Source organism: Choloepus didactylus, chromosome 7, assembly GCF_015220235.1.
Source record: "Choloepus didactylus isolate mChoDid1 chromosome 7, mChoDid1.pri, whole genome shotgun sequence".
In the NCBI taxonomy this organism is placed as follows: Eukaryota; Metazoa; Chordata; class Mammalia; order Pilosa; family Megalonychidae; genus Choloepus; species Choloepus didactylus.
The window spans coordinates 123,792,751-123,864,839 of NC_051313.1; the positions used below are offsets into that span (position 1 = coordinate 123,792,751).

The 72,089-nt window shown below is 41.0% G+C and overlaps 7 non-coding genes across 7 annotated transcripts; 4 read left to right on the top strand and 3 right to left on the bottom strand.

The window, feature by feature from the left end:
• Positions 1 to 23,927: 23,927 nt before the first annotated feature.
• On the bottom strand, positions 23,928 to 23,999 carry TRNAE-CUC. Its single transcript has one exon. It is a non-coding gene; the product is annotated as a tRNA-Glu (tRNA).
• Positions 24,000 to 24,494: 495 nt separating this feature from the next.
• TRNAF-GAA lies at positions 24,495 to 24,567 on the top strand. Its single transcript has one exon. It is a non-coding gene; the product is annotated as a tRNA-Phe (tRNA).
• An 11,606-nt stretch (positions 24,568 to 36,173) lies between these two features.
• TRNAM-CAU lies at positions 36,174 to 36,246 on the top strand. The gene has a single exon. It is a non-coding gene; the product is annotated as a tRNA-Met (tRNA).
• Positions 36,247 to 38,311: 2,065 nt separating this feature from the next.
• TRNAK-UUU lies at positions 38,312 to 38,384 on the bottom strand. The gene has a single exon. It is a non-coding gene; the product is annotated as a tRNA-Lys (tRNA).
• Positions 38,385 to 47,983: 9,599 nt separating this feature from the next.
• TRNAL-AAG lies at positions 47,984 to 48,065 on the top strand. Its single transcript has one exon. It is a non-coding gene; the product is annotated as a tRNA-Leu (tRNA).
• A 3,199-nt stretch (positions 48,066 to 51,264) lies between these two features.
• TRNAQ-CUG lies at positions 51,265 to 51,336 on the top strand. Its single transcript has one exon. It is a non-coding gene; the product is annotated as a tRNA-Gln (tRNA).
• Positions 51,337 to 51,773: 437 nt separating this feature from the next.
• Positions 51,774 to 51,880, bottom strand: TRNAL-CAA. Its single transcript has 2 exons — positions 51,843 to 51,880; positions 51,774 to 51,819 (listed from the first exon to the last, which is right to left on the bottom strand). It is a non-coding gene; the product is annotated as a tRNA-Leu (tRNA).
• Between the last annotated feature and the right edge of the window lie 20,209 nt (positions 51,881 to 72,089).

The window sequence follows — 72,089 nt, forward strand, 5'->3', positions numbered from 1 at the left end:
GCGTTTGTACACATCAGCCAAGCATAACCGTTATAACAATCAACAATTGCACCGTTTCCAAGTGAAACTTTTTGTAACCAGGTGAAACTTTTTGTAAGATTTCTAAATGCCAACCTTGCTAAATTGTCTTTTGTAACCAATAGCTAACTGCCAACTCTTCTTCTGTTAAAATAGCTTGCTTGTGTTTCCAGGATGTGGTTTCTGTCTATATAAGGCACCAGCACACACAGGTCGGGGCTGCTCACTGATTTCCCTGTGTGGAGTGACTGTGAGCAGTCGCCAGCCGGCTAATAAAGGCTCTTTAAATTTTGTTTAGCTGTCTCATACTTTAACTTGTGGGCACCATAACATTTGGAGGACCAAGCGAGATATCCTCAGCGTTTTCCGAGGCTCATCGGTTGAGACAAAGGTCTGACTACTGGCCCTTCCCCAGGGGGCGCGTGCTGAGACACGTTCCTCAGCCCTGGCAGAGAACCTGGTGGTCAAGCCTCAAAATTCAAAAATCCGCCTCTGGAGCCATCTGGACATGGGCCCACAACAGTAAGAGATCTCTAATCTGGTCTGGTGGGGTACCCCTTTAGGGTCTCTGGGAGGACTGGACACAGCCATAACTCCAAGACCCGACCTCAGACCACGACGGTGGCTGGTGGCCTCAGGTTCAGGTTCTGGTTTAGGTTCGGAATTGGTCTCTTAGCGCAGACCTAGTCTCTGTTTTGTGTTTTATTGTTAGTGTCTTTGTTCTGTTCTGTTTCTGTTTTGTCATCCGTCAGTCCTGCAATGGGTCAGTCTCCATCTGCTTCCGCTTGCTCTCCATTGCAGTGTTTCTTAAAAAATTTTCAGGACATCCACTGACGAGCCGCAGGGTCAGGTGCCATGGTCAACTCAGGAACTCTTCGGACCCTTTGCGAGCTTAAATGGCCAATTTTTCTAGACTCTAATTGGCCCCCCAGGGCACCCTAAATTTGCCGATTGCTTTTCAGGTTCAAAGAATCATTTATGGAAAACCAGGACATCCGGATCAGATTCCCTATATTGAAACCTGGATCAGTGTCCTCACTGACCACCCTAAATGGCTTAAAACTTGCTCACCACCTAAACCATCCAAAGAGCGAGATGTGCTTGTTCTAAAGGGGCCACCCAAAAGGCCCCCGGTCCTCACCCCCCCACAGGATAGTCCCCCCTTAACACGGCCCCCACTTATTCCATAGAACCCTCTGCCCCCAGTCCAGGGCCCTCTCCCCCCCAGTCCAGAACCCTCTGTTCCTAGCCCGGGGCCTGTTGCTTCCAGTTCAGGGCCCCCTACCCTGAAATCAGGAGGACCCCTTTGTTCCCACTCCAGATTCCACTACGCCCCCAACAACCCTCTCCAGCCCCCCCACACCCGTTCCAGAGGTCCGTACAGGCCGCATGGTCAGGTCCTTGTCCCCGCCCAATCACACCTAAGGCAAGTCATTCAAGGCCCACCTAAAAATGGTCTATGTTCCTTTTTCCACCAGCAACCTTAAGCCCTCAAGGACTAATCTCTCTGTTAGAGTCCGTTTTCTTTACCCATCAGCCCACATGAGAAGAGAGAGAGAAAATCCACGCCCAGTGACGAAAACTAGTCGTGGGGCCAGACGGTCTACCTACCACGGAAGTAGACCGCCTCGAGGCCATTTTTCCTTTCACCCGACCCCAGTGGGACCCTAACACGAATCAAGGTAAGGAGGCTCTCAAACAGTACCACCAGACTCTAATGGGGGCTCTTTGAGCAGCGGCACAGAGACCCACAAATATGTCCAAGGTAACTGAGGTGACTCAGGGGGCCACTGAGTCCCCTGCCACTTTTCTGGAACGCCTCCAGGAGGCTTATCAATTGTATAACCCCATAGACCTGGAGGTGCCAGAAAACAGATGAGCAAGTAATATTGCCTTCATCACCCAGTCAGCCCCAGACATAAGAAAAAAGGTTACAAAAGTTAGAAGGCTTTGAGGAAAAAGTACTAACTGAGTTGGTAAAGGTTGCTCAACGAATCTTCAATAATAGGAGAAGTTCCAAAGACTTAAGTAAAATTGGCAAAGGTCCTACTTGCCATGAGTGAAGAGCCTCGGGCAGTTAGGATACCGGGTATCAGCAGGGGCACAGCTGTGCGTCTCACAAGCCTCTTAACCAAAGAAAAAAAAAAAGGAACGTTGTCTTAACAAATGCATTCAAGCCATCCTCCAAATTCCAGCACCCCAAACAAAGCGGCAAGTCTGGGAGTTTTTAGGAGCAGTCGGGTATTGCCGGCTATGAATCCTTAAGCTTGCCGAAATAACCCGCTCTCTTTATGCCAGTACCGGGGGGAAGGGCGCAGGACTAACTTGAATTAATAAGGAGGAAGGAGACTTCCAGACTCTTAAAAAGGCACTCACTCAAGCCCCAGCCTTAGCACTCCCAGATCTCGGAAAACCATTCCAGCTGCATGTAGCCGAGGTGCAAGGGACAGCAGAGGGAGTGTTAACATGGCCCTTAAAGCCATGGAAGCAGGTCGTAGCCTATCTTTCAAAGCACCTCGATCCGGTTGCGGCAGGTTAGCCTAACTGTCCCCAAACCATTGCGGTCACCGCCTTGCTAGTTAAAGAAGCCTCTAAACTCACCTTTGGGCAAGAACTGAAAATCATCGCCCCCCCCCCCATACACACACACACAGTCAAAACCCTCCTCAAAAGCCCTCAGACAGGTGGCTTTCTAATGAAAAATTACTCAATACCAAGTCCTTCTCCTTAATCCAGTCAGAATAAGCTCTCCGATGGGCCAAGGAAAAGGCGGTGAACATCTACACGGACAGCCGATACGCGTTCACCACCGCACACGTGCATGAAGCCATCTGTCAGGAACACGGCCTCCTAACCAGCGGGGGAAAGGACATTAAAAATGCCTCGGAAATACTAGGGCTTTTTTTTTTTTTTTCATTTTTATTGAGACTGTTCAGATACCATACAATTATCCAAAGATCCAAAGTGTACAATCACTTCCCCTGGGTACCCTCATACAGCTGTGCATCCATCACCCTTAATTTTTGGTCAATTTTTAGAAACTTTTCATTACTCCAGACAAGAAATAAAGTTAAAGATGAAAATAGAGAAAAAGAAAAGGAAACTCTAATCCTACCCTATCCCTAACCAACCCCCCTCAATTGTTGACTCGTAGTATTGATATAGTATATTTGTTACTGTTTATGAAAAAATGTTGAAATACTACTAACTGTAGTATATAGTTTGTAATAGGTATATAGTTCTTCCCTATATGCCCCTCTATTATTAACTTCTAATTGTATTGTCATACATTTGTTCTGGTTCCTGGAAGTGATTTCTAGTATTTGTACAGTTGATCATGGACATTGCCCACCATAGGATTCAGTTTTATACATTCCCATCTTTTGACCTCCAACTTTCCTTCTGGTGATGTATATGACTCTGAGCTTCCCCTTTCCACCTCATTCACACACCATTTGGCGCTGTTAGTTATTCTCACATCTTGCTACCAACACCCCTGTTCATTTCCAAACATTTAAGTTCATCCTAATTGAACATTCTGCTCATACTAAGCAACCACTCCCCATTCTTAAGCCTCATCCTATATCTTGGTACCTTATATTTCATGTCTATGAGTTTACATGTTATAATTAGCTCCTATCAGTGAGACCCTGCAATAATTGTCCTTATGTGTCTGGCTTATTTCACTCAGTATATTGCCCTCGAGGTTTTGTCATCAACCCATTTTTTTTAAATATGGTTTTGTTCACTCACCATACATTCCATCCCAAGTAAATGACAGATGGTTCTCTGCATGGTCATACATTTATGTGTTCACCACCTTCACCACTATCTATATAAGGGCATCTACATTTCTTCCACAAGGCAGGAGGGAGAGTCAAAGAAGGTAGAGAAGCAAAAGAAAGAGGAAACAAAAATGACAGCTAGGAAGCAGCAAAAGGAAAAATAATCTTAAATCAAAGTGGAATAAAGAATCAGACAATACCACCAATGTCAAGTGTCTAACATGCCTCCCCATCACCCCCTCTTATCTGCATTTACCTTGGTATATCACCTTTGTTACATTAAAGGAAGCATAATACAATGATTCTATTAGTTGCAGTCTCTAGTTTACGCTGATTGCATCCCTCCTCCAATGCCTCCCCATTTTTAACACCTTGCAAGGTTGACATTTATTTGTTCTCCCTCATAAAAGAACATATTTGTACATTTTATCACAATTGTTGAATATTCTAGATTTCACAAAGTTACACAGTCTCAGTCTTTATCTTTCCTCCTTTCTTCTGGTGTCTCACATGCTCCCCACCTTCCTCTCTCAACTGTATTCATAGTTACCTTTGTTCAGTGTACTTACATTGTTGTGCTACCATCTCCCAAAATTGTGTTCCAAACCACACACTCCTGTCTTCTATCACACTGTAGTGCTCCCTTTAGTATTTCCTGTAGGGCAGGTGTCTTGTTCACAAAGTCTCTCATTGTCTGTTTGTCAGAAAATATTTTGAGCTCTCCCTCATATTTGAAGGACAGCTTTCCTGGATACAGGATTCTTGGTTGGCGGTTTTTCTCTTTCAGTATCTTAAACATATCACACCACTTCCTTCTTGCCTCCATGGTTTCTGCTGAGAGATCCGCACATAGTCTTATTAAGGTTCCTTTGTATGTAATAGATCGCTTTTCTCTTGCTGCTTTCAGGATTCTCTCTTTGTCTTTGACATTTGATAATCTGATTATTAAGTGTCTTGGCATAGGCCTATTCATATCTCTTCTGTTTGGAGTACGCTGCGCTTCTAGGATCTGTAATTTTATGTCTTTCATAAGAGATGGGAAATTTTCATTGATTATTTCCTCTATTATTGCTTCTGCCCCCTTTCCCTTCTCTTCTCCTTCTGGGACACCAATGATACGTACATTATTGTACTTTGTTTCATCCTTGAGTTCCCGGAGACGTTGCTCATATTTTTTCATTCTTTTCTCCATCTGTTCCTTTGTGTGTAGGCTTTCAGGTGTTTTGTTCTCCAGTTCCTGAGTATTTTCTTCTGCCTCTTGAGATCTGCTGTTGTATGTTTCCATTGTGTCTTTCATCTCTTGTGCTGTGCCTTTCATTTCCATAGATTCTACTAGTAGGTTTTTTGAACTTTTGATTTCTGCCGTATATATGCCCAGTGTTTCCTTTACAGCCTGTATCTCTTTTGCAATATCTTCTCTAAACTTTTTGATTTGATTTAGCATTAGTTTAAATTCCTGTATCTCAGTTGAAGTGTACGTTTGTTCCTTTGACTGGGCCATAACTTTGTTTTTCTTAGTGTAGGTTGTAATTTTCTGTTGTCTAGGCATGGTTTCCTTGGTTATCCAAATCAGGTTTTCCCAGACCAGAACAGGCTCAGTTCCCAGAGGGAAGAAATATTCAGTATCTGGTTTCCCTATGGGTGTGTCTTAGAAAATTGCTCCACCCTGTGATGCCTCAGGTCACTGTGCTTTTCTGCCCAGCAGGTGATGCCTGTTAGGTTATAATTCTTGACTGGTGTGAGGAGGTATGGCCGTGTCCCCCAGACTCTGGGGTCTTGTTCTGAATGGAAATGGCCCCACCCCTTTCCTCCTAGAGAAGACAAACCCCCCAGGTGGAGGTCATTAGCATTTCAATGGTCTCACTCTCTGCTTGTGGTGTCTCCACCCTTCCCCAAGTCACAGCCCTGGAAACTGAAAATGACTGGGGCTTTCTCCACTGAGCTGAAAAAGAAACAGTCCCCTTCAGACCCAGTCCAAGGTGACCCTGTGGCTCTCCAAGGTCAGTCGTCACCCAAAGCCTCTGTCTGTTTTTTGGGGATGCATACCTGTAGTGAGAAGTTCACGCTCGCTACTTAAAACCCCAGTTGGAGCTCAGCTGAGCTATATTCACTTGCTGGGAGAGAGCTTCTCTTTGGCACCACGAGGCTTTGCACCTTGGGCTATGGGGGAGGGGGTCTCACGACTTGGATCCGCAGGTTTTACTTACAGATTTTATGCTGTGTTCTCGGGCAGTCCTCCCAATTCAGGTTGATGTATGATGAGTGGATGGTCTCGTTTGTCCCCCCGCAGTTATTCTGGATTATTTACTACTTGTTTCTGCTTTTTTGTAGTTGTTCCAGGGGGACTACTTAGCTTCCACTCCTATCTATGCTGCCATCTTGCCCAGCCTCCAATACTAGGGCTTTTAACAGCCCTTTGGCTTCCCAGAGCAGTAGTCATAATCCACTGCAAAGGACATCAAACTTCAAATACACCTGAAGCAAAGGGAAATGCTTTCGCCAACCAGAGAGCTAAAGAAGTGGCCCTAAAACCAGTGGGACCCCTTCAAGTCTTGCCCCTCCTACCACCCCAGGTACTAAAACACATCTGGAAGGGACAAAACTGTCTAAATTGCTAAAAACTGACTTTTACATACCTAAGCTTTTTCAGGTAGCAAAAAGGTAAGCAGAAGAAACAATGATTTGATTTGCCCTAAAAACCAGTGGGGAATGAAGTGGGTCCCCTCCCCATAATCTGTAACCTGTGGGTCCCCCTCCCCCTTCAGTCTGTAAAGTAAAAATGTTGTGTAAGCAGCATTGAGCCACGAGGAGGAGGGAGTGAAACTGTACCGTTTAAAGGAAGTGAAACTGCGGTTGTACGCATCAGCCAAGCATAACCGTTATAACAATCAACAATTGCACCGTTTCCAAGTGAATCTTTTTGCAACCAAGTGAAACTTTTTGTAAGATTTCTAAATGCCAACCTTGCTAAATTGTCTTTTGTAACCAATAGCTAACTGCCAACTCTTCTTCTGTTAAAATAGCTTGCTTGTGTTTCCAGGATGTGGTTTCTGTCTATATAAGGCACCAGCACACACAGGTCGGGGCTGCTCACTGATTTCCCTGTGTGGAGTGACTGTGAGCAGTCGCCAGCCGGCTAATAAAGGCTCTTTAAATTCTGTTTAGCTGTCTCATACTTTAACTCACAGGCACCGTAACACTGACTTGCCGTTATTGCTGTCTCCTTCCTAAATGGGCATAAAGGAACAACTCCCCAAGAGAAGAGAAGAGAAGAAAATGACAGGAAGAAATGTTAAATTCGGGGGAGACGGAAAGTGGATGAAGGAGTTATTCAAGTCGAGAAAACTAAATACCAAGTGCCTGGAGAGGTAGTCCAAAAAAAAAAAAAAAAAAAATCTAGAAACCCCAGAAAGGCTCAAGAATGGAGTTAACCAGACACAGTGTAAGGAGGAAATGGGAGGATTGGGACTGAAACAGAAAGAATAAGGGAGAGTCTACATAAGTAGCAATTATACCCCACATGCTGCAAAAGACTGGAGATTTATTCTGTGGAGAAGTTGAATCAGAGATGTGCTATATCTAGGGAAACACACACACAAGAGAAAATGAAAAGGAGCTGTGGTAGTTTGAAGCTGTATGTACCCCAGGAAAAACCAAAAAAAAAACAAAAAAAAAACCACGTTCTTAAATTTAACTCATTACTGTGGATGTGGATCCACTGTAAGTAGGACTTTTTGATGAGGCTACTTCAGTTAAGGTGTGACTTACCTCATTCAGGATGGGTCTTAATCCTATTACTGGAGTCCTTTATAAAAGAATGAAATTCAAACAGAGAAAAAAACAAGGAAGCAAGAAGCTGGAAGCAAAAAAACCCAAAAAAGAAGGGAGAGATGAGCAGATGCCACCGTGTGCCTTGCCTTGCTACATAGGAACCAAGAATCATCCACAGCTTTTTTTCAGGAAGAAAGCCTTGCCTTGATGATGCCTTGATTTGGACATTTTCCCAGCCTCAAAACCATGACCAAATAAATTCCCTTTGTTTTAGCCAAACCATTTCATGATATTTGCTCTGAGCAGCCTAGGAAACTAAAACAGAAGCCATACCGAAAAGAGGAGTATTAAAAGTTTTTATATTGAACAGTCCCTTACCCCCATCCCACCCCTAACCCCTTTCTCCAACTTAGCTCATTGGAATATTGATAACTAGACAAAGATTTACCAGGTAGGAGACTGAAAGATTCTTCTTTGGAGAAACAATAGCTTCAGAGGGGGAAAAAATCATATAGATGCTGAAATTTGGGGATCTTGAAACAGTTCAACTGGGTCCCTGTCCATTTACCTACAGTGAAATACTCTATTTAAAAATAAAAAGTTCATTGGAAATCAAACTCACTGTTATTTTAAGTGAGATAAAACCCACAAATTATTTATTTGAATAAGGAATACAATATGATAATGGGGTTTTCAATATTGTTATGCGTAAAGGGAGAAGAAAAAGCATTTCTTCAGGCTTGACAAAGAAGCTCTGCAACTGTTTATACTTTTCAGAAATCAGAGATAATTTACTACCAGCAAGAGTTATTAAATCAATCAATCAAATTTGCATACTTGTGAAGTTATAATCTACACTTCATAGAATATAGGCATAATCATTGAAGCCTGGAACTCTTAAAAAACTCATATGCGAGGCGCGGCAAGATGGTGGATTGGTGAGGTGTATATTTTAGTTACTCCTCCAGGGAAGTAGGTAGAAAGCCAGGAACTGCGTGGACTGGACACCACAGAGCAATCTGACTTTGGGCATACTTCATACAACACTCATGAAAACGTGGAACTGCTGAGATCAGCGAAATCTGTAAGTTTTTGTGGCCAAGGGACCCGCACCCCTCCCTGCCAGGCTCAGTCCCGTGGGAGGAGGGGCTGTCAGCGCCAGGAAGGAGAGGGGAGAACTGCAGTGGCAGCTCTTATCGGAAACTCATTCTACTGATCCAAACTCCAACCATAGATAGACTGAGACCAGACACCAGAGAATCTGAGAGCAGCCAGCCCAGCAGAGAGGAGACAGGCATAGCAAAAAAACAGCAAGACAAACTCAAAAATAAAAAGGGATGCTTTTTGGAGTTCTGGTGAACATAGAAAGGGGAAGGGCAGAGCTCAGGCCCCTCAGGCTCATTTGCAAAACCCAAAGAAAAACTGATCTCTGTGCCCCCTGGATCTTTCCTTAATAGCCATAATTGCTTTGTCTCTTAGCATTTCAATAACGCATTAGATCTGCTAGGAGGGCCCTTTTTTTTTTTCTTTTTTTTTCTTTTTTTTTTTTATCTTTTTTTCATTTTCTAAAACAATTACTCTAAGAAGCCCAATACAGAAAGCCTCAAAGACTTGCAATTTGGGCAGGTCAAGACAAGAGCATAAATGAGACCTCTGAGACAAAAGGCAATAATCCAGTGGCTCAGAAAATTCACTAAACACCACAACTTCCCAAGAAAAGTGGGGCATCCTCTCACAGCCATCATCCTGGTGGACAGGAAACACTCCTGCCCATTACTGGCCCCATAGCCCAGAGCTGCCCCAGACAACCCAGTGTGATGGAAGTGCTTCAACTAACATGCATACACCACAAAATTGGGTGTGGACATTAGCCTTCCCTGCACCCTCAGCTGGTTGTCCCAGACTTGGGGAGGTGGAGCAGTGGGAATTAACAAGCCCCATTCAGACATCATTTCAGCAGACTGGGAGCCTCCCTACACAGACTGGCAGCCCAGAAACAACCTGGGGGGATGGCACTCACCTGTGACATAGCACAGTCATCCCTAAACAGAGGACCAGGGGGTGCAAGGCCTGGAAGAGGGACCCATTCACAAGTCTCAGGGGCCACACGCCAATACCAAGGACTTGTGGGTCAGTGGCAGAGACAAACTGTGGCAGGACTGAACTGAAGGACTAAACTATTGCAGCAGCTTTAAAACTCCAGGAACACCAGGTAGATTTGGTTGTTAGAGCCGCCCCCCTCCCTGACCACCCAGACACACGCCCCTTATACAGAGCGGGCAACACCAACTACACACGCAAGCTTGATACACCAACTGTACTCCACAAGACTTACTCCCCCACTCACCACAGATGCAAAGTGGGGGAGAACTGGCTTGAGGGGAACAGGTGGCCCATGGACACCACCTGTTGGTTAGTCACAGAAAGTGTACTCTACAAAGCTGTAGACCTGAAAAATTAGAGATAAGGATTTTAATTGATTTACAAATCCTAAAAGAACCCTACCAAGTTAAGCAAATGCTAAGAGGCCAAAAACAACAGAAAATTTTAAAGCATATGAAAAAAAACAGAAAATATGGATAACACAAGCCCAAGCACCCAAATAAAAAGATCAGAAGAAATACAGTACTTGGAGCAACTAATTAAAGAACTAAAGATGAACGATGAGACCATGGCATGGGATATGAAGGCCATCAAGAAGAGCATGGAACAGGATATAAAGGACATCAAGAAGATCCTAGACGAGCATAAAGAAGACATTGCAAGACTAAATACAAAAATAGATGATCTTATGGAAATTAAAGAAACTGTTGACCAAATTAAAAAGATTCTGGATACTCATAGTACAAGACTAGAGGAAGTTGAACAATGAATCAGTGACCTGGAAGATGACAGAACAGAAAATGAAAGCATAAAGGAAAGTATGGGGAAAAAAATTGAAAAAATCAAAATGGACCTCAGGGATTTGATAGATAATATAAAACATCCAAATATAAGACTCATTGGTGTTCCAAAAGGAGAAGAAAAGGGTAAAGGTCTCAGAAGACAATTCAAAGAAATTGTTGGGGAAAACTTCCCAAATCTTCTAAACACCATAAATACACAAATCACAAATGCCCAGCGAACTCCAAATAGAATAAATCCAAATAAACCCACTCCGAGACATATTCTGATCACACTGTCAAATATAGAAGAGAAGGAGCAAGTCCTGAAAGCAGCAAGAGAAAAGCAATTCACCACATACAAAGGAAACAGCATAAGACTAAGTAGTTACTATTCAGCAGCCACCATGGAGGCGAGCAGGCAGTGGCACGACATATTTAAAATTCTGAGTGAGAAAAATTTCCAACCAAGAATACTTTGTCCAGCAAAGCTCTCCTTCAAATTTGAGAGAGAGCTTAAATTTTTCACAGACAAACAAATGCTGAGAGAATTTGCTAACAAGAGGCCTGCCCTACTGGAGATACTAAAGGGAGCCCTACAGTCAGAGAAACAAAGAAAGGAGAGAGAGACATGGAGAAAGGTTCAGTACTAAAGAGATTCGGTATGGGTACATTAAAGGATATTAAAGAGAGAGGGAAAAATATATACAACAAACATAAACCAAAGGATAAGATGGCTGATTCAAGAAATGCCTTCACAGTTGTAATGTTGAATGTAAATGGATTAAACTCACCAATTAAAAGGTATAGATTTGCAGAATGGATCAAAAAAAAATGAACCATCAATATGCTGCATACAAGAGACTCATCTTGGACACAGGGACACAAAGAAATTGAAAGTGAAAGGATGGAAAAAAATATTTCATGCAAGCTACAGCCAAAAGAAAGCAGGTGTAGCAATATTAATCTCAGATAAAATAGACTTTAAATGCAGGGATGTTTTGAGAGACAAAGAAGGTCATGACATACTAATAAAAGGGGCAATTCAACAAGAAGAAATAACAATCATAAATGTTTACACACCCAATCAAGGGGCCACAAAATACATGAGAGAAACACTGGCAAAACTAAAGGAAGCAGTTGATGTTTCCACAATAACTGTGGGAGACTTCAAGACATCACTCTCTCCTATAGATAGATCAACCAGACAGAAGACCAATAAGGAAATTGAAAACCTAAACAATCTGATAAATGAATTGGATTTAGCAGACATATATAGAACATTACATCCCAAATCACCAGGATACACATACTTCTCTAGTGCTCATGGGTTTTTCTCCAGAGTAGATCATATGCTGGGACATAAAACAAGCCTCAATAAATTTAAAAAGATTGAAATTATTCAAAGCACATTCTCTGACCACAGTGGAATACAAGTAGAAGTCAATAACCATCAGAGACTTAGAAAATTCACAAATACCTGGAGGTTAAACAACACACTCCTAAACAATCAGTGGGTTAAAGAAGAAATAGCAAGAGAAATTCCTAAATATATAGAGATGAATGAAAATGAGAACACAACATACAAAAACCTATGGGATGCAGCAAAAGCGGTACTGAGGGGGAAATTTATAGCACTAAATGCATGTATTAAAAAGGAAGAAAGAGCCAAAATCAAAGAACTAATGGATCAACTGAAAAAGCTAGAAAATGAACAGCAAACTAATCATAAACCAAGTAGTAGAAAAGAAATCACAAGGATTAAAGCAGAAATAAATGACATAGAGAACAAAAAAACAATAGAGAGGATAAATAACACCAAAATTTGGTTCTTTGAGATCAAGAAGATTTGCAAGCCCCTAGGTAGACTGACAAAATCAAAAAGAGAGAAGACCCATATAAACAAAATAATGAATGAAAAAGGTGACATAACTGCAGATCCTGAAGAAATTAAAAAAATTATAAGAGGATATTATGAACAACTGTATGGCAACAAACTGGATAATGTAGAGGAAATGGACAATTTCCTGGAAACATATGAACAACCTAGACTGTCCAGAGAAGAAACAGAAGACCTCAACCAACCAATCACAATCAAAGAGATCCAATCAGTCATCAAAAAGCTTCCCACAAATAAATGCCCAGGGCCAGATGGCTTCACAGGGGAATTCTACCAAACTTTCCAGAAAGAACTGACACCAATCTTACTCAAACTCTTTCAAAACATTGAAGAAAATGGAACACTACCTAACTCATTTTATGAAGCTAACATCAATCTAATACCAAAACCAGGCAAAGATGCTACAAAAAAGGAAAACTACCGGCCAATCTCCCTAATGAATATAGATGCAAAAATCCTCAACAAAATACTTGCAAATTGAATCCAAAGACACATTAAAAAAATCATACACCATGACCAAGTGGGGTTCATTCCAGGCATGCAAGGATGGTTCAACATAAGAAAATCAATCAATGTATTACAGCACATTAACAAATCAAAAGGGAAAAATCAAATGATCATCTCAATAGATGCTGAAAAAGCATTTGACAAAATCCAACATCCCTTTTTGATAAAAACACTTCAAAAGGCAGGAATTGAAGGAAACTTCCTCAATATGATAAAGAGCATGTATGAAAAACCCACAGCCAGCATAGTACTCAATGGTGAGAGACTGAAAGCCTTCCCCCTAAGATCAGGAACAAGACAAGCATGCCTGCTATCCCCACTGTTATTCAACATTGTGCTAGAAGTGCTAGCCAGGGCAATCTGGCAAGACAAAGAAATAAAAGGCATCCAAATTGGAAAGGAAGAAGTAAAACTGTCATTGTTTGCAGATGATATGATCTTATATCTGGAAAACCCCGAGAAATCGACGATACAGCTACTAGAGCTAATAAACAAATTTAGCAAAGTAGCGGGATACAAGATTAATGCACACAAGTCAGTAATGTTTCTATATGCTAGAAATGAACGAACTGAAGAGACAGTCAAGAAAAAGATACCATTTTCAATAGCAACTAAAAAATCAAGTACCTAGGAATAAACTTAACCAAAGACATAAAAGACCTATACAAAGAAAACTACATAACTCTATTAAAAGAAATAGAAGGGGACCTTAAAAGAAGGAAAAATATTCCATGTTCATGGACAGGAAGGCTAAATGTCATTAAGATGTCAATTCTACCCAAACTCATCTACAGATTCAATGCAATCCCAATCAAAATTCCATCAACCTAGTTTGCAGACTTGGAAAAGCTAGTTATCAAATTTATTTGGAAAGGGAAGATGCCTCGAATTGCTAAAGACACTCTAAAAAAGAAAAACCAAATGGGAGGACTTACACTCCCTGACTTTGAAGCTTATTATAAAGCCACAGTGGTCAAAACAGCATGGTACTGGGACAAAGATAGACATATAGATCAATGGAATCAAATTGAGAATTCGGAGATAGACCCCCAGATCTATGGCTGACTGATCATTGATAAGGCCCCCAAAGTCACTGAACTGGGTCATAAAGGTCTTTTCAACAAATGGGGCTGGGAGAGTTGGATATCCATTTCCAAACGAATGAAAGAGGACCCCTACCTCACACCCTACACAAAAATTAACTCAAAATGGACCAAAGATCTCAATATCAAAGAAAGTACCATAAAACTCCTAGAAGATAATGTAGGAAAACATCTCCAAGACCTTGTATTAGGTGGCCACTTCCTAGACTTTACACCCAAAGCAGAAGCAACAAAAGAGAAAATAGATAAATGGGAACTCCTCAAGCTTAGAAGTTTCTGTACCTCAAAGGAATTTCTCAAAAAGGTAAAGAGGGAGCCAACTCAATGGGAAAAAATTTTTGGAAACCCTCTATCTGACAAAAGACTGATATCTTGCATATATGAAGAAATCCTACAACTCAATGACAATAGTACAGACAGCCCAATTATAAAATGGGCAAAAGATATGAAAAGACAGTTCTCTGAAGAGGAAATACAAATGGCCAAGAAACACATGAAAAAATGTTCAGCTTCACTAGCTATTAGAGAGATGCAAATTAAGACCACAATGAGATATCATCTCACACCAATTAGAATAGCTGCCATTAAACAAACAGGAAACTACAAATGCTGGAGGGGATTTGGAGAAATTGGAACTCTTATTCATTGTTGGTGGGACTGTATAATGGTTCAGCCACTCTGGAAGTCAGTCTGGCAGTTCCTTAGAAAACTAGATATAGAGATACCCTTCGATCCAGCGATTGCACTTCTCGGTATATACCCGGAAGATCGATGAGCAGTGACACGAACAGATACCTGCACACCAATGTTCATAGCAGCATTATTCACATTTGCCAAGAGATGGAAACAACCCAAATGTCCTTCAACAGATGAGTGGATAAATAAAATGTGGTATATACACACAATGGAATACTACACGGCAGTAAGAAGGAATGATATTGTGAAACATATGACAACATGGATGAACCTTGAAGACATAATGCTGAGCGAAATAAGCCAGGCACAAAAAGAGAAATATTATATGCTACCACTAATGTGAACTTTGAAAAATGTAAAAGGAATGGTTTATAATGTAGAATGCAGGGGAACTAGCGATAGAGAGCAATTAAGGAAGGGGGAACAATAATCCAAGAAGAACAGATAAGCTATCATGGGTAAATTTAATGTTCTGGGGATGCCCAGGAATGACTATGGTCTGTTAATTTCTGATGGGTATAGTAGGACCAAGTTCAGAGAAATGTTGCTATATTCGGTTGCTTTCTCAGGGTAGAGTAAGAAAACGTTGGAAATAAAGTAGTTATCTTAGGTTAGTTGTCTTTTTCTTACTCCCTTGTTATGGTCTCTTTGAAAAGTTCTTTTATTGTATTTTTTTTTAATTTTTTTTATTTTTCATACAGTTGATTTAGGAAAAAAAAAAAAACAAGAAAAAATATGCAGAGCCCCCTTGAGGAGCTGGTGGAGAATGCAGGGGTATTGGCCTGCCCTACCTTGATGGTTGCTAACATGCCCACAGACATAGGGGATTGGTGGTTTGATGGATTGAGCCCTCTACCACAGGACTTGCCCTTGGGAAGACTGTTGCTGCAAACGAGAGGCTAGGCCTCCCTATAATTGTGCCTAAGAGCCTCCTCCCGAATGCCTCTTTGTTGCTCAGATGTGGCCCTGTCTCTCTAGCTAAGCCAACTTGAAAGGTGAAATCACTGCCCTCCCCCCTACGTGGGATCAGACACCCAGGGGAGTGAATCTCCCTGGCAACGTGGAATATGACTCCCGGGGAGGAATGTAGACCCGGCATCGTGGGACGGAGAACATCTTCTTGACCAAAAGGGGGATGTGAAAGGAAATGAAATAAGCTTCAGTGGCAGAGAGATTCCAAAAGGAGCCGAGAGGTCACTCTGGTGGGCACTCTTACACACAATATAGACAACCCTTTTTAGGTTCTAAAGAATTGGGGTAGCTGGTGGTGGATACCTGAAACTATCAAACTACAACCCAGAACCCATGAATCTTGAAGACAATTGTATAAAAATGTGGCTTATGAGGGGGGACAGTGGGATTGGGGTGGGGGCATAGGTATCACACTCCCATTTGTCTGGTGTGTGGATGGATGAGTGGAAAGGTAGGGGAAGGAAACAAACAAACAAACAGACAGACAAGGGCACCCAGTGTTCTTTTTTACTTTAGTTGCTCCTTTTCACTTTAATTATTATTCTGGTTATTTTTGTGTGTGTGGTAATGAGGGTGTCGGGGATTGATTTTGGTAATGAATGTACAACTACTTAATGGTACTGTGAACAATCAAATGTACGATTTGTTTTGTATGACTGCGTGGTATGTGACTATATCTCAATAAAATGAATTAAAAAAAGGGTTGTGTGTATAAGCCATATGATTTCTTTATAAAATCTGTAGTAGTGCCTTATAGTTTCAGCAATATACATTATATAGGATCCACAAGCCACAAAATGAATCTGTAAACCATCTCTTCTGGAGTTCCAAAGCTTTCTCCTTTGCCACCATCACCATCAGTTCACCCATGGATCTTCTTTTTAACCCCCACAGCCCTTGGACTGAAGTTTTCTTGAGACTCTCACCTCAACTCACCTTAACTTGAATCTTGGGAACCATCAGATCTATCTAATGAACTTTGCAAGAGCAAAGACTATGGATTATTTATCTTTATATTCCCCACAGCATCTAAAGCATAACTGGATATTCATAAATATTTGTTGCTTAAAGAGTTGGGAAGAGCGTATCACAAGCTTTCAAGCTCATCACCTTCCCATGGGCTATTTTTCACTTGCTAGCTGTGCAAATTTAGGCAAGTCTTTAACCTCTCTGACTATTAGTTAAATTAGTATCTGTAATTGGTAATAAAATTGTGTCTGCCTCACAGGATCATTAGAAGGAGCTAATAAAAAATGAATGTAACAAAAATAAAAAAAATAAAAAAAATAAAACACTGTTAGAGGGTGTGAAAAACATTGATACATTTTTTCTAAAGAACAATTTGGCAGACAGTACCAAAAACCTTAAAAATCTTCAACTTAGAAATTTCACTTTCTAATTTATTCTAGGGAAATAATCAGAAGTACACAACAAAAAAATTGTTTACAAAGATGCACAAAGCCAACATTTACTAAAATGAAAAATTGAAAACGACTCAAAAACCCAAAAACATGGAAATGATGAGGCAAATTTACATGGTAATGTGCTTTAGAATATGGCAGAAGTAATGGTATTTTACTTCTGAGATTAGGTTATAAGAGACATTGCATCTTCTGTTTTGGTTACTATCACTCTCTCATGCTCTCTCACTCTTTCACTCCTTCGCTTTCTCTCTCTCTCTCTCTCTCTCTTCTTCCTTCCCTCTTTCTCCCTCTCTCTCTTTCTCTCTCTTTCATCATTTTGCTCTGGGGGAAGCCAGGTGCCATGTTGTGTGCAGCCTTATGGAGAGGCCCACAGTACAAAGAACTGAGACCTTTTGCCAATGGTGAGTGAACCATCTGGGAAGTGAATCCTTCAACCCAAGTCAAGCCTTCATATGACTACAGTCCTGGCTGACATCTTAATTAGGAAACTCATGAGAGACCCTGGGCCAGAACCACCCAGCCAAGCAACTCTCAAATTCCTGACCCATAGAAACTGTGAAATAATATGTATTTGTTGTTTCAGAGACAAAGTTTTGAGGATTATGTGTTACACAGCAATAGATAACTAATACACTCCAATACTCCAGTGACGAGCATATAGGGTGCCTCTAAGTCCCCATTATCATAAATAATGTTGAATCACCATTCTTGTATACACCACCTTTGTGTGAGTTTCTGTGCGGTATCTAGAGTTGGATCACTGAGTGAAAGAGTATGTGCATATTTACATAACTAGATTGCTTTCCAGAATGGTTCAGGCCTTGAGGATTCCTGTTTCTCTACATCCTCACTTTACATGATTCTCTTATTTTGCCAATGTGATGGTGTAATGCTGTGTTGCTTAACTTTTCATTTCTCTGATTACTGATAGCATTGAATAACTCTTCATTTAGTTGTCAGTTATTCAAGCTTTCCTTTCTGCGAATTAGCTACTTATTCTGTTTCTTTCTCTTTTTTTTAAGCCTTCTCCTTTTTGTGTTGATTTATTCCTTACATATTCTAAATATTAACCCCATGACAGTTCATTATTATCTTCTGCCAACACAATCTATCTGCTGACTTTGTTGAACAGAAATCCTTAATTGTGATGTACACAGTATATTCATTTCTTACCCTATGGTTTATGCTTTGGGGAGGTAGCATTGTCTTTCTTAAGGAGTGTTTCTCACCCTAAGATCACAAAGTATTCTCTGACATCTTCTTCAGTTAGCTTTTATTAAAGTATAAAGCCTCTTCACTATGGTGGATTATCTAGGACATACTCAAGTGGTTTGTTGTTTAGATTGTTTTCCATCACTCATCATTCATAAAGATGATTACCAGTGTGAAATATTTTATATTGAGAAAGAGCTAATCCATGGCTGAAAGTGGAGGATATTTTTGCAGCTCACATACACAAGGGAGGACAATATTTGAATGACATCATCTACATGATCTTGGACAAGTTTCTTAGTCTCTTTGAGTCTCAGTTCCCTCACCTATAAATTTGGAATAATATTTACCTCACAGGGATTACTGTGCAGACTAAGTGCAATAAAGCAGGTAAAAGCAACCTAAGAACAAACAACAAAGGCAAGCATTCATCAAGAAATTATAACTCAGTGTTGTGATAGGAGAAGGGCTGGGGCCACACAGCTGAGGGAGCTTAGTGTACATCTGGAAAGGCCTCCTGGATGATTTGATGACTGGAGTGAGATGGAGAGGGGCTTGAAGCGAGCCAAGACAGGCGAGAAGTCCAGAAAGAGAAAGACTGTTTGGGTGTGCGGGAGATTGGACCCACATCCAGGAGCCCCATAGCCCCACAGGCCCTCTCCTGGAGGAAGACAGAAATTCCTGAAGGATCCAGGAATGAGAAGAGGGAAAACGAGAAAAGGTGATGGAGGATGAAAAGAGAAGAGCTCCTCCCACCACCCCCAGGGACCAAGCAGGGTGATGGTGGGTGATCCCTGGTTGCTGAGGTTGCCTGATTGTTTCTGGAGCTGTGATACTAAAAGCTGGAAAAATAACCCGCCCATTCATGCTCTTCAAGCGGGCCCTGGAAGGACTGAGCACATAAGCCACAAAGAGCCAGAACCAGGAATTTAAATGGGATATGGGCCCCTGTTTCTGGTTCCTGGCGAGGCACTAACTGGGATTTCTGCTTTTCTCACTGGTTTCTATTTCAGTCAATAAGGCCCCCCCAGCTTCAGTCCAATTGGTATCTTGTTAGGAAGGCTGGACATGGGAGTGGGATTTGGAACCATTCTTTTGTTTGTGTTTGTGTTTGTTTTTGTTTTTGTTTTTGTTTTGTTTTGGAACTTAGCTTGCTGTCGCAGCCCATGAGGGCTTTGCCAGTCCAGAGGACAAAGAAGACACCGGGCATTTTCTGATGCATGAAATTTTATTCAGGGCTTATCAACAGGGTGAGAAGTCATGAAGAGATCATGACAGCTCTCTTAGGCAGAGCAGGCGACGCATTCACAGGGAAGTTGACCATGTGATTAAAGAAGATGGCAAGCCAGTTATAAGGGTTTGAGATGAAGACATTCCTAAGGGTTCAAGTGTGAGAAAAGAGTCTTTATGGGGGGTGTGCCAGTTTGAATATATTGTGTCCCCTAAATGCCATTATCTTTGATGTAATCTTGTGTGGGCAGATGTTATCAGTGTTGATGAGATTGTTAATTGTTTGAGTGCTTCTTTGGAATGCGCCCCACCCAGCTGTGGGTGATGACTCTGATTGGATAATTTCCATGGAGGTGTTGCTCTACCCATTCTGGGTGAGTCTAAGTTGATCAGTGGAGCCATATAAATGAGCTGACATAACAGAAGGAACTCAGTGCAGCTGTGAGTTACATTTTGAAGAGGAGCTACAGCCAAGAGGGAAACATGAAGAAAGCATAGGAGCTGCCAATGAGAGACAGTTTGAAGAGAGCCTTTGAAAGCAGACTCTTGCTCCGGAGAAGCTGAGAGAGGACAAATATCCCAAGTGCAACTAAGAGTGACATTTTTGAGCAACTGCAGACTAGAGAAGTACGTCCTGGGAGAAAGCCATTTTGAAACCAGAACTTTGGAGCAGATGCCAGCCGGTGCCTTCCCAGCTAACAGAGGCTTCCCAGACACCATTGGCCATCATCCAGTGAAGGTACCCGATTGCTGATGTGTTACTTTGGACACTTCATGGCCTTAAGACTGTAACTGTGTAACCAAATAAACCCCCTTTTATAAAAGCCAATCCGTCTCTGGTGTTTTGAGTTCTGGCAGCATTAGCAAACTAGAACAGGGGGCAAGGGGGTGGTGATCGATAGATAACCATAAAAGTGTCAAGAAGGAAGTAGACTATTAACGCTTGATGGTGAGAGGTCTGAGGACCATGGATAAATGCTTATTCAAATCTGGGCATAAGACTTTACATTTACTTCTCACTCCTTTGGGAGACCAAGAGTTTCTCACCTCCTGCTTACTTCCTGTTTTACGTTTTAAAGTTACATTTTAAGGTTAATTTACCCTTTTCTTTTTAATGGCTTACAAAGATGATAGGTTAAACATTAGCTGCCTAGGTCAAACAGACTGCTGTGCGTCAAGGTCTGCAGGCCTGTTCTGTTCAGGCCAGGGGCTGCCACATTTGCATAGGAGTTCTCTGGAGGATTTAAGTTTCTGAAGAATAAACTTAGTGGGTGAAACTTTTAAAGAATCTCAGATAAAGATCTGGGTATTCTTTAGGGTTTTCAGGACCACTATTGACTTGGGCTTATCATACTGTGGATATTTGGCATATCTAACTGAGGCTTGCATAGGAGTAACCTCTATGACAGCCTCTTGATTCTATTTGAATTCTCTTAGCCACTGAAACCTTATTTTGTTGCCTTTCCTTTCCCCATGTTGGTCAAAAAGGCATTCTCAACCCCTCCATGCCAGGGCCAGGCTCATTTCCAGAATCCATATCCCACATCACCAGGGAGATTCATTCACCTGGGTGGGGGGTGGGGGTCCTGTCCCCCACTGGGGAGAGGGTGATGAATTTATTTGCAGAGTTGGGCTTAGAGAGAGAAAGTCCACATTTGAGCAACAAAAGAGGTTCTCTGGCGGTGACTCCTAGGCATAATTATAGGTGGGCTTGGGTCCCCTTTACAACCATAAGTTTCATAAGAGCAAACCTCAACATTGAGGGCTTGACTTATGAAGTTGGGGGTTCCTAAATTCACATAGCATATGTTATATCCACCATAATCCATCCATTTCTCTTTCTTACAGATTCCTTTCTACCTCCACCTGGGGAATGAACAGAGAACTCTGATGATAGCCCTCACTTTAAAGACCAAGATGATTTTAAAGAATTTTAAATCAGCTCCTGAGGGCAGGTCAACTTGAGAAATTTTCTGGGAAGCACATATGTAAGTGTAGGAGCTAGACTTGTCATCAATTGCCAGACAGATTATACATGGAAATCTAATTTTAATTTTCCCATATTATTTTCCTATACTATACTATCAATAGGTTTTTAGTTCAGAATTCAAAATTAGTCCCCTGAACTGGCCAGGAGTTTTCACAATTCTATGCTTTGGATTCTTGATCCTTTGTCCTGGACTGCCCTTCTCCATTTGTTCACTTATAGAAATCTAGCTCATTCTTCAAAGCCAACTCTAAATAGTTCTGTTCTCTACCTCCAAATCATACAAGCACATGCATGGGCACACACACACACACACACACATCATTGTGCTTTGCCACACTTCATTTTAGCAGGCGACTCTTTCTGCCCAATAGAAAACTTGTTCACAATATATCTTCTCCACTCAACAAAGTACCACAAGAGTGACACTAATAATGATAACAATAAAAACATGTGGATTAGGATAATAGCATGGCTGAGCACATTTTGTGCATTATTTAATTTATTCTTCACACAAACCTATGCAGTAAATGTTATTATTCTCATTTTACAGATGAGAAAACTGGGGTTTAGGGATGTTAAGAGGTGAGATTGTGTCTTGGTCATTTTTTCATCTTCCATTGGAACTAGTGTAATGCAAACCAACACTGACCCCCAATATTCATGACAAAACTTATAGCCCCAACTGTTGTCCTCTTTCTTACAACTCTTCACAGTCTCCTTTTGTCCTGTCCTCCTGATGCGGATTTTTGATTGGGTAGTTTTCTTTGTTTGTTTGTTTTTTGTGTTTTGCCATTTCCTCTCTGAATTGACCAGTAATCAAGTAGCAGTCTGGTGAGAGAGCAGAACCCTGTGCTAAAATACAAAATTAGGGGATCCAATTAGCTTTATGTGGAGAAGTGAAAAACAGGCATCAATAATTCAAGATACTCTCTTCCCTGAGCACATCCAGGGGTCCCACCTACAGTGCTCCCTAAAAACAGGAATATAAAAAGAAAGGAAGCAAAGAATTCTTATCACACAGAGAGAAGACAAAAGTGACATCATGAGAAGAGGGTGGTATTCAGGAAGTGATTGCCACCAGGCCTAGAGTATAGATTTCCTGTGAAACATTAGGCAGAAAGGCACAAAATGGCTTCAGTATATCCAGGGATTTGGTAAACTTTATTACTTTTATGCTTATGTGAAAGCAAAATTTTTAGACAAACTGTTCTTAGAAATGTGTCAAAGTTTATTAATTCAAGGAGAGAACTTGCAGGATGACAAAGGAGTGTCCCTGTTAAAAAGAAGATTTGGAAACTGTGAATTTATACTGGGGAGGTGGGGGATCAGGAAAACATGCAATTAATTAGAAAAGGATCACTGATTCATTTAACATAATCGTAAAAACATCCTGTCCCTGTCTGTTAGTAAAGTGAGATCAGGGGCACCACTACCTTTGTTTGAAAACTTCCAGGGAGATCAGATGTACATCAAACTCTATTTTTTAAGAAATAAAACTTTATTTGGAACTTAACATAAGAAAGAAAAAGGAAATAATTTGCAATGCATATGACTGCTACTGAGACCAAGTAGCAAAGTTTTGTGCCCCAATACTGTCAGACAAGAGCCAATTAGCACTGAGGCACTAAACCTTGTCAAAAGCCAGTTAGCAGAATAGCAAAGACTGCTTTTTCTCAAGCTACTACTATCTGTAGATTTCTCAAGTGTGCGTTCAGATGCCTATTTCTCAATTTTCTCACAACTTTCCTTTGATACTTATAATATTTCCCTCGTCCCTTTCTTAGCAAAAAGCAGACCAATCATATGTTCATAGAAGAAGACAGTGAAGGTACTAAAGAGACCAGGCAGTCCCGAAACCGCTTTGGCCCAGAATTAAGTTTCTGGCTCTGTATATCGAAGGCTGTCTCTCAGCAGCCGGCTGGAGCATTGTGGAACTAAGAAAATCCGGAGAAAGTAAGTGCCTTCAAAACCCCCGCGTCTTTCGCGACTTCAAAAGCTCTCGCACAGCTACCAAAGTCAAACTTCAGGGGAATGAATTGCGCATTTCTTCTGTCTTATCTATGTAACTGTCTTTTAAACATATTAGACTATCACCAACCAACTCCTAGAGTCGATCAGTTGTCTCGGAAACCTGCTTACTGAATCACCAAATTGAATGAGTTAATATTTTAACTTGGCAGTGCTTGGCACGACGTCAACGCCAGGTAAGTGGTTAGTAAAAAAGCAAATCCTTGAAAATAACATCGCTTGGTGTCTTGCACTTGAAACTTCAAGTCATGTTTTGGGTTTCTAGATAGAAAACACTGCATATGAAAATTGAAAGGTAACTTTTTTTGCAATTTAATGTCTAGCTGTTACAAGTTTCCCTTTAGCCTTGGGTAAAAACACAGAAAGGAGAAAGATTACGTCACCTGCTTTGTAGGGTGAGAAAAGCGTTTTCCCTGACCGGGAATCGAACCCGGGCCGCGGCGGTGAGAGCGCCGAATCCTAACCACTAGACCACCAGGGAAGGCGAGAAGCACTTCCTCATACAGGTTTATGGGTTTAATCTTTCACGTATGCACACAGTGTTCCTTTCTCTGACTTTTCAGCGAGTTAGTGCAAGGTCATAATCATGTATACACCAATCTCTAATCTGCACCAACCAATAAAATCAGGACAAGGGGCAAATGAGGCAATTCACGGCGCACGTACCTGGAAAGAACCTCCACTTCTGCTCCGGACCAGTGGAGCCAACCAGGGACAAATTGTAGCATTTAACAAAATGCACTTCCACAGTTCTTAGAACATTGCTATTTTCTTCTTGTCTTTCTCCTCAGAAAATGGTGAGTAGTTCGAAGACAGAAACCGCGGTTTGTTTGTTTGTTTGTTTGTTTTGTTTATCTTTAGTTTTCTTAGAGCGTTTTGTCAGGGAGTCTGTCCATTAAGGAATATTTAATATTTAGCAACTAAAGACTGAAATTATAAGCCCGTTACACTTTTTCTCAAGTTCTTCGTGGGCGGAGCCGAAATAGCTCAGTTGGGAGAGCGTTAGACTGAAGATCTAAAGGTCCCTGGTTCAATCCCGGGTTTCGGCAGAAAGCACTTACTTTTACAGACTATAATAATTAAAACCTTAAACGACTCCCAACCGAAAGAGGAAGAACATATATTTCTATTAACTCAAGAAGAAAGTCAGAAGAAGATTGTGCGATAAAGGATTTTCTGGTAGGTCAGGCCTGGGTTATCTACATCTCAGCAGATAAAAGAAGCGGAGGCAAAGGTGCTGAAGAATTGCTTTTCTCTCTTCTTTGTAATGTATCACTTTCTTGGTTTGGGATCTGTCCTACTTCTGGTATGTTCTTTCTGTAAACTATCCCTTCTTCATTCTCATGAAGTTATCCCAACAGCCTGAAGCCCGAAGTCAAGGGGCTCTCAAAGGACCCTCCTTTCTCTTCTTTCTACTTGGTGAACATCCTTTTCTCCCCTAATCTTACTCTTTTTCAGCTTCTAATAGCAAAGGGGAACTGAACCTCCAGAAAGATGTGGGAAGAGAGGGGTTTAATTTGAGGGATACCAATTATATTTTATTTCCTACCATATGTTTCCTCAATAAATATTTAGGGTAAGGGACTCTGAATGAAAGCCACCTAAATTGAATCCTGGCTGGGTAGGGGTGTGAGCTGAGCCTTGAATGAGAAAAAAAAGCCTCCTTTTCCCTTGCCTCCTAGCTTGCTAGTTCTTTGGATATTCCAATTTTTTTCCATCCCATTCAGAAGAAGACTTTTTTTGTTTTGTTTCTGTTTTTGTTTTTTTTTGTTAGCCACACTGATAGGTATATAGTGGTATCTCATTGTAGTTGGGCCACACATCTGCCCCCAAGACAAGAAGCATGTGCAGATAGGATAAAGGGAGACCCCTATGCTTTGACCTTGAGCTAGTCCCTAAATTTACTGAATTCATGAGTTCTGAAAGAGAGCACTAGCACAGGTCAATCTACAAAGACAGGAAAGGTGTTTTCTTCTTCCTTCCTTGGGAGGGTTTAGGGGTGGGGGTTAACTCCTGGCGTTCAAGGAAAGCTCTGTCATAACACTAGCTGGTTACAAGCTTAAGGAGCAGATGTCTCAGTCTAAATTCCAGTAATAACACATTAAAATATCAAAATGTTCAGGTTTCAACAAAAGATTATAAAACATACGAAGAAACAGGAAGTGATGGTCCAGGCAAAGGAGAAGATTAATGCATTTGGAACCATCAGCGAGGAGGATCAGACCTGGGACACACCAGAGTTAATGCATAATGGGTATAGGGTTTCTGTTTGGAGCAATGGAAAAATTTTAGTGATGGAAGGTGGTGAGGGTACCGCAACATTGTAAATGTGATTAATACCAGTGAATGATATTTTTGGGAGTGATTGAGATGGGGAAGTTTATTTTTATATATGTTCCCACACAAAAATAAATAAATAAATAAATGAAAAGAAAGAACAACTAAAGAGACAATTACAATTAAATGCAATACGTGATCCTGGATAGAATCTAATAAGGGAGAAGAAAAGGCTCTAAAAGGCACAATTCAGATGTATGAAAATATTGGAATTTAGACCGTAAGATATATCAATGTTAAATTTCTTGAATTTAGTAACTGTGTTTAATATGCTTACATAAGTGAATATCCTTGTTCTTAGGAAATGTACATGGCAGTACAAAGTATTCAAGGAGTATGATGTATATACAACCTACACTCAAGTGTTCAAAGAATGGATTGATAAATCGATGGATTGACAGATGGATAATAGAATAATGGGGCAAATATGGCAAAATGTTAAAATTTGTGGATATGGGTATTTGGGGGGATGGGGGATACTGGAGTTTTCTATATGGGTTTTGTATTATTTTTGTAACTTTCCTGTAGATTTGAAAGTATTTCAAAATAAGGAGTTGTTTTGTTTTGTTTCATTTAAGCATCCCTCCAATGGCTCCTTTTCTCAGAATGAAAATCAAAGTCATTCCTATGATGAAAGGGCTTTATGGGACCCAGGTCCCCATTTTTCCCTGATCTCATTTCCTACTTCTGTCCCCCTCATTCACTGCACTCCCACATCAAGGCCTTTGTACTGCCATCCTCTATCTGGAACATTCTTACCCCAGATAGTCACATAGCACATTTCTTTACCTTATTTAGGACCTAACTCAAGTGTCCTCTGAACACCCCATTTAAAATTTCATCCTTCCCCTCCCCAACATACACTCCCTATTCTCACGGCTTTTAGAAAGTTATCTCCATATCCCTTTCCATCATGTAACACATTATATAATTTTCTCATTTATTATGTCTATTGTTTGTCTCCCTCCACTATGAAGTATAAGCTCCATTGAGAGTAGAGATTATTTGTTTATTTGTTTATTTATTTTTGGTCTGTTGTGTTCTCTGCTTTATCTTCAGTGGCTAGAACATAGTAAACCCTCAAGTAAAATTTCAAAAGATGGATTAAAAATAGAATAATTTTTTCAAAGGATATGATTTAGGCTATGGTTTTGAGAAATGTACCTACCTAATATAGCACAATTCAGTATCAATAATCCTTAACAACTAGAAGTCTTGATCCTTTACACAGCAAGGTGAAGACAGAAATTCCTGAAGTCTAGAAAAGGATTTTATTTCTTAGCCTTTCAGCAAGGAACCAAAATACCAATTAATTTGTTACTGTCCTTGCCCCCATCCTATCCCCAACCAGCCTACTTCAACTACACCTACTACAGACCCATTAACTCTTGACCTCCGTCGCCCAGACTGATCCTGTGGATTTATCACCTCCTGCAAGTACAGGTTCCACAAAGAAAAAAAATTTTCTCATGAAACTGAACTTGGCTTGGGAAGGGGAGAGAGTGGCAGACTGAGGACAGCATCCGAAATGAAAGTGACCAGGCAGAAATTTTAAGAAAGGATGAAAGGAGTTTACCAATTTCACCCGCAGTATCAAGAATTACCCATGTTACCTGCAGAAACAACGTTGGACACAGAAGGAGGCTGAGAAGTCCCAGGAAGTTCAAACCTATTGCGGATCACTGTCCTGGATTATCAAGTTGTCATGCAATGCAATTCTTAAGTAATTGTATTTGCAAAATGCAAAATAAACCTTTGTCTGGTTTGGGGAAAGGTAAAGCACGGTGTGCAGAAATCGCCAGGATAATAGGCCAGTAAAAAGTTTCTTCAGATGCTGTGCCAGTTTGGATGTATTGTGCCCCCCCCAAAACTGCCATGCTCTTTGATGCAATCTTGTGGGGGCAGATGTATTAGTGTTGATTAGGTTGGAACCTACTGATTGAGTGTTTCCATGTAGATGTGATTCAATCAACTGTGGGCAAGATTTTGATTGGATAATTTCCTTGGAGGTGTTACTCCATCCATTCACGATGGGTCTGAATTAAATCCCTGGAGCCATATAAACAACCTGACAGGGAATTCAGAGCAGCTGTGAGTGACATTTTGAAGAGAAGCTGCAGCTAGGAGAGAACAAAAATGCCCCAAGAGCAATATTCTGGAGAATGCCAATGTGAAACGCAACCTGGGAGCAAGGGGTCGCCAGCAACTTGTCTTCCCAGCTCACAAAGGTTTTCCCAATGCCAATAGCCTTTCTCCAGTGCAGGTACCCTATGTTGATGCCTTACCTTGGACATTTTATGGCCTTAAGACTGTAACTGTGTAACCAAATAAACCCCCTTTATAAAAGCCTATCCATTTCTGGTGTTTTGCATTCTGGCAGCATTAGCAAACCGTAACAGATGCTGACTGGCTGCACCACCCTTCCTTATGTGCAAAACCTGAAAACCGCTCCACCCATGAAATCTTTTTAAAAGAAAATCCTGAAAGGGAAGAAAAGAGACCGGGTCTCGTCGAATGTCTCGGGCGGGGCTACAGGCATTGTTCGCAGGCGCGGTCCCACCGCCGCCCAGCACGGGGAGTTTGACCTGCTCCGTGTCCGGCCTGGGCCGGGTCCCCCCCTCCTTAGACAACCTGGTGCCCCCAGGCTCCCCTGGGAACCCCATGTTGGTGCCACGCCCGGTGCGGACGCCCGCTCCACACAGCGCCGCAGTCCCGAACCCCCAAGCACCCACGATCCACCGGCCTCAGCCTCCCGGGAAGCTGGGATTACAGGCGCGCGCCACCAAGCCCGGCGCTGGCGGCTGCGGCGCGGCGAGCCTGCAGGCTACGGCTGCACGGGAGGAACAGTGCTGCGTTTCCTTTCTTGTGTGGCCTACTTCCCATTCTGGAGTGCCCACGAAAGCAGACAGAACCGAGCTGAGGAGACGCAGAAAGCACTAGCCGAGATGTGTGAATGAGCGTCTCTTACCATGTTGTCCCCAGAGTCTTTGAAAAAGGCCCGTAAATTTAATAAGGGAAAGAGTGAAGGGCTAGGATGAACTTGCTTGGCAAACTTAAATAACTTGAGATGATGCTAAAAGGCAGATTCTGATGCTTTAGGTCTGAGGTGGAGCTAGGGATTCTGAATTTCTAAGAAGCTCTCAGGCCGATAATGCTGATCGGCAATCCGTGCTGCAAGCGCCAAGGTTATTAACACTTTGGAACCTGATGGTTTTACTCTTTTTTCATTTATTTTAAACAGCCACATCATTTCGAAGTTAGAACATTTGAGTAAAAAGGAAAAAGTTACCGACAGTTCCACCCCCATAGTCAACTGACTATGGATGTTTCTTCTCTTCCTTTTTAGTTCCTTGTTTTTATGCAAACATAAGTTTTTACATGGCTGAAACCATGGTATTTGCACAATTTCATTTGGCTACATTTTCGTTTTGTGCTAACTGTTAAATATATGCAGTGAATTGTTCAGTCACTCCTCTGTCAGCCAACATTAACTGAGAACCTTCTTTGTGCCATTTGCAATAGGCCCAGCTGGGGAATCTGAGCCACAAAATGCCCTCTTTCACCAGCTTATGGCCTGTTGAGAAATAGAAACAAGTAAATCAGTGAAACTCAAGAAATTCTTTGATACATGTAAGGGCAGGGTGTTGTGTACAGGATGATTTACTGGAGATGATAGCTGCAGTATGTGTTAAAGATGAGTTATAATTAAGCAAGTAAGGAAAGGCATGGAAAGATCTTTCTAGGCTGAGGCAGCAGCATGTGCAAAGCTGAAAAGGTGAATGTCTAGGAAAATCACTAGTTCCGTAGTTCTAGTAGACCTGAGCCTCTGCATGAGCCAAAAGGAAGAAGATGAGGTTACAAAGGAAAATAGTTCCCTTGTGTGGTAGGTTGTCTCCAAAGACGGTCTCCCAATGCACCATGCCTCTCAGTAATCCCACCCTTGTGCAACCCTTTTCAACAATGATTCTTGGCTGACCTAATAGAATTTCACCAAAGTGACACTGTTTTGCCAGGTCCAGGCCTGAGCCATAAGAAACCTAGCATGCTTCACTTTGGTTTCTTGGAATGCTCCATTTGGAAAGCTCCCTCTTGGAACCCATCCACCATGCTGTAAAGAGCCCAAGCCACATGGAAAGGCCATGGCTAGGCATTCTGGGCAGTAGCCTCAGCTGAGCTTCTAGTAGACCTCCAACATCAACTGCCAGTTCTGCGAGTGAGCCATCTCAGACATTCTAGCCCAATCAAGCCTTCAGATGACTGGAGCTCTTGCTGACATTACATGACGCAGATTCAGCCAGCTGAGCCCAGTCAACCCATAGAATCATAAGAGATAATAAAATGGTTGGCATTTTAAGCCATGTGTTAGTTTCTGTAGCTGCCGTAACACATTACCACAAACTTAGTGGCTTTAAACAACATAGATTTATTATCTTACAGTTTTGTGGGTCGGAAGTCTGGTATGGTCTTTCCAGTCTAAAATCAAAGTTTTAGCAGGCTGCACTGCTTTCTAGAGGCTCTTGAGGAAATTCTGTCTCCTGCTCTTTCAGGTTGTTGTTGATAAAACTTGGTTCCTTGTGATTGTAGGGCCAAAGTCCCGCTCTTCTTGCTGGCTGTAAACTGCTTCTAAAGGCTGCTGCTCTCCTTGGCTCATAGCCCCCTTCCTCCATCTTCAAAGCCAGCAACAGTGAGTGGGGTCTTTCTCGTATCACTTCCTTTTGACCTACACTCTGCTTCTCTCTTCCATGTTTACAGACTCTTGTGGTTAGGTTGGGCCCAGCAGGAAAACCCAGGATAAGGTCCTTAGCCTTAATCACATCTGCAAAGCCCCTTTTTAAATATACCAACATAGTCACAGACTCGGGAGATGAGGTGGATGTCTTTGGGAAGCTATTAATCTGCCTACCACAAGCCATTATGTTTTGCAATGGTTTGCTACATATTAATAGATAATGAGAATACATTGTAAGGGGTACTTGACCTTAACTTGAACTTAAGTTAACCTTGAATTTAACCTCAAAGGCTCTGGGGAGACACAGAAGTGCTCTTCTAAACAGAAAAGTCAGTGTGACTGGCATTTTTGCAAGCCTGTCCCATCAGTTCTGTGGAATAAGGGCCAGAGCCTGGCACGGAGTGCCTTTGTGCAAATTACATAGCAACGACCCACTTTGGTGAACGAATTACAGAAAGGCAACCCTCAGGGCTGATGAAGTACACAAAAGGGAAAATGCCGCCTCTCTCCAGGAATCAAGGCTTGGCCCTCAGAGCTCAGATCAGATTTCACCTGCCATTCATCTTCTCCACAAGTGCCTTTTCCAGGTCAGCTGTGTGTGACAGCCCTGTGTAGAGAAACAACAAGAGGAAAGCAAGGCTAGATGCAGAGAAACCAGATTGGAATCTGTTGCAGGAATCCAGGTAAATCATAAAGGGAAGATAAGTAGAAAAAGGAGGCTTAGGAGGAGGAGAAGATGATAAAGCCTTGGAGTAAAATTGCAGCTCAATGAAGGGGACAGATTCAAGAAGTACTGAGAAGGTAGAATCCACAGGACTAGGCTGTCCAGTAGCAAGCAAAAGAGAGGAGGGGTTGAAAAGAAGGCAAATGTAATGATGCTATTTACCTGCCATCAGAGAAGGGGCAGGTCCTCTCCAAGATGATACTTTTCTTATGGAGAAGTAGGATTTGAAAACCAAGGAGAAAACAATCAGAATAACAGACCTTGGATCTGGTGCCTTAACATGTTTGACTATGCAAATGAAGAAATGCTATTGCATGTGGAAATGTTTTGAAGTCCCCAAGATCAGCAAGACTGGATTTTGATCCAAATGAAGGAGGGCTACAGAGTTGAGGAGGGTGCTTTGATAGAAAATCATCTCCTTTACAGGGGAGGAGGGGGGTGGGGAGAAAAAAAGAAAGATAAGAAACATGGTAGCAGGAAGAACATTTCAGGATATAGTTTAGGGTAGTCTTATCAAAGAGAGAAAGAAATATGAACACCTTGCTTAATTTGAGAACTGTAATTTATTCTGGCTTAAAAATCAGTTTCAGTAAATTTCCCTACATTATTCTGTCAGAAGTTAGCTTCTAGAACTTCTCACTCTTGCCAGGTGTATCTGAAACTTGTAAGAAAAAACCCTAGTCATGGTGTCTTCATTTCTTTTCCCTGCAAAGATTCCTAAATCTTATCTGGCAAATGGGTTTCAGGTGTGCAAGATGTGGCTTCCCTCAGTCCTTAGTCCCCACTGCATCCCACCTCCCACAGGTCCATGATTTCTATATTTACAAGGAATTTTTTTCTTTCTCCCCTATTATGTTTTTAAATATATTTTTTTAATCAGTGGGACCCGTAATAAGAAATACAATTTACATCACAACCCTTACTTACTTGCAAGGCACTCTGATATTTTTGCATTCTGTTCTCTTTCATTAAAATCAAAATCCTAGTCACCACCCACTGCACTGATTTCATGGACCACAAAAGTCAAAATCTAAAATTTGAAAAATACACTACCCTTGACCTTGCCCATTTACCTAAACAAGCAACAAGCAACAAGACTAAGATTAGGGTTAAGAATAGGGTTAGGGATAGAGTTAGGTCATCTCTTATACTGACCACCATCTACTGTCTTTTTAGCTCTTTTCCTCTGGGCCACAGACAAATTATTTAATCTTTCCCTTATCCCCTTCCCCATTACACTTTTATTTCCCTCTTTATATGGCTTAGATTTTGTGATTAATTGCCCTCATTACTAGCTTATATGACCTTCAGCTCACTTGCCACATCATCCCTTTACCTCCAGTCATTTACAAATCATTTTGTCTAGGAGATACCCCTTTTCATCCTGTAAGCCAGATCTTGTCCTAGAAGCTTGCTGAGGCCTCTCCTTCATTCTTTATCCTTTTCATAGATAAAAGAGTATTTCTTCAGCCTTTGGTGAGGCAGTTGCTTTAGGTCCAACATTTTAGAGAGCCATACCAGATGAAATAAACATATAATATATAAGCAATCATATACATATGTGATATTCCATTAACATGAAAATCTAAAAAATTGGTGTTTATCTGAAATTCTGTTTTTCTGTGTTCTTTACCTTCCTGTTACATAAATACTATTATTTGAACAAAACATTGATGGGACTAGTTAACAGTGCAATTAATAGTAATTAATAGTATGACTAATTAAGCAAATAATACATAGTGATAAATATATAACAATATTTTTATAATGTTACTTTCTGTTCTCTAATGCAGTAATTTTTAAAAAGCTTTCTTTTGAAATCTATATATACAAAAAGTGTTAACTTTCAAATTACAATTTAACAAGTAACTGTAGATCAAATTTCAAAGAATACTATGGGTTACAGTTCCACCATTTCAATTCTTTCCTTCTAGCTATTCTAGTACCCTAGCAACCAAGAAAAAGAAAATTACATAGTGATTCAGTATTCATAATCTTTTTCAATCCAGAAATTTTGAAAGCTCTTTATTGGATAGGTTTTATTTATAAAAATAAAATTTATTTTATTTATAGGTTGTATTATTTAAATGTTTAAAATAGAATAATGTAAGAAGAATATAATAAAGATGAAGAATTTAAAATAAGGACATAAAAGAATAAATATAATAAGACTACTTAAACATGTTACCTATATGTAATAAAAAATAACAATGACATGTTTCTGTCCCTTGATACAGTAGAATATTTCTACCCTTTCTCTTTCCTTTCCCAATATTACTTCTCTGAACTGCCTACAGTCTTTAGGGTCTTTAGAACATCCTTGTTCTCTTGTTATTGTTGTTGCTTTTTTATGTAGTGCTAAAACTGAATATAAGGGTAAAACTCACTTTGATTTGAAGCTCTGCTGTTATCATGTCCATTTTACTCTGATTCCCACTGTCATTCCAATTTGCTGACATGAATCTAAACATCCTCCCAACAAAAGCATTTGAGCATAGAATACTCTGGATTTTACTTACTAGCAACAGAAGATTTTAAGACTTATATGAATTGGTGTCTAGCTCCCTCAAACTATCCATCTACTTTGTAAATACAAACTTGTTTTGAAAGACCAGCCGGTTGTCACTCAAGTCTTTTGCAACTATAAATTCATCACATCATACCCATGTCTAAAATGTCCATCATTTTTTAAACACTCTTGAGCACATGGATGTCATCATAAGTCAATCCTCTATTTCTCAAGGAAAATGTTTTTAAAGTCCAGAGGTAATTTAGACCCTTAAAATTAAAGTTGGATTCTGAATAAGTTACAGTTTTAGTAAAGAAATTGAGCAGGTCCTGTTTAATTTGGCTGCCCTTTTCTGGTAACTTTTTTTTTTTTCCACTCTGAAGCCATCTTACTTCCACAAAAGTAAGTCTACTTGTGGGGGGGGGGGAGGGGAGCGGCGGGGGAGCGGCTATGATTTTTTGACACAACCTACAGATAATATCAAACAATATTGGAGAAAAAAAGATAAATTTCTGTTTTATGGTAATCCTGTTCAGCATTCACATCCTTAATGTATTTCAAAATTAAAAAAGCACATTATTCTTGATCCACCCACTGAAAATAGTATTTTATGGCAGGCCAACATTTTAACATCTTTTCTGTGGCTGGCAACAATCATCATTATCTTGTAAACACATGTCTAAAGAGCTATCTCCTTCCATTTTCATAAAGTCAAAAATCTCACTGAGTACTTCTGCATGTTTTGAGGAAACTAAAAAGTGACCATAAACCTCAATAAGCCATGAAAACTTCATATCACAAATTAGCAAATCACAATCCCTTTTAGCAGTGTTGCTTACTTTTTAGCAGTGTTGCTTACTTAGCAGGTAAGACCTTTTCATTTTCTTTGGTAAAAAGTTAATAAATTGAAGGAATTTGTCAATTACATTTGCATTGTCTGCCAAATACAGAGATAAATGAACAAGATCAGGTTTGTATTTGAACAAGAAAACAATCTTCTGTTTAATGTTTTATGTGGTTTCTTTAAATCGTCATACAAATCAGAAGATGGTTTGAAACTCCGTGTTTCAAATTAAAGTACAAAGAATTAAAGAAAACATTTTTGTTGTTATTGTTGTCATGATTTGACACATCACTCAAAACTGATATACTGTAGAGAGTAAGATCATTGATAAGATCTGAAAAAATCAGCTCTGCAATCACTGTAAGGGCTCAATACATGTTATCAAAATTTTCCCTTGCGTTTGCCTACAGGACATTTTAGTTGTAATCTCTGAATCAGGAAATAGAGCAAACCAGGAACCATAGATTAATGCATGTTCTTTCCTGTGACATGGCCAACGCTATTTTTGAGACGTTGGTGTCATTTCGACAGACGAAAAACTTTTGATTGATTTAGAAGTTACTTTCTCATCCCAAACTGGTGAGATTCGGTCTTTGTATGTGCTTTCATATCCTCTTCCCCAGCATGCCCAATCCCAGATTATTTCCTGAAGCACGTTCTGATTATTTACCTCCCTAATCCAGTTGTATGTGTCCTTCCATCTGTTATCGAAATAACAGTCACTTAGACTTTTTCAGTGAAGTCTGCATCTAAAACCCGGACAGCCCCGGGGCAAACCAAGACATAGGGTAAACCAAGCTTCCCACCTCTTACTGCTCCTGTTACTACTGCTCTCACATACAGCTGATGCTCAAGAGCTTGCACCAACACCTTATTCTTTTAACCATCGAGTGCCATCTGTCCAGTAACCCCCATTGGTCTTCTGGAGACGGAGGAGTGATCCTGAAGATTGCAGTGGGTTGAAAAGCCAGTGCGATTTAAGGGGCAGGTGTTATTTTTCAATGAGGATGGACGGCTCTGGGAGAAGTTTGTCTGCGAAGAGGGTAAAAGAAAGAGATCGGTAGCGGGAGGCCGAGGCGCGGGATCAAAGGAAAGTTGTAGTGTAAGATAGTAAACCCCTGAAAGTCTTTAAATAACAATCGGAAAGAACCCCTATAAAGGGAGGGAAGAATAGTGAGGAAGAATCTCAGTCGGCCTGCTCTTCCAAAGAGACAAAATGGATGGACACTAGTTCAGGCAAGTTTAGATTTCTGGACAGGAAGGGTAGACAATTTTCAGTCTGATATGAAAGGTGGGGGCAGTCTGTTCAGAATGAGGGGGAGGGGTGGGAGACGGCAGCAGGATCAACAGCGATTTTTCTTCATCCTATACAGGTTCTTTGAAGCTGTAGCATTTTTCAGGGGAGTACCTTATTTTGGAAATTGAGGATGAACGTAACCTAGAATAGTGAAATTAAGCGGGGCAAAGTAAAATTCACAGTTAAAAACTTACGATAAAAGCCCTTGTCCATCTGCCTCCTTAGCGCAGTAGGCAGCGCGTCAGTCTCATAATCTGAAGGTCCTGAGTTCGAACCTCAGAGGGGGCAGTTCCCGTTTTGCTCCTCTCCATTGTCAGAAAGTTACCTCTGTTCGATATAAATCTGTTTCCATAACACCTAGCCCTTGGGCTCGATGTATGCTATCAAAGAGGTTCAGCTCTTTTTCCTCCTGACTCCCTTACAAGTTCTGGAAGACATTTATATTTCTCTCTTCAGTTCCGTACTTGGTAAGTCTTATCTTCACCTCTTTCCAACAGACAAGCCTTTTGTTGTTGTTGTTTTGTTTTGTTTTGTCCAAGTTCCTCTGATTTTAATGCTGTAGATGTTTTCTGATTAATGCAGAATACACCAAGAATACCACTTTCCTTCATGGGACTGTATCTTATTGATACAACTTTATTGAATAAATGAATAGAGAAATAGATGAAAACCTCATACGCAATTTTCCCAGTTGCAGACAATGAAACTAATTGGGACTTCTTTATCCCTTCTGATCTAAACAGTTACCAAGTCACTTTCTTCTTCATACATACAGACAATTTCCTTGACATGGCCTTTTATCTAGCTGGGTCCTAACTAGCTTTCCCAACCCATCTTTCACTTGCCAACCTTCCATCACATCACCTCACCCAGTTTTATTTTCTGTATAGCACTTATTACTATATGAAGTTTAACAAACTTTCTTGTCTATTCTCCACCCCACCACCCACTAGATTGTAAATTCCATGTGACATTCATCACTGTTTCTGTTTTATCCACCCTTGTGTTTGCAGTGCCTAGTACAGTACCTGGAAAGAAAGAAATATTTTTCAAATAAATCAATGAATAATTATCATATTAAATTTTCTTCTTTTCCTTCCGTATTCCCTGTCACTAGCCTATTCCAGCAATCAACATCTCACATTTGGATTTTTGCAATCGTCCCTTCAGAGATCACACCTACTCAAATTCATCCTGCAGACTTTACTTCTCTGGCCCAGCCTGTTTGGGGAAAAGAGCAATACTGGGCCTGCTCCTCTAAATGGTCTGCACCATGGAGAGTCTGTATTTCAGAATAGCTCTCTCAGCAGTTCATTTGGGTACAGACTTAGGAAGGCATATAATAAGAAAAATCTTAACAGCGTCTTCTGGACCCTTCAGTTCTGGGAATCTACATCTGCCTGTGTTAAAGAGATGCGGTTAAGAATTTGAGAGTGGCCTAAGAGCTGGATTGCCTGGCTTTTCAGGCAGCTCCTCAGAGAATGGTTGGTTCTTGTTGGAGGCATCACCATTTAGAATCTATCCTCAGCAGAATCAGAAACTATTTTTTCATTACCCAGATTTTTCCCAACTTGCAGGACTGACTCACAATAACCAAATGTCAGACATGTTCCAAGCCAGAGACCCAACATACTAACTCATAGTGAGGATTATAGCTGTATTATTGGTGGTTGGTCAGCACATTCTTTATGTAAAATAAACTCTGCAGGAAAGCAAATCACATCAGAAGTTTGCTCTGTGTACCTGCAATCAGAATAATGGGAGTAATAACGTATTAATGACTATAATATCAAGCACGATAGTCTGACTACTTTCACCACCAGGAAGCCAAATCAAGGCAACCTGTAGTCCTGTCAACTCATGTGGTCTGCCCTGCACAAAGGTGGAAGCAGAGCATTCTGATCATAGTCTGCTATTTGCTTAAACAAAGATACAAAACCATTGGTTGGATGAGGAATTAGTTTAACTTAATTTTTGTCTTTCTTACCTCTATTGAACTTAGATGTACAGAAAAGCATTCTCAGCCACTTATTTACAAAGTAGTTCCTGAGTACATCACTTCTACTTCACTCTTGGGGACGTCTACAGATAGTTAACTTCATTCTTTGCAAGGGGTATAGTAACTTCGCTCTGACTGTATTTTTTAGTTAAATGGGATTAACAGGTAAAAAAAAAAAACAAAAACAAACACAGGTTCCAACAGAACGCTACATTCAGGAAACCTGGGGCCATCTTTCACTGCGATCTATACACCTCACTGTCATTGTTAATTTTGGATCGAAAAATTCGACCCTACACTTTGCTTTATTCAACGGTGGAGACACCGTTATATGCTGGAAAAGCCGGGGACGGTCGCCCGAACAGGGACTTGAACCCTGGACCCCCAGATTAAAAGACTGATGCTCTACCGACTGAGCTATCCAGGCTTTGCAGCAGGCCCCTTTTTTCCCCTTCTGTGTTCTAGAGTAAAGCGAGCTGGCAGCTCCCCCCTACGTGAGCTCTGACATCCATGGGTGTAAATACCCCTGGCAACGTGGAATATGACTCCCAGGTAGGAATCTGGACCTGGCATCATGGGATGGAGAACATCTTCTTGACCAAAAGGGGGATATGAAATGAAATGAAATAAATTTCAGTGGCAGAGAGATTCCAAAAGGAGCAGAAAGGTCACTCTGGTGGGCATTCTTACGCACAATATAGACAGCACTTTTTAGGTTCCAATGAATTGGAATAGCTAGAAGCACCTACCTGAAACTATCAAACTACAACGCAGAACCCTTTAATCTTGAAAACGACTGTATAAAAATGTAGCTTATGAGGGGTGACAGTGTGATTGGGAAAACCATGTGGATCACACTCCCCTTTGTCCAGTGGATGGACGGATGAGTAGAAAACGGGGGTATATATTTTTTTAATATATAATATTTTAATATATATTTTAAGATACACACACACACACACACAAACACACACCCCTCCTTGGAATATATACATATTTAACATTCATAATTACAATGTTTGATTATTGCACTTTCTAGATAATGGTTTTTCAAAATTGTATGTTGCAGCTAAAAATCAAATAGAGACTTCTAGGTATGTATGACATTCTTTAATAAAATGAGACCAAATATAAAAAAAAAAAATTGTAAAGGGAGAGGGGAATTCACCTACAATCAAACTCACTCAGAGACAATACTACTGTAGCCTAGGTGTAAATCTCTCCAAGTCCTCCTGCTGTAAACATGTCCTCTTTGTCTACAAATTTTTTTTTATAAAACCAGGGTTAATCTACACTGTTTCTTTTACTTAATGTACTTAATTTAATTAATATAGTATGAATATCTTTCCACCTACTTTGCAAGCACAGTAACATGTAAGGTAACAATATTAATTTATTTGACCAATCTGCCACTGCTGGATATTTAGGTTGTTTATTTGTCACTATTACAAACAATGCTGCAGTGAGTGTCCTGGTAGTTACATTTTTGTGCAAACAATTATGTTCTCAGAATAAATTTCCAGAGATGGAAAAATAAATAAATAAATGAATAAATAAAATAAAAAGAGAGCTGGCAGGACAAAGTTTGTTCCATATTTTTGTGTTTTAGTTCTGACCCTGTTCCATTTCCTTATTCCCATTTCTACCCTTGCCTCTTTGAATATGATTCATGACTATATCCACCCTCAGTTCATGGAAAAGGTAACTAATCCAACCAATTCTAAAAATAGCCTTTAAGGAAAGATGTAATCCCCCACCTGGTCCGTTTTGCCCTTCCTCTTCAAAGTTGAAGGTCCAGTCTCCCTCCACCCACCCACCCACCCCCCACAGACCCTAAGAATGCCTGGCACAAAGTGCAACCAGCAAACTGGTTTTGAGAATTTATTTTGAGCAAGGCTCTCTGCTGGGTCCTGGGTTTGTAGCAATGGAAAGGCACCAACTCTGTCCTCGAGGAGTCTACAACTTTGGAATAGAGAGGCAGACATCAAAAGATAAATTACACCACTATTGTTAACATAGTCATAGTGATAAATGCTCTCAAGAAAAAGTACGGATTACAAGATGTTTAGATAAACAAAGTACTGTGTAATCTCATGAACTGAGTTTCTAAATTCAGATCTCATAACCTTAGCTTACTTGTGATAGAAATGGACTCTTGGAATAAGGCTGGGATGTTCTAACAATTAAATGAAAGTTAGTTGTCATTATTATCATTACTACTCTTATTTTTGTAACATAGAAGATCAATTAGAGCATAGTATTTAATCGTTTTGGTTGTGCCACCTTGGACAATTTTCTTAATCTTTCATACACTTTCCTCTCTTAAATCTTGCAACAGATTTCTCCCTCAAAGCTTGCATTTAACACAACAATTGTCACAAAATACATTTCTAATTATGTGATTATTTATGTCACTATTCAAAAATGGATTTGATGTGGCCTGCTTGGCTAATTGTAAGATAAAGTGGGTGTGAATAGAACTAAAATCAGAATAAAGGGAATGTAGAGAAAGAAAATTAAGATGAGATTAAAAGAAAAGAAGATCATACACACCATAAACCCTGTACATCACCAGAAAAGTGGATTATAAGGGGAGGTAATCTCTTCCATATGTTAAGGAAGTCGTCTCCCAGAAAGTGATATTTAAACAGAGAGCTGAAAGCTTAGTAGTAGTTGGATGAAAATATGGCACCAGCATTCCAGGAAGAGCAAAGAGCAGAGTGTTTTCAGAGAACTAAAGAAAGGCCTGATTGCAGATACCTCTGGAGAGTGTTTGTGGAGGTGGGAGCAGAGGTGGACAGGAGGGCAGAGACAGACTGTGCAGGGGCTCAGAGGTTACAGATAAGAATGTAGAGTGCCGACTGCACCCTAGCAGCAGGGATGCTGGGAAATTCAAGCAGAGAGGGAGTGTACCAGTTTGTATATATTATGTCCCCCAGAAAAAGCCATGTTCTTTGATGCAATCTTGTGGGCGCAGACATACTAGTGTTGATTAAATTGAAACTTTGGATTAGGTTGTTTCCCTGGAGATGTGACCCACCCAACTATAGGTGATAACTTTAATTAGATAATTTCTGTGGAGGTGTGGCCCCACCCATTCAGCGTGGGCCTTGATTAGTTTACTAGAGCCCTATATAAGAGCTCAGACAGAAGGAGCTTGCTGCTGCAACTTGCAGAGACGTTTTGAAGACAGCCGTTGAAAGCAGAGTTTTGCTGACGCTTTGGCGGTACTAGCCCAGAGTTTGACCTGAGAAGCTGACACAGAGATGTTTTGGAGAACGCTATTTTGAAACCCTACCTGGGAGCAAGCAGATGCCAGCCACATGCCTTCCCAGCTAACAGAGGTTTTCCAGAAGGCAATGGCCTTTCTCCAGAGAAGGTAACCTATTGTTGATGCCTTACCTTGGACACTCTCTGGCCTTAACTATAACTTTGTAACCAGATAAATCCCCTTTATAAAAGCCAATCCATTTCTGGTGTTTTGCAAAACAGCAGCATTAGCAAACCGGTACAGGGACCAAATGATCAGAGGTAATTACAAAAAGATTACACTGGTTTCATATAAAGAATAGGTCAGAGTAGGGCAAGAGAGGATGTGAAATCTGAAACTAGGCCACCATGCAGTAGAGGGCCAAGGTTGACTTGGTGTAGTGACCCGGTGGCAATGGGGAGGAAAGGTACAGATGGACTGGGGAATGTTTGGAAGAAAGCAGAGGACTTGGGCTCAGACTGCCCCTGGAGACCAGAAAGCAGAAGGTGTCAAGGTAATTCATTCCCCACAGCAGCTCATTCCCCAAATAAGCTCTTTGCTGGGAAAAGCCAGAATAAAACAGAACAGGAAAGGACACTTTGGCTCTTTTGAGAATTCTCTGGGAAGAGTAGAGCATTTGCCCTGCTCTTGACCTGCCTTGTGGAAACTGGAGGTGACTGCTGCTAGTTTTGACCAGTCAGCAAGCCCTGAGTGATCAAATAAAAATGAGGAGACTCTTGGGAGGAAGTTGCCCATGCAGCAACAACTAATGCAAGATAACTAGATATAGGTGGAGTATGTCCTAGGCTCAAACTCTAAAAATGCTGTGCGACTGAATGGATTAGAATCTCCTGAGGTCACTGTTAAAAATCGAGATTCCCAGATTCCATCTTGATCCCATTGAATCAGAATAATTTAGCCTGAGGTCAGGGTATCTGTATTTTTAATAAGACTCTCAGGTGACTCTCCTGCACAGTAAAATTTAGAAATCCAGATATAAATTGTCTACTGTGTAACAAAAAATGACAAACTTAGTGGCTCAAAACAACATATATTTATTATCTCACCATTTCTAAGGGTAAGGAGTCTGAGCATGGCTTAGCTGGATTCTCTGCTTCAGGGCCGGGCTGCAGTGGCAGGAGTGGGAGCTCCAGGAGACCAAGCCTCTCACCACCCCTCCCTGGGGGTCAGCCAGAGTTGTGCTGTGAGGACATGGTCAGGAAGGCCCCAGAGGGCTCTCCTCCTCTGGCTAGGTGGAGGGCGGCTGGAACTGCTCCCTTGCTTTTTAGGCAGACTCGGGCCACTTAGAATGAACCCTGCTTCCAGAACCTCTACTGCTCACTTAATCACAAGCTCTCTCTGCTCCCCACCCCAACACCCACCCCCACCTCTCCCAGGCCAGCCTCTCTCCCCTGTAGTTGTGGCATTGCTTTCCTCAAAGGATCCCCAGTTCCCTCCTCACCTACCCCACCTGTTCTGCCGTTGTTGGGGCCTCCTCTTAAGGCCTCCATGGATTGTGTCCCCTGGGTTCCGAGCCAACCCACCACCAGTCGAGGTATCAGCCAAGCAGGGCTGGGGGTCTCATCTGAAGGCTCAACCTGAGGAAGGATCTGCTTTCAAGCTCACGTGGTTTGGGGAAGAATTTAATTCTTCAAGGGCTGTTGAACTGAGGACCTCAGTTCCTAGCATTTGTTGGCTGGAGGCTGCTCTTAGTTGCTTGCCACATGGGCTTCTACAGCCTGGCAGCCTGCTACACCAAAGAGTGCGAGCCAAGAAGACAATACAGAGAGTCTTCCAACAAAGAGAGAAATCACAATCTTATGAAACTTAATCACAAAAGTGACCTCCCATCACCTTTGCTATGTTCTATAGGTTAAAAGCAAGTTACCATGAGGTATGCAACTAGGTGAATAGAACTTGAGGACAGTATATTGAATGATAAAAACTGGAAATGAAAAGACAAACATTATAATGCCTCACTAATATGGACTAACTATAATGTGCAAACTCTGAGAATTTAATCTAAGAGCATAGGGGAAGGCTTATGGTAAATGTTCCTAGATTGTAAGCCCTTACAGAAGTTACATCTATTCCTGAGTTTAATGGTTATTTCATAAATTCTGAAATGCTGAACTCTTTGTGTATAACCTGGTCAGTCCCTGGAACATCAGGTATCTGTGTGACACCTGAGACTCAGAGCCAGAGTTTGGCAACTATGAACGTCAGCATTACTCCACACAGCAAATCCTAAAAAAAAGCTGAAAAAGAGATCAGATTTCAATTAGTGATGTGAATGAAATGGACTTGGTTCTGAAAAGGAGTTTGGACTTTCAATTTGAGATATGAATGAAGCTGATCTGGTTAGGAATAAGGCAAATCAAACTAAAGGATAAAGGATGATATTGACTGTGTTTTAAAACTTCAACTTCTGTGTGAAACTAAAGGAAGAGATGTTTGTTTGGTGCAAAATCTGTATTTTCTGTAGCACACTACGTAATCTAAACTTGTATGGTCAGTTTATTCAAACACCATAATTACATGGAACTTTGAACAGGGAGTAATATCTGGTTAGTTTGTACAGGTTAGTGTTAAGCCCCGATACGTCCCAGAGTAATTTGGGCAGAGAATAAAAGTGTATCTGCAAAGCCCCTTGAGGTACTGGGGGAAAATGTGGAAATATTAAACTTCCCTACCTGGGGAATTACTGATATTCTCACAAGCATTGGGGACTACCAATTTAGAAGGCCAAGTTCTTGATCTTGGGGCTTGCCCTTATGATGGGCAAAGGAGAGGCTAAACCTACTCATAATTGTGTCTAAAGTCACCCCTGGAGAACCTCTTTTGTTGCTCAGATGTGGCCTCTCTCTCTAAGTCAACTCTGCAGGTAAACTCGCTGCCCTCCCCACTACATGGGACATGACTCCCAGGGGTGTAAATCTCCCTGACAATGTGGGACATGACTCCCAGGGATGAGCCTGGACCCAGCATCATGGGATTGAGAAAGGCTTCTTGACCAAAAAGGGGAAGAGAGGCTGAGAGATTTCAAATGGAGTCAAGAGGTTATTCTGAAGGTTAATGTATGTGTTATATAGCTATTCCTTTTTAGTTTTTAGTGTATTGAAATAGCTAGAAGGAAATGCCTGAAACTGTTGAACTGCAACCAAGTAGCCTTGATTCTTGAAGACAATTGTGTAACCATATAAGTGTGATTGTGATTGTGAAAATCTTGTAGCTCACACTGTTTATCCAGTATATGGATAGATGAGTAGAAAAAAGGGAGATGAAAAGTAAATGAATAACAGGGGCTGGGGGATGGGATGTTTTTGGGTGTCCTTTTTAACTTTTACTTTTATTCTTATTTTTATTTTTTTATTTTTTTTGGAGTAATGAAAATGTTCAAAATTGATTATGGTGATGATGCACAACTATATGATACTGTGAACAACAGATGTACACTTTGGACAATTGTATGGTATGTGACTATATCTCAATAAAATTGAATAAAACAAAACAAAACAAATAAAACAGCAAGGCACCAGATCCAGATTACACTCCAGGGGAGGAGATTACACAAGAGTGTGAATACCAGGGGATGGGGACCAATGGGAGCCATGTTATAGTCTGCCTGTCACACCAAGTTTCAAAAAGTTCAAAGTAAAAGCAAGTATAACCCATGACCTGAGTTTCAGAGATAAATGAGATAATACAAGCAAAGTTCTTAGAATGTCACCTGGCACATGGTAACAATTTAATAGATATAAGTTATTGTTAATATTTTACTGTTATTATTATAAAATAAAATATAACAATAAATTAATACTATATTTTGGTTGTGTCATTATTAGCAAGCAATTTCTTCATCAGATAGTTGTGCTTAGAAGAATCATTGGCACATGGTACATTTTATTTATGCCACTATTTAAAAATGGATTTAAAGGCAGCTAAAGGACAAAAACGGAATAGAATAGAATACAATTGTGTTAATAGGTTAAATCAGAATAGAGGGAAAATACAATTAAAAGATTAAGATGAGATTGGAAGAAAAGGGAAGATTGCATCTTTTAAGACCCTGGAAATCTATTAAAGTTGGGACCTGGTACAGAACAGGAGTAAACAAATGTTATTTCCTTTCTTCTCTTCCCACTATATCTTACGTGTCTTAAAGGCAGGGCCTATGTCTTTTCCCTTTGCCCATATTAGGTATCCAAAAATTGTATGTTGAATGAACCAACTGAAGAATGACAGTTCATGAGAGAAGTGAAATGCTAAGATAATGAATTTCCCAACAATACCACCACCCACTATTCTGGGGAGGAAGGAAAGGGAAGAGGATTAAAGGAATGCATTTAAGAAAGGGAATAAAGCTTCCCAGAGGAGTCTCCATTGATTTCAGATTTTGATTTCTATAAAACATAGTCACTAAAGATGGATTTTTACAAGCTAAGGACAATGCAAAGAACTAGTGGAACAAAGACTGGATTAATTCACTATTTTGGAAGTTGAAAAAGACTGTCATGTTAATATAGACTATAACAAAGTAGATTTGTTTGCCTCCTATTTTGTTTCCATCATCTCTGCCATGGAGAATGATTTTAGACTTGGAATGTGTGAACAAGTCCACATATCTGAACCCAAGCAAGAGAAGAGGGAAATGAAGTTAGAGAGGAAAGGTTGACAGCAGCCAGATCAGGAGGTGTTTTATATACCCTGCCAGAGAGTTAGAATGTTTTTTCCTAAAAGTTTTGGGTGTCGTTGAAAGATTTTAAGCAGAAAAGTGAAATGATTGTCCTTGGATTTTAGGAAGACTACTCTGGCAGTCCTGTGGATGTCTTGGAGGGGGGTGATGACAATCTGCAAGTAGATCAAACAAGAGTCTCTCTCAGGAATCCCAGTGAAAAGGAACAAAGGCCCAACCGTGGATGAACAGAGTAAACAAGGATAGATTTGAAGCTGAGAGAGAATAGATTAATAAAAATATTGTTTTTGAACAGTGACTGGCACATAGTAGATGCTCAATAAATGTTACATCATTCCCACTCAATAAGCTTAATGTGAAGAGCCAGGTTTAAATATCAACCTCGTTCTTTATTATTTGTCAGGTGCCTGTCTTGCTTCTCTAAATATCAGTCTGTCCTCTTCACTTCTTCTTATTCTTTTTACCCCTTCTTACATCTTGCAATTTGGTTGACTTAAAGATGCAGGCAACAGCATTGGAAGTAGAAGTCCAAGGCAATGAGACTGAGAAGGGATTATTTTTTTATTTTTATTTTTTTATGTGGAATATCGTTGGTGACCTGGTGGTAAGCAATTTTAGAGGAATGGTGAGAGATAACCAATCATTTATTAAAATGACAATATCATTTAAATTAAAATAAATTCATGTCATAAATTAAAAGATTTAATAAAAATTATTGAGCACCGTACTAAACCTTCCACATCCCTAGCATCCTCCATCCATCCCCTTCTGGCTCCAGGCCCCCTATGACCAGGAAGTTTCTTGACTCTGATGTTTTTGTAGCAAAGACAATTGCCAGGCATAACTGCTTACCTGAAAGGCATTTTAAAAACCTCCTAGCTCCATCTCCAATTGATATAAAAGAAACCAGAATAATTCTGGAATGTTTGATTCTTAGTGAAAATCACTATTTCATAATTGAGCATTACATGATTTTTAAACAAATTACCCATTCAGTGTTATCAAGGTAAATTCCTTGGATTCTTAAAAAGAATGATATTGTACACTTTTCGACGGAGAAAAAGAGAGACAAGATTTGTAGACATCTTAATTGTCATTTTGCTATTTTGGGGCAAAAAAAAAAGTCCAAATGTTGGTACTCAGAACCTTCCAGATTATGAGGCCGACGGGGTGCCCGGCTCTAGGAAATTCCCTTTCTCTCTTCCATGAAACATCTACCACTTTAAGTACAAGAAATAGTTTCAAATTTTCCGAATTAGATCATTTCAAAGTAAGACGGAACGGCGATTCAATTTACGTCTAAAACCCAGTTCAGATAACGAAGCCACGCAAAACAAGGCAGAGGGCCGACGCCCAGACCAACTCCGTTTCCCCCGCCTACTTTCTGCGAAGACTTTACGGTGCTGAGGACAACTGAATCAGGACTGAGGAAGTTCTGTTCCGATCCGTCGATTCTCGTCTCACGGCTTGGTCTGGGACAGCAGTCTTCCGGTCTGTGTTCAAGGCCTGAGTGGACGCGCCACTTTCTGAAAGCAAAGACTTAAATAGCAAGGAAAAAGACTTTTTAAAAAAAGACTTTAAAAAGACTTAAAAAGCATCCTCCCTTGTGAGGGTCCTTGGAGGCTCTCGGTCCTCTGAGATGACGGATGAAGGAGATGGGGATCTCAGGATTCTTTCCTCGCTTTCTTCTTAGCCACTCCCGGGTTCAAACCAAACCGCCAGACTTGCTCACTCTTGAAGACCGGTGACTTACTCTCTGGAATTCAAGTGGATTGGGAGACAACAGCCGTCCTCTGGAGCTCTCAGTAAGGGCGACCTCTTCCTCTGCGTTGGTAGCAAACGAGACAGACATGCACGAGACAGGCATGTCTTCTCATCCAGGGTCAACCTGGGAGCTGTACAGAAGCAAAGTTTCGGGGATCGGGAGGGCCAGGGGGGTTCCCAGGCTGTGCTGAGGAGACCCCTGGAGCAAGGCCGTGGGATGGGCGTGGAGTCACGTGGGAAAAGAAGGGGCGTAAGAACTCAAAAAAAAGAGCGCTGTTCACTTGGAATAGCATTAGTAAAATACCTTGGAGCAAGAGGTAGCGTGGCCGAGCGGTCTAAGGCGCTGGATTAAGGCTCCAGTCTCTTCGGGGGCGTGGGTTCGAATCCCACCGCTGCCAGGTATCACTTTTCCTTTGATTTGTTAGTTCTTCGTGCTCATTGTAGCCGGTTCTCACAGCCTGTAAGGTCAAACAGGTTCTTCTCCGTTGGGTTCTGTTTTCCTAGAAAACACCACCGAAGGAATTAATTCTGTTAGAAACGAGCCCATGTTATCCCTATTCCCTCAGCCTTCCCATTTCACATTTTGAACGTTTATTATGCTCATCTGAGCTGTGGCGGGTCTACAGAAGGCGCCTCGCCTCGCCGCGCAACTGCCCCTCAAATCTCACCAGCGGGGGTCGCTCTCGCCCCATTTCACGAGGCTGCATCTTTCCTCGGGGCGCCCCCTCTCTCTCCCTCAGCAGTTCCCTCTCCCCTCATCGCTGCTTCCTCTCATCCTCTAGGCCTCCTCGGCTTGGTAGTTGCTTCCTCTTGGAAGCGTCCGTTGATCTCCCCCTCCCTCCTACCAGCTCCAGAATTACAGTTAGGCTAAGCATATGGAGAGGAACTTGGCAGAGGGTCCCTGCCTTCAAGTCTGGTGGGCAAGACAAGCATTAAACACATAGACACATAAAGGCTCCAATATGGCACAACTTCTGTAAAGAAAGAAATTGAACTGTGAATGATGTCTAGATATATTGTTACAAGTGTAACGGAACAGTATGCACGGTACAATGTATAAATGAACATGTAAATTGTTCCTAATGATAACAGTGTCAAGGGGATTGGAGAGGAAAGGGAGGAATTAAAATTTTAATTTTAGACACTAAGTTGTTAAAATGAGTGGTATTGATTTCAAAATTCAAATAGCTGATTAAAAAAAAAAAAATCTCAAATGCTGGCAAGTACTGAAAAGGAGAAATGCAGCATTCTGAGGAGCATAGGGCAGGCCTTAGCTCAGCCATCCCTCCCGCCAGCAGCCTTGCCTCATTTTCACCTGTTCTTAATTTGGTATTCCTGTAAGTATGCATTGGGTATGTTCTGCTGTACCTCCACCCATCACTTATCTTAGCATTTAACATATCTTTTGGAATTTTTTGTGTAATTGACAGTTTTTCTCCATGGAAAAATGCATGGTTCAGATACAGAAACATATTTTCCTTGCTTTCCCACATCCTGAAAACTAAACAAATATTGGTGGTAAGCTTCAGATAATAAATACATGAAAGGATGTTTTTCTAATTTGTTAAATTGGCAAGGCATACAGAGCTGGGGAGCAAGGAGGACCCTCAGATCTTCAGTTTTAGGTAGAGCCATGTGTTTTGAAGCACCCTTTCCAACAGGACTCTCCAGCCAAGCTTAATTCTGGACTGCTGATTTTGCTACATTGACTTGCTCTTTGGGTACTGAGCTCTGCTATCAGATGACTGCAAACCATCTGTGCTCAGATTAGCAGAGAACAAATTGGTTCTGGATTGTGTAACCCAGGCATCTCTTCCCACTGTCATTTCCCTTAGTGACTTTCACATGCTTGCATTTGCCTTATAATGTTTATGAATCACCCATAAACAAACCCATGGACATCTGCCCTATTTCCCAGGTATTTACTCACTGCCATTCCCTTGGAGATAAATGTGATAGAACTGAAAAAAAATAGTCACCTAAACTCTTCCCAATTGCCTGTCTTCAGAAGGTACTTTAAAGACTGTATTTGAAGAGTGGGCTTTTAAGTTTCTGGTATCATTTTAGGATCAGGAGACATTTTTCTTTAAGAAATTTGGTTGTGGCTTATGGAATGAAAAGGATGCCACCTGTGCTGGAGAAGAAAGAATTGATCCATTATTCAGCTGGATCTGAAATAACTCAGACGATGTTTTAACAAGGTTAAATAGTAAAAATAGAATGGAGAGGAGGTTTTTTTTTGGGGGGGGGGATTAGACACTTAAGAGCACCTAATAGTCATCTGTCTTTAAATTTCACTGCTTCCTTCCCACCCCCCAAAAGATAAATTCAATTCAACTCACTTTTATTGAGGGCTTATTTTGTGCTTCCCCATGTTGCTTAGCTGGAGATACAACAAAGGTTATCAACGTCAGAAAATGATTCAGGTGTTCCTTAGCAGTGTAGCCTTGGAAGACAACCAGAGGCACATTAAGCATAGATGGCCAATAATTACTATTTAGATTAGCATTTGATGAGTATTTCTTCCAATCATGCATCATACATGGTCTCTTTGATGTATACTGTTCTTATAGTTACTGGATAATGTTATCATAATAAAGTTAAGATTTGGGAAGTAATTACTATGTCCAGCACTATGCCATCCTCTCTTGGTCATCCATACTCAAGGACAACTATTTTGGGGGCCATCTAAACACTGAGATGTCCATCTTGAAGATGGGACCTGGAAAAGCAAAAAATAAAAAGGAATAACCATTCCCTTTAGGTTGAGTCTACGAAGTGAAGGCAAAAGAAACCCTTCAAAAAATATAATGCTGGGCTGTCCCACTGAGTATCACTAATTAATTCATTTGTTCGTTCATTCATTCACTCATTCAGTCAGCCAGTCATCCTTTCATCTATGTGTTCATACAACAAGCATTTACTGAGCTCATACTACGTACAGACCTCGGGGTGTCAAATAGCGGTGAAATCCGATCCCCTCACTTAAGGCATTTTGGAAAGAGAAGACGGGTTTTGAAAAGTCGAGTCCAAGATTACATCAGAGCGGAAGCGCCAAGATACTCGAGTTCGCTCTAGAAGCGCCTGCAGGTATTATAGAATAAGTGAAACCGTAGGAAAGAGATGTAATCGTTTTCTTTTCTCTCTTTCAAACCACGAGGTTAAAATCTAATCTACCCTTGCGTAGGTCGGAAATGAAGACAAATCAAAATGGCCAGAGGTAACAGTGTTCTCAGATCAGGACCCAGTATTGCCGCTGCAATCGAGTAAAAAGAAACCTGCGAAGAAGGCAAAGCAGAAACAATCATTGCATGTCTTCCCGCTCCCACTGGGCCTTGTATGGCTTTACCATCACCCTCAGGGGAGAGCGCAGAGATTTTCTATCAATGAGAAATAATTATAACAATTATATTATTAGCGAAAAAAGCTGTAAAATTTCTTTTTAATCAACTAAGAAGAAGGCATAGAGCATTCGTTTAACGTGGCGTTTTATTTTCAATGGTAGTGTTCTATGCATCTGTTCCTCATTTAAAAAAAAAAAAAAGGCGAGAGGAAAGGCAACTTCAGATGGATAGTGTGCAGACTATTTTTTAAGAGGGTTCCATGGTGTAATGGTTAGCACTCTGGACTCTGAATCCAGCGATCCGAGTTCAAATCTCGGTGGAACCTTTCGTATTTTAATATAGGCTTTCCCGACGCCCCCACGCGCGATCATAAATTTAATGAATCCTAATTTTATCTCGTTGATGAGCCCAAGATGTTGGAGAGGAAGTCAGACAATGGTTCCAACGGCCCGTGAGCTCAGGACCAGCCTGAACTCGCGGGATCGGTATGTACTGCTTCTTTTCCCATCAGGTTAATTTTTTCTCCAGGATGATCAAGGATTAGTAAATGCTCAGTAGGTATTGCTTTCGTGAACTAACAGAGCACAGAGCAAAACCTGATTTATGATTTAAGTAGCGACCAAAGCGGAAGAGAAAGAAGACAGACTTCACTGAGGGTCCCTCGTTTTAGGCTGGAAAAGAAAAAGGTAGAGAGAAGATTAAAAAGCTTTAGTTTTTCAGAAGAAAGAAAACGTGTTTGAGATTAAACAGAAGAAAACAACCTGTCAGAAGTGGGATTCGAACCCACGCCTCCATTCGGAGACCAGAATCCCCAGGACGAGGAAGCGAACGCTTGAGTCTGGCGCCTTAGACCACTCGGCCATCCTGACAGCTGACAAACACTCTTCTAAATGATTTAAATCTTCAGTTCTGCTGACCATATACTAACTACGAGCCAGTGATTTTACAGTTTGGAATTAATTTATGAAATGAGAATGTAAATCTTTGTAAATGAACCGAACTTTCCTTCTCAATGGTGTCAGAAACTGATTCGAGTGGTGAGGTTTCTCGCCGGCAGGGGGCTAGAATTCAGCGGTTATCACCCCTCCGCCTCACTTTCTGCCTTCCCTGCACGTCCCAAGGCACAAGATCCCGAGTAGCCTATCAACTTGCGCGGACTCCGGACTGGACAGGAGGGAGACCCCTTTATCCTTAACAAGGATGGACTTGTAGCACGGGCTCTGTTCCGGAGAAGTTCCCTACCAAACGAACCGAGGAAGAAATGAGCCAGCCAGTGTGGACGTAGGGAGAAAGCAGAAGAGCTAGTGTAAATAAGCAAGAGACAAGGTGAGTGGAGTTCGAGGGACTTGGGCATGGGGACTGTAGAGGTGAGTTGCAGAAGTTGGCTGGGTCAGGAATTGAAAGAGAGGGGGATAAAAGGGAGGGGTGTGGGACTCGGCGTTGGTAATGTTGTCTGACTCTTTTATTAGACTTTAGTTTAATTCTCTCTCTCTTTTTGTTGCTTTTTAGCTGTCTTCTTTCTTTCTTTTTCTTTTTCTTTTGTCTCTCCCCCTTCTTTGACTCTTCCTCTTTGTGGAAAAAAATGGAAATGTCCTTATATAGATAGTGGTGGTGGTGGTGAATGCATAAATACTTGATAATGCAGGGAACCATCGATTGTTTACTTAGGATGGAATGTGTTTGTGAACAAAACTGTCTTTAAAAAAAAAACAGGTTGAGGAGTCTCGGGCAAGATGGTGGCATAGAGAGGAGTGGAAGCTAAGCAGTCCCCCTGGAACAACTACAGAAAACCAGAAACAACTAGTAAATAATCCAGAATAACTGCGGGGGGACAAACGAGACCATCCACTCATCATACACCAACCTGAATTGGGAGGAATGCCCGAGAACACAGCATAAAATCTGTAAGTAAAACCTGCGGAACCAGGTCGGGAGACCCCCTCCCCCATAGCCTGAGCTGCAGAGCCCTGTGGTGCCAGAGAGAAGCTCTCTCCCCAGCGAATACAGCTCAGCTGAGCTCCAACTGGGGTTTTAAGTAGCGAGTGTGAACTGCTCACTACAGGTACGCAGCCCCAAAAAACAGACAGAGGCTTTGGGTGAGGACTGACCTGGGAGAGCCGGAGGGTCGCCTTGGACTGGGTCTGAAGGGGACTATCTGTTTCTTTTTTTGGCTCAGTGGAGAAAGCCCCAGTCATTTTCAGTTTCCAGGGCTGTGACTCCGGGAAGGGTGGAGACAGCACAAGCAGAGAGTGAGAGCATTGAAATGCTAATGACCTCCACCTGAGGGTCTGTCTTCTCTAGGAGGAAAGGGGTGGGGCCCTTTCCATTCAGAACCAGACCCCAGAGCCTGGGGGAACACGCCACAACCTCCTCACACCAGTCAAGAATTATAGGCTAAACAGGCCGTCACCTGCTGGGCACAAAAGCACAGTGACCCGAGGCATCAAAAGGTGGAGGCAATTTTTCTAAGACACACCCATAGGGAAACCAGATACTGAATATTTCTTCCCTCTGGGACCTGAGCCTGTTCTGGTCTGGGAAAAACCTGATTTGGATAACCAAGGAAACCATGCCTAGACCAACAGAAAATTACAACCTACACTAAGAAAAACAAAGTTATGGCCCAGTCCAAAGGAACAAACGTACACTTCAACTGAGATACAGGAATTTAAACAACTAATGCTAAATCAATTCAAAAAAGTTCAGAGAAGATATTGCAAAAGAGATAGAGGCTGTAAAGGAAGCACTGGACATGTATACGGCAGAAATCAAAGTTCAAAAACCTACTAGCAGAATCTATGGAAATGAAAGGCACAACACAAGAGATGAAAGACACAATGGAAACATACAACAGCAGATCTCAAGAGGCAGAAGAAAACACTCAGAAACTGGAGAACAAAACACCTGAAAGCCTACACGCAAAGAAGCAGATGGAGAAAAGAATGAAAAAATATGAGCAACGTCTCCGGGAACTCAAGGATGAAACAAAGTACAATAATGTATGTATCATTGGTGTCCCAGAAGGAGAAGAGAAGGGAAAGGGGGCAGAAGCAATAAAAGAGGAAATAATTAATGAAAATTTCCCATCTCTTATGAAAGACATAAAATTACAGATCCAAGAAGCGCAGCGTACTCCAAACAGAAGAGATATGAAGAGGCCTACGCCAAGACACTTAATAATCAGATTATCAAATGTCAAAGACAAAGAGAGAATCCTGAAAGCAGCGAGAGAAAAGCAATCCATTACATACAAAGGAAGCTTAACAAGACTATGTGCGGATCTCTCAGCAGAAACCATGGAGGCAAGAAGGAAGTGGTGTGATATATTTAAGATACTGAAAGAGAAAAACCACCAACCAAGAATCCTGTATCCAGCAAAGCTGTCCTTCAAATATGAGGGAGAGCTCAAAATATTTTCTGACAGACAGACAATGAGAGACTTTGTGAACAAGACACCTGCCCTACAGGAAATACTAAAGGGAGCACTACAGGGTGATAGAAGACAGGAGTGTGTGGTTTGGAACACAATTTTGGGAGATGGTAGCACAACAATGTAAGTACACTGAACAAAGGTAACTATGAATATGGTTGAGAGAGGAAGATGGGGAGCATGTGAGACACCACAAGAAAGGAGGAAAGATAACGACTGGGACTGTGTAACTTGGTGAAATCTAGAGTATTCAACAATTGTGATAAAATGTACAAATATGTTCTTTTACGAGGGAGAGCAAGCAAATGTCAACCTTGCAAGGTGTTAAAAATGGGGAGGCATTGGGGGAGGGATGCAATCAGCATAAACTAGAGACTGTAACTAATAGAATCATTGTATTATGCTTCCTTTAATGTAACAAAGGTGATATACCAAGGTGAATGCAGATAAGAGGGGGGGATAGGGGAGGCATGTTAGACACTTGACATTGGTGGTATTGTCTGATTCTTTATTCTACTTTGATTTAAGGTTATTTTTCCTTTTGCTGCTTCCTAGCTGTCATTTTTTTGTTTCCTCTTTCTTTTGCCTCTCTACCTTCTTTGACTCTCCCTCCTGCCTTGTGGAAGAAATGTAGATGCTCTTGCTTAGTATGAGCAGAATGTTCAATTAGGATGAACTTAAATGTTTGGAAATGAACAGGTGTGTTGGTAGCAAGATGTGAGAATAACTAACAGCGCCGAATGGTGTGTGAATGAGGTGGAAAGGGGAAGCTCAGAGTCATATATGTCACCAGAAGGAAAGTTGGAGGTCAAAAGATGGAAATATATAAAACTGAATCCTATGGTGGGCAATGTCCATGATCAACTGTACAAATACTAGAAATCACTTCATGAACCAGAACAAATGTATGACAATACAATTAGAAGTTAATAATAGAGGGGCATATAGGGAAGAACTATATACCTATTACAAACTATATACTACAGTTAGTAGTATTTCAACATTTTTTCATAAACAGTAACAAACATACTATATCAATACTAGGAGTCAACAATTGAGGGGGGTTGGTAAGGGATAGGGGAGGTTTAGAGTTTCCTTTTCTTTTTTTCTTTTTTCATCTTTCACTTTATTTCTTGTCTGGAGTAATGAAAAGTTTCTAAAAATTGAACAAAAATTAAGTGTGATGGATGCACAGCTGTATGAGGGTACCCAGGGGCAAGTGATTGTACACTTTGGAACTTTGGATAATTGTATGGTATCTGAACAATCTCAATAAAAATGAAAAAACAAAAAAAAACAAAACAAACAAACAACAAAAAAAAAACAGGTTGATGAAGAAACCTTGAGGGCATTATATTGAGTGAAAGAAGTGAAATGTCAGACACAAAAGGGCAAATATTGTATAAAATATAAGTTCCCAGTATATGAAGGAGGCTAAAGAATGGGGAGTGGTTGCTTATTATGAGCAGAATGTTTGACTAGGTTGAACTTCAGTGTTTGGAGATGGAAAGAGGTGACAGTAGCATGTTATTGTAAGAATAACTAACAGTGCTGAATGGTGTGTGAATGTGGTGGAATGGGGAAGCTTACAGTCACATATATCACCAGAAGGGAAGTTGGAGGTTAAAATATGGAAATGTATAAAACAGTGAATCTTGTAGTGGGCAATTTCCATGATTAACTGTACAAATATTAGAAATCTCTTTCATGAACTAGAACAAATGTATGAAACTATAAAATTAATAATAGAGGGGTATATAGGGAAAAAATATACCTATTGCAAACTACATACTACAGTTAGTAGTATCTTAACATTCTTTCATCAAAAGTAACAAATGTACTTTACCAATATTACCAGTCAATAATGGTGGGGGGGGGGGGTAGGGGTATGGGAAAATTTGAGTTTTCTTTTTTATTTTTATTTGTTTTCTAGAGTAATGAAAATGTTCTAAAAATTGAAAAAAATAATTGTGATGAATGCGCAACTATGTAATGGTACCATGAACAACTGATTGTACACTTTGGATGATTGTATGGTATTTGAACAATCTCAATAAAATTGAATTTAAAAAAAAAAGAAAGAGAGAAGAGTGGGAATGAAAAACTAGGCTGTGTGTGTGTGTGTGTGTGTGTGTGTGTGTGTGTGTGTGTGAAATGTCTGCACGAAGCTGAATTCCCAGAACTTGACAAACAGTCTCATCACCCCCCAACCCCCCCACCCTCATTTCTGGCTGGAGATGAGGGAATGTCAGAGGAAACTGGCCCCAGAGATAAAGAATGAGAAAAGGGGACATACAGACATTCGTGGAAAAGGCCACATCTCCATGCGACCCTCCAAGACATCATATATTGCATTATGTATTGCCTAATATTGCAACTTTTTTTAACTTAACAATATAACTTTGACATTTTCCTGTATCAGTACACATATTATTTTTAATGACATATAGCGAATTCATTGGATGACTAAACCATAATTTAAAAATTGATACATTTTTGATGTTTTCTTTTTTTTTCCCTCCCGCTGTTTCCTTTTTTATCCACTTTGGTTCTCACTCCTTTTTTCTCAAATAGTTCCAACTAGATCCAAAAAAACAAGATTTCAATAGAAAATAAATCTGAAAACAGCAAGATAAATGCTGTTCTAAATGGAAATATTCAGGGGTATGGAATGAACAGTCCACTATCTGAAAAAGATAAGGTATGCCATGCTTCTTTAGTGTGCCAGTTTGAATGTATTATGTCCCCCAAAACTCCATTATCTTTGATGTAATCTTGTGTGGGCAGAGGTATCAGTATTGATTGGATTGTAATTCTTTGAGTGTTTCCATGGGGATGTGCCCCACCCAACTGTGGGTAATGACTCTGATTGGATAGTTTCCATGAAGGTGTGACCTCACTCATTCAAGGTGGGTCTGAATTAGTTCACTGGAGCACTATATAAGCTCAGACAGAAGTAGTGAGCTTGCTACAGCCAAGAGGGACACTTTGAAGAATGAACAGAAGCTGAGAGAGTAGCTGCAGATGAGAGACATATTTTGAAGATGGCCGTAGAAAGCAGACTTTTGCTCTGGAGAAGCCAAGAGAGGGGAAAAATGCCCCAAGAGCAACTAAGAGTGACATTTTTGAGGAACTGCAGCCCAGAGAGGAACATCCTGGGAGAAAGCCATTTTGAAACCAGAACTCTGGAGCAGACACCAGCCAAGTGCCTTCCCAGCTAACAGAAGTTCTCTGGACACCATTGGCCATCCTCCATTGAAGGTACCCGATGGTTGATGACTTATCTTGGACACTTTATGGCCTTAAGACTGTAACTTTGTAACCAAATAAACCCCCTTATATAAAAGCCAATGCTTTTCTGGTGTTTGGTAGCATTAGCAAACTAGAACATTTAGTTCAAAGCTTGTTAGTTAGAAGAACGTTCAGGACTTATTTGTAAATAGAATAATATTTCTCAATTTCTGAAACAAAAGTAATTCCTTTACTCAAAACCATTAAAATCCCTTAAGGAAATAAAACTTTTCTTTAAAACTTAAGGTTTGAAATTTAAAATAGAATATCCATTTCCCTGAGCAAAAAAAGAGTGTTTTAAATACTTGAGAACTCATTTGTTTACCTTACTTTTCTACTTTAATTTATCTTGAATAGCTAAGGCATGCACATGGTATAAAATTCAAAAGATACATAAGGTCCACCAACTTTTCCCTCCTAAGCAGAAATGCCTCCAGATTACTGAGAGTCCTTCAATCACTTCTCTCCAAGGCTCTTTGCTTTTTTACCACTCCCACACACTCTCAGCCCTTCCATATCCTCCATATCAATGAGAAAATGAAGGCAAGGAGAAGCTGAGAAGGGACTGTAGTACTCTCTGCTTTGTCTCCTCTTGTAAGCTACACCAAAATGCTCTCAAAGCCGGAGTGTGGATGATGAAAGAACAGGCATTTTACTTACAGTGAGTTTGAGAGTTCTAATATTTTAGTGAAGGTTTTCTTTTCTCATTGGGTCTTCCTGGTATTATAGTATGGTGTTCTGAATGAACCTAAGTATACATTGGGCATGTGGTTCTGGGAACCCCACCCCCACCCCAAGGCATACACACACACACACATACGCACACACACACACACACTTCTCAGGTCTGTTACATGAGGATTTTTGATTGTTGGCTGAGGGAAGATGTTGGAGAATGAAGGAGGGAAGGAAGAAATGATGATTAAGGAGGATTTGACCCTAGCTGTGTCTCACCAAATAGTTTTAATGCCTTTGGAGAGACTGGTGAAAACCAGGAGTCAAAAGAAGTTGTTTCATAAGAAACTCTGAAATTCAGGTCGCAAATAGGGCTCATTCAGGACCTGTTACAGAAACTGCCAATTGCCTCCCCAATAGCCATCTCAACTTCTTCCTTCCTTCCTTATAGCATCCAGATTTTTATCCTGGGTGGCAATGTGCTCAGCCAAAGGACTGCACTTCCCAGCCTCCTTTTGCAGTGGCCAGTGATGCTTAAGTGGACGTTGTGAAGCTGAAGAGCCTTCTGAGAAGGATCTTCCAAAATGGGGTGATGCAAAAGGACAAATATATGATCTCTATATGAAATACCTAGAAGAAGCAAATTTCATAGAGTCAGATAGTAGATTATAGGTTACCAGGAGAGGGATGGAGGGGAAAGCAGAGAAGGAGAAGAAGAAATTATTGCTTAATCAGTGCAGTTTTTGTTTAAGATGAAGAAAAAGTTGGGGTAATGGATATTGGTTATGGTATCACACTATTGTGAAAGTAATTAATACCACTGAATTGTATGCTTGAAAGTGTTAAAATGGGAAATTTTAAGTTGTATACATGTTACTATAATAAAAGATTTAAAAATAAAAATGATAGGGTAATAATTTGTCCCTGTTTGTCTGGGACAGTTGCTATTTACACCTGTTGTCAAAGGGTAATTATTAAAAACACTCCCTTTTCCCCTCAAAAGTGTTCCTGTTTGGACAATGAATTAGTGGCCATTGTGTTTTAAAGGAGGCTCATTCATTTGGGACAAATGGCCCTTTGCCCTTTCTCTTGCTTTAAGTCTGGATTGTGAAATCCCGGCAACCATTTTGGATTATGAGATAAAACTTTGAGGACAGATTTCATGCCCAGAATAGTGGAGCAGAAAAATATAAAGAGACTCAGTAGCTGGGGATGGTGAATCTGCTATACTAGCCTTGAACCATTTTCTTCTGTTATTCCTTCATGTGGGAGAAAACAAACAAACAAAAACCTGCCATATATAAGCTGCTTATTTGGGTTCCCTCTCATACCCAGTAGAACCTAACTGGAATGGATATAGAGCCCAAGTGACTAAGGACAGCCAGGTAAGAGAGAGAGGTATGTAATAGACCAGTGATTGTTTCACCAGCATCCAGTCCACTCCACAACACTGTGTCTGCCAGGTTTTCACTTCAAGGTTGGATCCTGACTGGCATAGACCTCTTAACATTACCTCGCTCCTTACCACAGGAATTGGTTTAGGGGTGGGTAGTAAAACCAAAGCTAAGCCAATTATCACATTGTATTCCTCTGCCCATGGTGATTGGTCCAGATTTATCCAATCAGAGCAAAACACAGGCTTTATTTGCTGGGTGGAAGATGAAAAGACCTGGATATTGGAATGCATAGATTTGTTTTAGCTTTTTATTTTGAAATAATTATAGAATCATATACAATTATAAGCAATACTTCAGAGAGATCCAGTGTACCCTTTACCCAGTTTCTCCCAGTGGTAACATCTTGCATAGATACAGCACAATATCACGAGCAGGAGTTGTCACTGACACAATCCACATACTTATTTTTGTATGTGTTTGTGTGTGAACTTAGTTTTATGAAATTTTATCACGTGTAGATTTGTGTCACCACCACTGCCACAGTCAAGATTCAGAGCTGTTCTATCACAAAAATTCCTCTGCTTCCCTTTTATAGCCACGGCTACCTCCCTCCCTTCTCCCCTCATCTCTAGCAACCACTAACCTGTTCTCTATCATTTTGTCTTTTCAAGAATGTTATATAAATGGAATCATACAGAATGTAATCTTTTGAGATTGATTTTTTTCACATGGCATAATTCCCTTGAGATCCATGCAAGTTGTTGCATGTTTCCAGTTTATTCCATTTGTTTGGCTGCGTAGTATTCCTTGGTACAAAAGTACCACAGTTTTTTAACCATTGATTATTGAATGACATTTGGGCAGTAAGAATAAAGCTATTATGAACAACTGATTGTACACTTTGGAGGATTGTATGTTATGTGAATATATCTCAATAAAATTGAATTCAAAAATAATGAAGCTATGAACATCTGTGTTTTTGTATGAACATAAGTTTTCATTTCTCTAGGATAAATACACAATGATGTATAGATACAAAAGATGCAAAACTGCAGCAGCCATTTGCTACCAGATAAATTCATGAGAGAGGCCTGCCCCAACCACCCCTATATAGAATAATACCCCCAAGCAATTTCCATCCTACATATCCTGATTTTAATTCATGGAAACTGTGAAGGTTAGGTTCATGTGTCAACTTGGCCAGGTGATGTTGCCCAGGTGTCTGATCAAGCAAGCACTGGCCTAACTGTTACTGCAAGGACATTTTTGGCTGCTTAAGAAACCAGAAGGCTAGTTTATTAAATCATCAGTCAATTGACTGCACCTGTAACTGATTACATCAATGAAGGGCATGCTTTCAGCAATGAGAGAATTCAATCAGCTGGATTTAATTCTTTCAGTTGAAGACTTTTAAGGGAGAAGAGAGAGAACTTTCACTTCTTCAGCCAGCCATCCTCTCCTGGGAAGTTCATCAAAGACCTTCATTGGAGTTGCCAGCAAGCTGCCTGTCCCACGGAATTCAGACCTGTGCATCCTGCCCTATGGAATTTGGACTCATGCATCCCCACAGCTGTGTGAGACACTTTTATAAAATTTCATATTTACAGATATCTCCTGTTGGTTCTGTTTCCTTAGAGAACCCTAACTAATACAGCTTGGTACCAGGAATGGTTCTTGAGAAACAGAATCTTAAAATTGGCTGTTCTAGTTTACTAATGCTGCCGTAATGTAAAACACCAGAGATGGATTGACTTTATATTTTATAAAGAGGGTTTATTTGGTTACAAAGTTACAATCTTGAGGCCATAAAATGTCCAAGGTAACACATCAACAATTGAGTACCTTCACTGGAGGATGGCCAATGGTGTCCAGAAAACCTCTGTTAGCTGGGAAGGCACATGGCTGGCATCTGCTCCAGAGTTCTGGTTTCAAAATGGCATTCTCCCAGGACATTTCTTTCTAGGCTGCAGTTCCTCAGAAATGTCACTCTTAGTTGCTCTTGGGGCATTTTTCCTCTCTTAGTTTCTCTGGAGCAAAAGTCTGCTTTCAACGGCCATCATCAAACTGTCTCTCACCTGCAACTCTTCTCTCCTCAGCTCCTATGCATTCTTCAAAGTGTCCCTCTTGGCTGTAGAAAGCTTGCTCCTTCTGTCTGAGCTTATATAGTGTTCCAGTGATTAAATACAGACCCACCCTGAATGGGTAGGGCAACACCTCCATGGAAATTATCCAGTTAGAGTCATCACCCACAGTTGGGTGGGTCGCATCTCCATGGAAACACTCAAACAATTACAATCTAATCAACAGTGATACGTCTGCCTACACAAGATTACATCAAAGATAATGGTGTTTTGGGGGACATAATACATTCAAACCAGCACATTGGCTTTTACAAATGGTTTCTACTCTGATTGGATTCAAACGTACTAATGACTCCATTTCCAATAATCAAGATGGCACTGAGAGTCCATGGCATGAGTTGGCAATGGAGATATGCAAACTATCACCATTTGATTCTCCTAATCATACTGCTGTATGAGGCAAGGCTCTAAAATTGGGATAGGCTACCCAACCTCCAGCCTGCCTTGAGGAAACAGCTTGCCAACCTGTAGTCTGCTCTGAGAAATCTGCCATCCAATCTCCACCTAAAGAGATTAACCCTTCAGTGCCTGCTAAACCTGTAATCACCTCCCCTGGGGAAGAAGTCCTCACTCCTCTGTCTCGAGAGATTAATCCTGTTTCACCAGATGAAACTGCAACAGAATGTCCTGATGTAATTGGCTTGAAGGATGCTTCTAATCTTTTCATGACTCACCCCCACCACAACACTTTTCTTCAAGACCTATAACTAGACTAAAGTCCCAACCAGCCCAAAAGGTGAGGTACAATGTGTGATCCATGAGGACGTTCACTATACTCCAAAAGAACTGCATGAGTTTTCCAATTTATACAGACAGAAATCAGGAGAATATGTGTGGAAATGGATATTAAAGGTGTGGAATAATGGTGGAAGGAATATAAAGTTGGATCAGGCTGAATTTATTGATATGGGCCCACTAAGCAGAGATCCTGCTTGAGGGGTTAGAAAGGGTGTTAACAGTTTGGGTGGTTGGCTGAAACATGGATCAAAAGGTGGCCGACAATACCTGAGGTCAAAATGCCAGAACCACCCTGGTAAAATGTGGAGGAGGGGATCCAAAGGCTTAGAGAGATTGGAATGTTAAAGTGGATTTATCATGAAAGACCTGCTCACGCATCCCAGGAATGTCCAGAGGACACACCTTTTACAAGGATTGTGGGAAATAAATTTGTGAGACTAGCTCTATCATCCCTGAGGATCTCTGTAGTCATCCTTCTCTGTAGGTCAGATATTACCGTGGGAACTGCTGTAAATGAGCTGAAATCCTTAAACACAATGGGGATAATTGGATCCTGAGTTGGCAGAAGCCACATGGCAGCAGTTAATTGCCAAAGGCAAGGTGGACTTGGCTACCATAATGGACAGCATGCTCAAAGCAGCAGTCAAAATAATCTGACTCAGAGATTTATGGCATTGGCTAGTAGATCATGGAGTACCTAGAAGTAAAATAGATGGGAAATCTACTAAATTCTTGTTTGATCTGTATAAGAGGAAGAATTCTAGGTCAAATGAACAAAAGTCTGACTTGAATTAGAAAAACAGAGTCACAGCCCCTAAATCAATTCCCAAACTTGAGGCAATTTACAGACCTAGAGCCCCTTGAATGATGGGAGGGCTGATGTATTAGTTAGGGTTCTCTAAGGAAACAGAACCAACAGGAGATATCTCTAAATATGAGATTTACCCCTATATGGGATCTGACACTCAGGGGTGTAAATACCCCTGGCAATGTGGAATATGACTCCTGGGGAGGAATCTAGACCTGGCATCATGGGATGGAGAACATCTTGACCAAAAGAGGGATGTGAAATGAAATGAAATAAGTTTCAGTGGCTGAGAGATTCCAAAAGGAGCCTAGAGGTCACTCTGGTGGGCACCCTTACGCCTAACATAGATAACCTTTTTAGGTTCTAATGAATTGGAATAGCTAGCAATGAATACCTGAAATTATCAAACTACAAACCAGAACCCTTGAATCTTGGAGACAATTGTATAAAAATTTAGCTTATGAGGGGTGACAATGTGATTGGGAAAGCCATGTGGATCACATTCCCCTTTGTCCAGTGGATGGATGGATGAGTAGAAAAATGGGGGCAAAAAAAAAAAAAAAAAAAAAAAAACCAAAATACTCAGTGATCTTTTTTACCTTAATTGTGCTTTTTGACTTTAATTTTTATCCTTATTACTTTTGTGTGTGTGGTAATGAAAATGCTCAAAAACTGATTTTGGTGATGGATGCCCAACTATATGGTGGTACTGTGAACTACTGATCGTATGCTTTGTATGACTGTACTCTATGTGAATATATCTCAATAAAATTGAATTATTAAAAAAATATGAGATTTTATAAAAGTGTCTTATGCAACTGTGGGGATACACAAGTCCAAATTCCATAGGGCAGGCAGCAAACTGACAACTCCGATGAAGGTTTTAGATGAACACCTCAGGAGATACTGGCTAGCTGAAGAAGAAGTGAAGGTTCTCTCTCGTCTCCCTTAAAAGTTTTCAACTAGCTGACAACACAGGCGACCAGGAGATAGAAAGAGGGCAGAGATCAGCCATTTGATGTTGAAGGACTACAGAATGTTTAGGATTGATTGCATAGATCCAGAAATAGATAGCATAATACTGTGTGATGGTAGCACGGTATTGTAAGTACACTGAACAAAGATGTCTGTGAGTAAAGCTGAAAGAGGTGGGATAGGAGAATGTATGACACCAGAGGTAAAGATAGATGATAAAGACTGGGACTGTATAACGTGGCAAAAACTGGAGTGGCCAATGACTGTTACTAAATATACAAATATAAAAATGTTTTTGCATGTGGGAAAGCAAATGAATGTCAACCATGTAGAAATTTGAAAAAGGGATGGTATTCAGGAAAAAACATAATCAAAGCAAACTGGAGTCTATGGTCAACAGTAACATTGTAATATACCTCCATTAAATGTAACAAAGGCAATACACCAATGTTAAATGTATATGAGAAGGGGATATAGGGGAGTAATATGGGATTCTTGGTAGTGGTGTTATTTGCTGTCCTTAGTAGTATATTGTATTGTATGACATGTTATTTTTCTTTTTATCATTTTTTCTTATTGCTAAAAAAAAAAAACAATTTTTCTTGTAGTAATCAGTATGTTCAAATGCTGATTGTGGTGATAAATGTACAACTTTATGATGATACCATGAACAACTGATTGTACACTGTGGATAAATGTATGGTATGTGAATATAACTCTATAAAATTGTAGGAAAATATATATATAGGAGTAAAAGTGTTGGAGAAAACATGGTGAGAGGGATGATGCCTCACTAATATGGACTAACTACAATTTGTAAACTCAGAATTGAATCTTAGAACATAGCCTAACGTGGACACAATAATTGTAATAGTCCCTAGATTGTAAGCTCTTACAGCAGTTAACTCTATCCCTGAATTGTAAGGCCTATCTCTAAACTTTAAGATGCTGATCCCCTAGCGTATGTTGTCACAAACATTGGGACTGGCAGTTTGATGTGCTGAGCCCTCAAGCATGGGACTTGCCCTTATGAAGCTCATTACCACAAAGGAAAGTCTAAAGTTGTATGTAATGGTGCCTAAGAGTCTCCCCCTGAGTACCTCTTTGTTGCTCAGATGTGGCCCTCTCTCTCTCTAACTGAGCCATCTCAACAGGTGAACTCGCTGCCCTCCCCCCTACGTGGGACTCAACTCCCAGGGTTGTAAATCTCCCTGGCAACGCAGAGTATGACTCCCGGGGATGAATGTGGACCCAGCATCGTGGGACTGAGAGTATCTTCTTGACCAAAAGGGGGATGCAAAATGAGATGAAATAGTTTCAGTGGCTGAGAGATTCCAAATGGAGTCGAGAGGTCACTCTGGTGGACATTCTTATGCACTATATAGATAACACCTCTTAGGCTTTAATGTATTGGAATAGCTAGAAGTAAATACCTGAAACTACCAAACTCCAACCCAGCAGTCTGGACTCCTGAAGACAATTATATAATAATGTAGATTACAAGGGGTGACAGTGTGATTGTGAAGACCTTGTGGATCTAGTGTATGGATGAGTGGAGGAATGGGGATAAAAACTGAAGGACAAATGGGGTGGGATGGGGGGATGATTTGGGTGTTTTTTTTCACTTTTATTTTTTATTCTTGTTCTGGTTCTTTCTGATGTAAGGAAAATGTTCAGAGATAGACTGTGGTGATGAACGCATAACTATGTTATCATACTGTGGACAGTGGATTGTATATCATGGATGATTGTATGGTGTGTGAATGTATTTCAATAAAACTAAATTTAATAAAAAAAAAAGTTTTCAACTGGTTGGATTAAATCCAGCTGATTGAATTCTCTCATTGGGGAAGACACACCCTTTATGCATGCAATCAGTCACAGCTGCAGTCAATTGACTGATGATTTAATAAACCAGCCTCTTGGTTTATTAAACAGCCACAAATGTCCTTGCCATAACAGTTTCACCAGTGCTTGCTTGACCAGACACCTGGGCACCATCACCTGGCCAAGTTGACACATGAACCTAACCATCACAGCTAGGTACCCTTGAGGAAGGACCCTGTTACACTGCCAAAAATTTATACTGTTAATCTTCCTCCTAGCCTTCCACAAGGAGACCTACTGCCTTTTACCAGGGTAACTGTGCATTGCAGAAAAGGAAATGATCAGGTATTTGGGGGATTATTAGACACTGACTAATATTAATGCCAGGAGACCCAGAACATCACTCTGGTCCACCAGGCAGAGTTGGGGCTTATGGTTTGTACCAGTTTGTATATATATATTATGTTCCGTATAAAAAGCCATGTTCTTTGGTGCAGTCTTGTGAGAGCAGATGTTTTGGTGTTTATTCAGTTGGAACATTTGGATTGGGTTGTTTCCATGGAGATGTGCCCCACCCAACTGTGGGTGATAACTCTGTTGGATGGTTTCCATGGAGGTGTGGCCCCACCCATTCAGCATGGGCCTTGATTGGTTTACTAGAGCATTATATAAGCTCAGACAAAAGGAGTGAGCTTGCTACAGCCAAGAGAGACACTTTGAAGAATGCACAGAAGCTGAGAGAGGAGTGGTAGCTGAGACAGACATTTTGAAGATGGCCATTGGAAGCTGATGTAGACATTTTGGAGAATGCCATTTTGAAACACAACCTGGGAGCAAGCAGAGGCCAGCCACATGCCTTCCCAGCTAACAGAGGTTTTCTGGACACCATTGGCCATCCTCCAGTGAAGGTACTCGATTGTTGATGTGTTACCTTGGACACTTTATGGCCTTAGGAATATAACTGTGTAACCAAATAAACCCCCATTTATAAAAGCCAATCCATTTCTGGTGTTTTGCATTCTGGCAGCATTAGCAAACCAGAACAGATTTTGGTACCAGAAGTGGGGTGCTCTGCATTTGCAAATATCAAATATGTTGGAGTGGCTTTTTAAATGAATAAGGGGCAGATTCTGGAAGAATTGTGAGGAGCTTGATAGAAAAGGCCTAAACTGCTTTGAAGAGACTGTTTGTGGAAATATGGACTCTAAAGATACTTCTGATGAGCCTTGAGCAGAAATGATGAATATGTTGTTGCGAACTGGAAGAAACTTGATCCCAGTTTTAAAGTGGCAGAGAATTTGGCAAAATTGAGTCCTGGTGTCAGATGGAAGGAAGAATTTGAGGGTGACAAGCTGGAATACTTGGCTGATGAGATTTCAAAACTAAAAGTTGTAGATATACCATGGTTTCTCCTTGCAGCTTATAGTAAAATGTGAGAGGACAGAGATAGGCTGAGAAATGAACTTTTGGTTCAAAGAAACCAAAAACTGATGGTTTGGGAAATTCCAGGCTTCCAGGGGGTGGAACTCCAGAAGCTACAGCCCAACATGAGGATTTAACCAAACAAGGAATCCAGCTGCCATTTCAGTACAAGCCAGGATTGGAGATGGAGTTATCCAGAAAGGATTTGTGGAAAGTCCTATTGTCTTATGACTTTGACCCCTGTGTGCGTCATGCGAAGCCAAAAGAATTTTTGCAAGATCTTTATAGACAGAGCCACTGCCAGTCTGGACCAGAAGAGACAGACAAGGAACAAATTGAAGGAAATATTTCTTCAAAGAGAGAGCCATGAAGGTTGAGGTCTGGAGTCAAGAGGTCTTGGAATGGGAGAGCAGAGTGGCCCACATGCATGGAAGGGGTGAGTTTGTCCCAGAGGTCAAGAGTGGACCTTTCACCTCAATGTTCAGAAAGAGTTCTGCCATCTCAGGCCCTGAAGAGGGTGGAGCACATTCTCGGGGTATTGGGGAGAGCCTGGCTGCCACCCAACTGTTCTGAAGGGGTTGAGTGTGTGCTACAGAGATAGAAGAGAATCTGGGTGCTGCTGCAATGTTTGAGGAGGGTGGGGCCGAGAAGGTGGTCTCCCCAATGTGTGGATATGTTGGAACACTCACCCCAGCATTTGGAGAGAGAAGGGCTGCCATGAAAGCCTTTGGAAAGGGTTGGAGTCCTGCTCTCTCAAGCCCTAAGAATGCAAAGTCATTCCATAAATGACTCTTAGACTTTGAAATCTAGTGGCATTTGCCCTGCAGGTTTTAGGAACTGTTTTGTCCCTTAAACCCTGCTTTCCTTACTGTTTCTCCTTATGGCAATGGGAATGTTTATCCTATGACTGTCCCTCCTTTGTATATTGGAAGCAGATAACTTGTTCTAAGTTTCACAGGTCCACAGCCAGAGGGGAATTTTGCTTTTGGACAGACCATGCTTATAATTGATTTTTGATGGGATCTTGTACTTACCTATTGTTACTGAAATGATTTAAGTTTCTGTGATATTGTGATGGGATTAATCTATTTGGTGTTTGGAAAGAATATGTTTTTCTGGAGTCCAGGGGGTGGAATGTACCAGTTTGTGTATATATATTATGTCCCCCAGAACAGGGTGCATTCTTGTGGGGGCACACGTATTGGTGTTTATTTGGTAGGAACATTTGGATTGGGTTGTTTCCATGGAGATGCACCCCACTCAACTGTGGATGATAACTCTGGCTGGCTGGTTTCCATGGAGGTGTGGCCCCATCCATTCAGCATGGGCCTTGGTTGGTTTACTAGACACCATATAAACTCAGACAGAAGGAGCAAGCTTGCTACAGCCAAGAGGAACACTTTGAAGAATGCACTGGAACTGAGAGAGGAGCTTCAGCATACAGAGATATTTTGGAGATGGCCTTTGAAAGCAGACTTTTGTTCCAGAGAAGCTAAGAGCCCCAAGAGCAATTGAGAGTGACATTTTGGAGAGATACTGAAGCCTGGAGAGGAAGGTCCTGGTAGAAAGCCATTTTGAAACCAGAACTCTGGAGCAGACACCAGCTACATGCCTTCCCAGCTAACAGAGGTTTTCCGGACACTATTGGCCATTCTCCAGTGAAGGTATCCGATTGTTGATGCATTTTACCTTGGACACTTTATGGCCTTAAGACTCTAACTGTGTAACCAAATAAACCTCCTTTTATAAAAGCCAATCCATTTCTGGTGTTCAGCATTAGCAAACTAGAACAGATTTTGGTACCAGAAGTGGAGTGCTTCTTGAGAAATAGAATCTTAAAATGGGCTTTTACAATTTGTTTTCTACTCTGATTAGATTCCAACTGGCACACTGTGTAACCAAATAAATCCCCTTTTATAAAAACCAATCCATTTCTGGTGTTTTGCATTCCAGCAGTATTAGCAAACCAGAACATGATGGTCAGGCGATTGATGGAGTTTTAGCTCAGGTCCATCTCATGTGGGTCCAGTGGGTCCACAGACCCATTCTGTGGTTACTTCCCCAGTTCTGGAATGCATAATTGGAATAGACATACTCAGCAACTAGCAGAATCCCCACATTGTTTCCTAATTTGTGGAGTGAGGGCTACTCTGATAGCAAAGGCCAAGTGGAAGCCATAAGAACTGTCTCTGCCTAGCAAAATAGTAAATCAGAAGCAATACCAGATTTCTGGAGGGATTGCAGAGATTAATGCCTCTCTTAAGGACTTGCAGGATGCAAGGGTGGTGATTCCCACCACATCCCCATTCAACTCTCCTATTTGGTCTGTGCAGAAAACAGACGGGTCTTGGAGGATAACAGTGGACTATTGAAAACTTAACCAGGTGGTACCTCCAACTGCAGCTGCTGTTCTGGATGTGGTATTATTGCTTAAGCAAATCAACACATCCCCTGGTACCTGGTATGCAGCTATTGATCTGGCAAGTGTTTTTTTCTCAATAGCTATTAGTAAGGACCATCAGAAACAGTTTGCATTCAGCTGGCAAGGCCAGCAGTATACCTTCACTGCCCTACCTCAGGGGTATATAACCTCTCCAGCCCTGTGTCATAATATAGTTCACAAGAACCTTGATTGTTTCTGCCTCCCAAAAGACAATATAATGGCCCATTATATTGATGATATCAGGTTGATTGGACCTAGTGAGCAAGAAGTAGCAACTACTCTAGACTTATTAGTAAGGCATTTGCATGTCAGAGGATGAGAGAAAAATCCAACAAAAATACAGGGGCCTTCCACCTCAGTAAAATTGCTAAGTGTCCAGTGGTGTGGGGCATTTCAACATATCCCTTCTAAGGTGAAGGATAAGCTGTTGCATCTGGCCCCTCCTATGACCAGAAATGAGGCACAACACCTAGTTGGCCTCTTTGGATTTTGGAAACAACATGTTGCTCATTTGGGTGTGAGCAGTGCACCTGGTTGTTCATTTTGCTTGGAAGGAGATCGGCCAGAGGTGCATCTGTAGATTAATTCATGGGCTGTTGCTAATGGTTTGGCTGCATGGTCAGGGACTTGGAATGAACGTGATTGGAAAATTGGTGACAAAGAAGTGTGGGGAAGAGGTATGTGGCTAGACCTTTCTGAGTGGGCAAAAAGATGAAGATATTTGTGTCCCATGTGAATGCTCAACAGAAGGTGACTTCAGCAGAGGAAGATTTTAATAATCAAAAGGATAAGATGACTCAATCTGTGGATACCAGTCAGCCTTTTTCCCCAGCCACTCTGCCATTGCCCAAGGGGCTCATGAACAAAGTGGTCATGATGGTAGGGATGGAGATTATGCATGGGCTCAGCAACATGGACTTCCACTCACCAAGGCTGACCTGGCCTCAGCCACTGCTGAGTGCCCAATATGACAGCAGCAGAGACCCATACTCAGTCCCCAATATGGCACCATTCCCCAAGGTGATCAGCTTGCTACCTGGTGGCAGGTTGATTACGTTGTGTCACTTCCATCATAGAAGGGACAATGATTTTTTCTAACTGGAATAAACACAAACTCTGGATATGGATTTGCTTTCCATGCACACAATGCTTCTTCCAAAACTACCATCTGTGGACTTATGGAATGCCTTATCCACTGACATGGTATTCCACACAGCATTGCTTATAATCAAGGAACCCACTTCACAGCAAATGAAGTGAGGGAATTGGCACATGCTCATGGAATTCTCTGGTCTTACCATGTTCCCCACCATCCAGAAGCAGCTGGGTTGATAGAACTGTGGAATGGCCTTTTGAAGACTCAATATTAGTGCCAACTAGGTTGGCAATACCTTGCAGGGCTGGGGCAGTGTTCTCTAGGAGGTTGTATATGGTCTGAATCAGCATCCACTCTATGGTGCTGTTTCTCCCATAGCCATGATTCACAGGTCCAGGAATCAAGTGGTGGAAATGGGAGTGGCACTATCAATCCTAGTGATCCACTAGGAAAATTTTTGCCTCCTGTCCTTGCAAGCTTAAGCTCTGCTGGTCTACAAGTCTTAATTCCAAGAGGAGTGCTCCCACCAGGAGTCACAATGATTCCACTGAACTGGAAGTTAAGACTGCTACCTGGCCACTTTGGGTTACTCATGCCTCTGAATCAACAGGCAAGGAATGGGATAACTGTACTGGTTGGGCTCATTGATCCTGACTGTCAAGGGGAAATAGGATTGCAACTACACAATGGAGGTAAAGAAGAATTTTCCTGGAATACAGGAGATTCCCTAGGGTGTCTGTTAATACTACCATGCCCTGTGATGAAAGTCAATGGAAAGCTGCAGCAACCCAATCCAGGCAGGATTACCAATGGCCCAGAAACTTCAGGAATGAAG